The sequence below is a fragment of the Zingiber officinale genome, chromosome 8A (genome assembly GCF_018446385.1).
Source record: "Zingiber officinale cultivar Zhangliang chromosome 8A, Zo_v1.1, whole genome shotgun sequence".
In the NCBI taxonomy this organism is placed as follows: Eukaryota; Viridiplantae; Streptophyta; class Magnoliopsida; order Zingiberales; family Zingiberaceae; genus Zingiber; species Zingiber officinale.
In genome coordinates, this window is record NC_056000.1 from 121,917,478 (window position 1) to 121,989,566 (window position 72,089).

Below are 72,089 nucleotides of genomic sequence, written 5' to 3' on the forward strand. Positions count from 1 at the left end.
GAAAAGAGCAGATAAAAAAATGAAGAAAAAAAAGAAAGGTCTCCAAATCTGCAAGTCCATAATGAACTTGTTGCTGTTTCTAACCAACACATATCTTAAGTTCTGAAATTTCTGAAATTGTGGTAAATCAATTCATTGAATATCTATTGAAGTACTTTCAAAATGTTGGAATGCTGTAAACTTTGAAAATTCTGGAAGAGGACACTGAAATCTGAGTTCTGTATTAAGTTTAAATATGAAATTCTTTGCATCTTAACCAATTAAATTCCTGTTGATTTATCCATTTTGAAATGGACGTAGGAGTATGCAATTCTGAAACTTAATCCAGAAAGTTGTTTGTGCCAACAAAGAAGTTGCAGAATTTGCAAGAAAGAGCTCAGAAATTGAATAATTAAAGCTGAAGTGTTGAACTTGTCAAAGGGAATTCTGTTAAGAGCTGTTCCTGGTTCTGGTGGTGCTATTGCTGAGGAAGAATACTAGATATTCAAGTATCAGTTTTATTCTGTGGAAGCTGGAAATTCAGAAATACAGAATCCCTGCTAATGAGGCATATCTGTGCAATTTCGGAAAATGAGTTATGACAAGCTAGAATTGTTCAAATCTGGATATTTTTGAAGGAATGAATTGATAGGGTTCTTAAGAGGTTAAGTGGAAAGGAATTGGAATTTCTGGTGGTTAAATGATGACTAGTTGGCACAAGGTCAGGAAGCTGTTTAGAAATTCTGGAAACTTGCAAGTTCTGTGATACATGATGTTTAGAGCCATTGGATCACTGAAAAATTATAATCCAGCTGTGGTTTAAGCAGTGTTACATGATGATGCAAAATTGACACACAGAGCTGGGAATTTTTAACTAGAAACTAATTCTGCAGTTTGGGTTTTGAAGTTGTAATTACAGCAGGTTGAAGTTAAATTTGAGTTAGATTCTTCAAATCAGCTATGAACTCAATTAGAATTTTGTTAATTGCAGTAACAAATGGAGTTTTAGTATATCTATATTTCCTACAACTGCATTACAGATTTATGAAATCTGTTACTGAATGATCAAGTGTTTCTTGAATTCTGCAAGATCAGTTTTGTATAAAGTGCTTGGAAGTAACTTAGATTGAGTGTAAATTGGTATGATCATCTTATGCTTTGTAGCTGCTGCATATCCTGAAGCTGAATCTGATTTGTTAATTTGGAATTGTTTGAAACTGCTGTAGGGTAGATATTGGAAGGTGTTACAGCTTCTACAGAATCCTTCATAATATCTGAGATTTAAAGCTACTTGGCTGGAATTAGAAATGTGCAGTGGTGGAATTCTACAGCAAGGAGTCTGAAATTAGATGCATATCTTAATGGATTCTGCCAAAGACAGAAACAGAGGAAAAGAAGGAAACATATGTAGAATGAATACAAGAAATGTGTCTAGAGGAGTATCAAGATTGGAAATTTATGATGCGTTCTATTGTCCGAGACGGCCAATGCTTTAAGTGTGGGGGAGGGAATTGTTCTCCATTAGTTGAATTGAAGATTATTTGAGCTTCCAAGTATGGAACTGAAGTGTAAAAAAAAATATATAATTGAAAAATGGCACGTCAAAAGCATATCAAATGTGGAGATAGAGTATCAAGATTCTATGTTTGCCATAAAATTGAAGGAGAGGTTAGCTTGATATGTTAAATTGGTAATAACAAATGATATACAACTCTTTTCACATCAAAATGGTCAACTCATCAAGTATACTCCTCCAATACTCTCATCTTCTCATTTTCTTCATTAAATACTTTTCTTTTGCCATTTCATTTATTTTCATTGTTCTTTCTTGTTGATAAAATCCTTTTGATTCATGTATGCTATGTTTTATGGTGGTAGAGAATTAGAAAATAAGCAAGCTTATGGTAGTGAAATGTTGTGAGTTGCATTGAGTTAAACTCCACTAATATGCATTTTTGAGTGTGAGAGCTAGAATAGGTAAATTCCTTGTGAGATGCAACTTGCTTAAATTTTTCGATTGGATTGAAACTACCATATCTACTGATTATTGTTTGAATTGTATTCATGATTGTTTGTGATTTTTTTTAAATGGTCTTAGTTAAATTCTTTTTACTATCTTTTAGATATTGCTAGGGAATTTTCTATGGAGATGATTTTGAGTTTTCTTTACTTTCACGGGACGTTCAAGAGTAAGTGTGGGGGAATTTGATAACCATGATTTTACTATACTATTCTCATTCATATAATCATGGTTTGATGTAGTTTTCATATATAGAACTCATATTTACATTACATTTTTATACATTGTATCAATTTTGGACTAAATTGCAAATTATGTTATTATGGCTTAATTTGATGCTAATATTTGATCCTTATTTTGTAGGCATCAAAAGGGTCATGGACCCGATCAGATCAGGCTGCATTTGGGCTCAAATCAAGGGCTAATCAAGTCGATCAAGCCTCGGAGCATTATAGGCCGTTCATCCAAGATTGAGCAGATCTGAGCCATCCGTTGAAGATCTGGCCGATCCAACTTAATGGGGAGCAGATCTGAGCTATTTATGAAGATCCAGAAGTTTTGATCCAGATCTGAGTTCATCCAGCCATTGATCCAGCCGGATTAATCTGGACCGTTCATTGAAGACTGGTCGGATCTGGACCATCCAGTGATGATCTGATCGATCCGACCTACAGGAGAGTAGATCCAGACCCTAGATCAACATCAGTACCTTCAGATCATATTTTGGATGACTTTTCACCGTTGATTTAGCCCGGAATCATCTCAGCCGTCTGTTCAGATCTAGATCTGATTTAAATCTGAGAAGCTACAGTGCAGAAGATGAGCTCGGTTCCTCGCGATTTCTCCACTGTAGCGTCGCCTTCTTCGCGCGACGGCCGCAGCTCCCCATCCTATTCCAGATCTACTTCTTAGTGAGTCTCATTGGCGTCGGAGCTTCCATCCGTTGGCTTCCAAGTTCTGATCCTCTGCGCGCGCCGGCGATCTCCTCTCCGGAGCTTAGATTTGTTCGGATATTCTCTCTGTTTCAGCCATCAGCGGAGGTGTTTCTCAGTTGATAGTGGCTCGCTCTCAATCTGAGAGTATCGATCCAGAGAATCCAGATTTCAGATCTGCAGAATTTCGAGCTTGGCAGATTCAATCTTCTCCAGCTTTTCCGGGAAGATGTTCTTTGGTGCTGGAGAATTCTGAATTGAGTTTAGTGTTTGAGAGCTTCTTCTTCAAGTCCGAAGTGAGGTTTCATTAAGGATCCTTGTGTGACGGTAGGGAGAGATTCATTAGAAGAGTAGTTTGAATTGAAGATGGCTTAGATTTTAGTTTTGCAGTTTAATTTTCTGCATCTTTGTTTTCTTTTGAATTATTCATTATCTTGCTCAGATCTGAGGATCTGATAGTTTAGATGCAATTTACTTTTTACTATGAATTTCCTATTTCGTTTCTACAAGTTCATGCTTAGTTTTAATGCTTGAATTTAGTAATTCTTTGTCTTTCAAATGAATACTTTGTGCCGAGATTGAATTGAATTGTTGAATGTTTAACTTGATGTTTCTGGATGTGTATCTCTATTTAACGATGCTGAATGAAGTAGAGAATTGTAGTCTTGATGTTGAGCTTGATTGTGGAGTGAATGTGATTATGAATTGGATGTTATCTCAGTTTCTATAATTCTGTTTGAGCTTTGTATTTAGTTATTTCTGTGATTGTGAGTTAAGAATTAAGAAATTGATTCATTTGATTGGATGATACCAAGGAATCCGAATTTAATTGTTTTTAATTTAATGAGATGAATTTTAATCAGATTTAGATGAGAGTGAATCTTCTTATATCTTGATTTTGATTGTTGTTGTCTAATTTTGGCAGAAGATGTATTCAAATTGAAATTAGATTATGATTGGAACCGAATCTAGAATTCACACACATACACTAGTTACCCTTGGAAAAATACGACTTGGGACTCCTTACTACACGTGTTTCATTTAGTTTATGTGAGTTCCAATCTTTATCAATTTGGTGAGCCTCGTGACATGCTAAAAGGCTAACACCAATGTCTTTGATCCTCGCATGGAATTGACTCGTTGTTTCTCCTTCTTGCATTTTAATATTAAATAATTTATTTAATAAAAGATTGCGCTTAGTTACCTTTGCATCGCTTGTTCCTTCGTGTAGTTCGATCAACTTGTCCTACAACTCTTTCGCGTTTTGGTGCGGTCCCACTCGGTTCAGCTCTTCCTTCGTCAGCCCGCATTGCAGTGTGTTGAGAGCTTTGTAGTCCGTCGAGGACTTCTTTCTCATGTCCGGATTCCACTTATTTCTCATGTCCGGAGTTCACTGTCCGGAAGTAATAGGAAAACATCCAAAGTAATATTTCTTTTTATAAAATAATTTACTTTTTTGTATTTCTTATTGTTGTTGTATTGTAGTGTAAACTTGTTGCAAGAGGCTTCTCCACTTTTGAAAAATTTCTGAGAAGGAAAACATTTCAACTTTTTATTGAACCATATAGGTAAAGTATTGAAATTACCAAATCGTGTAGGGCAGTTTGAAAATAACCAAATCATGTACTCACTTTCTATTTTACCCTTAATCAGTCGATTGATAAAAAAAATCAGATAAATCAATATTCTCTTTGAAAATCAGTCGACTGATTTTTTTTTACAGTCGAATCAATTTCTTTCTAAACTAAAATTCCAAAATTTTGAGCAAATCATTGGCTGATTTATTTTTTTTAATCAAAATTGATTTTAGATAAAATTGATTAATAAACCAAACAACCTTGAATTGACATGAAACTAGTTCCTATGTGTTCGACTAGTTCTTCTAATTATATCCATGTTTTCAAATATTAATTTGATCTAATATATTGAGAGTAGTAATTTTTTAACACGAATTAAATTTTTTGAACACATCTATATTCAAAAATTATTACTCTTAATAGATGAAATGGAGGGGAGCGTCGGGTGTTTTATGTAACCGTAAAGTACCTCTTAAACTTAAAGATAAGTTCTATAAAATCGCAGTTAGACCTGCTATATTATATGGAGCTGAATGTTGGGCTATGACTCGAGCACATGAGCATAAGATGAGAGTTGCAGAGATGAGGATGCTAAGGTGGATGTGTGGACATACGAAGATGGAAAAAATAAGGAATGAGAGCATTAGAGAGAAAGTCAAAGTTGCATCTATTGAGGACAAACTCCGAGAGACACGTTTAAGATGGTACGGACATGTACTTAGACGACCAATAAATGCTCCAGTTAGGCGATGTGAAACCATGATAAACATGCATATCAAACGAGGAAGAGGACGACCAAAAAAGACTTGGTTAGCGACAATAAAACAAGATAAAATTTATTTAAATATAGATGATAATATAATAGGAGATAAGGCTCAATGGCGTAAAAGGATTCATACAGCCGACCCCACCTAGTGGTAAAAGGCTTGGTTGTTGTTGTTGTTGTAATATATTGGGTCAAATTTATATTTGAGGGCATGAATATAATCAAGAGAATTAGACGAACACATAGGAGTTGGTTTCATATCAATTTGAGGTTGTTTGTTCCATCAGTTGATTTTGGGTAAAATCAGCTGATAGACCAAACATTCTTTGATTGACATGAAACTAGTTCTTATATGTCCATCTAGTTCTCTTGATTATATTCATGCCATCAAATATCAATTGACTCAATATATTGAGATCGGTAACTTTTTTAACATAAATTATATTTTTTGAATACATTAATGTTTAAAAAATCATTACTCTTAATATGTTAGATCAAATTGACTTTTGAGGGCATGAATATAATCAGGAGAACTAGATAAATACATAGGAATTAGTTTCATGTCAATCCGAAGATGTTTAGTCCATTAGTAGATTTTTTCAAAATCAGCTGATAGACCAAATGACCTCGAATTGATATAAAACCAGCTCCTATATGTTCGTCTAATTCTCTTGATTATATTTATGTCCTCAAATATTAATTTCATCAAATATATTAAGAGCAGTTATTTTTTGAACATGAATGTGTTCAAAAATTTCAATTCATGTTCAAAAAAATACTGCTCTTAATATATTAGATCAAATTGATGTTTGAGGGAATGAATATAATCAAGACAACTAACTAAGTATATATGAGCTAATTTCATATCAATCTGAAGTTGTTTGGTCCATAACTAGTTTTGGGCAAAACTAGTTGATGGACCAAACATCCTTGGATTGATATTAAACTAGCTCCTATATGTTCATCTAGTTCTCTTAATTATATTTATGCTCTCAAATATCAATTTAACCCAATATATTAAAAGCTATAATTTTTTAAACATGAATTAAAATTTTCAAATATATTCATATTTAAAAAATTATTACTCTTAATATATTATGCCAAATTAATATTTGAAAACATGGATACAATAAGGAGAATTAGGCGAACACATAGGAGTTTGTTTCATATCAATCCGAGGTAGTTTTGTCCATTATCTAATTTTGGGTAAAATCAGCTGATAGACCAAACATCCTTGAATTGACATGAAATTAGCTCCTATGTGTTCGTCTAGTTCTCCTGATTATATCTATGACCTCAAATATCAATTTGGCACAATATATTGAGAGCAGTGTTTTTTTAAACACAAATATGTGTTTAAAAAATCACTACTTTCAATATATTGTGCCAAATTGATATTTGATGTCATAGATATAATCAGGAAAACTAAACGAACACATAGGAGCTAGTTTTATATCAATCCAAGGTCATTTAGTCAATCAATTGATTTTGTAAATTGATATTTGAGACCATAGGTATAATCAGGAGAACTAGACGAACACACAGAAACTAATTTCATGTCAATCCAAGGATATTTGGTCTATCAGCTGATTTTATCCAAAATTGATTGATGGACTAAATCACCTCAAATTGATATGAAATCAACTCTTATGTTTTCATCTAATTCTCTTGATTATATTCATGCCCTGAAATATCAATTTGATTCAATATATTACGAACAGTAATTTTTTAAACACGAATATATTCAAAAAAAAAATTTAATTCGTGTTCAAAAAAGCACTACTCTCAATATATTGGATCAAATTGATAGTTGAGAGCATAAATATAATTAGGAAGAACTATACGAACATATAAAAATTAATTTCATGTCAATCTGAGGATATTTAGTTCATCAACCAATTTTCTCCAAAATTGACTGATAAAACAAACGATGTTAGATTGACATAAAACTAGCTCCTATATGTTCATTTAATTCTCTTGATTATATTTATACTGCAAACATCAATTTGACCTAATATATTAAGAGCAATAATTTTATAAATATGAATATTTTAAAAATTTAATTCATACTCAAAAAATCACTGCTCTCAATATATTGGGTTAAATTAATATTTGAGAGCATTGACATAATCAGAAGAACTCATCGGACACGTATGAACTCGTTTCATTTCAATCCGAGGTCGTTTAGTCCATTAACTAATTTTGTCCAAAATCAATTTTGAAAAAAAAAATAAATCAGTCGATTGATTTTTAAAATCAGTTGACTAATTTGCTTAAAATTTTAAAATTTCGGCACAGAGAGAAATTGATTCGACGGGTAAGAAACATGATTTTCAAATAGAAAATTGATTCGATTGATTTTTTTATCAGCCGACTAATTATTGGTAAAATGACAAGTGGATATATGATTTGGTCATTTTGAAACTACCCTACACAATTTGATAATTTTGATACTTTATCTATGTAGTTCGGTAAAAAACTGAAAACATTTAGGTCTTGGAGTAGTTGCCTTGGAAGGCCGGCGAACCAAGTAAATTCTTGGTGATGTGCATGTGACGTTGAGTTTGATTCAAGTTTTTCATTGCACATTCAAATGACGAGCACAAGAACGAGACAAAGCAATTAGAGCTATTCACCCTTACCCATGGATCCTAACGTGAGTTACCATTAGCATAAACCTTGAATTCATATGCCTTGTATTTTAGGTGATTGAGCTTTGGCATGGTTCTAAAGCTAGTCCATCTTTTGTGTGTTGTGCATGTGACGTTGAATTTGATTCAAGTTTTTCATTGCGCATTCAAATGACGAGCACAAGAACAAGACGAAGCAATCAGAGCTATTCACCCTTACCCATAGATCCTAACGTGAGTTACCATTAGCATAAACCTTGAATTCATATGCCTTGTATTTTAGGTGATTGAGCTTTGGCATGGTTCTAAAGCTAGTCCATCTTTTGCGATGTTGAGACAAAGGGTAAGAGAGACTAAGAGATGATTTCCTCTCAATTGTCCCACCCACGCCAAAGTGCCTTGCCATTTTGGAATTGCTTGGGCTTCCTCTTGGATGCCACGGGTCTTACAATAAGTACAATGTTTTAGTTCCTTCTCTGACTAGAAAAGGATTCCTGAGAATTGTCATTCTGAATTTTAGATTTGGATTCAGAGTGTAGAAATAAGAAATATCGAGACCATTTCTTACTAATCCATGCGTATGAACCCATTGGTTGTTGCCCAGTTGAAGAGAACATGATAGTTCTTCACATTGTTCTCTCTTATTATATAATGTAGAAAAAGAACTAAACTGTCTGATATTTCTTGTGCTATGTCAAGTTTAGGATTGAAGATTTACTCAAATAATTTGTTCAGTACTACACAAGGTTTTTTTTTTTTTTTTTGACAACGAAAGAAAAATTCATATATGAAAAGGAGCAATAATATGAGGGAGCTCCACAAAAAACACAACCGCAGATATTCAACATATATATCACTACAACCATTAAGAGAAACCCATAACAGCAGCCAAAACACCAAATACCAGTAGCCACCATATCCACAACATCATCCTCATTCTTCGAAAGAAAGAAAACCCCGAGCCCCAGACACCAATTTGAGAGTCATAGGCGAACCACATCAGATTGAATATGAAAACCCACTACCATTATTGTCCAAGAATCAGCACATATACAATCACAATTAAAAACCAAACGAAGAATCTGGAACTTTTGATCAATGGATATTAACTCAGCCCAATAAGAAAAATCCAAGCATCAAAATAGAGGCACCCCAACGACTAGAGGAATCTGCAACCATCCAACCGTAATATAAAAGCTAGCCCCCATAGCCAAAGGAATATCAATAGCACCAAGAAGAACTGAAAAAACAAGATCATACCCAAACATAGCAGTAGACAGAAATTACCAGCAAATCTGCCAAATCGACAAGAGTAATAGCAGCCCTCTCCCACTCATAGCAACACCCACAGAGGCCACATCCTCTATTTCTTTCCTAGAAAAACAACAAACGGCTTCTCACCTTCAAACATCAAAGCGAGTACTGAACACAGCTGACATTAGAGGCCCACCAGACCTGGGGGGGCATCACTTCGTTTGATCCAAAAAGCAAACCATATTTACTTCAAGTTCTCAAATAAAGTAGTCCAATCCTATCCACTCTACAGATCCCAAACAGATTCCTGTTAATCTCATGACCCCCAGGATTCTCTCCATAGGATCCCTAAAGGCTTGGTTGGCCAAATCATCTGCCGCTGCATTGGCCTCTCTATAAACATGAGAGAACCTAATACAATAATCCCTAATGATTTTTTGAATTCTAATTACTATATTTCTAATTTCTCAGCAGAATCACGAAGACTGTAAAATTTTCAGGGCCACCAATGAATCAGATTCCAACCATAATGGGAACATATGCTTATCAATACAAAATTCCAAACCCTTTAAAATCCCAAACAACTCGGCTCGAAGATCGGATCCCATCCCTATCAATCCGTGCAAAGCAAAAATCACCTTACCTTCATGATCTCTAACAATAGCCCCGTAAGATGATGAACCCGGATTTCTTTTGGTACTTCCATTTGTATTCAATTTAAATCCATATTTTGGTTTTCTCTAATATACAACATCAATAACATTGATATTTACATAATTCACATTAATCCCCAACAAACTAGCGACCAACCTAGAGCCTTTCTAGTTCTTGTTTTGTATGGTACATGCTGTCATTCCATCCCCAAGGTATCTAATAACATTCCTACAAATTAATCGAGCCTCAGGTTTAATATCTCTATGCTTAGCATCATTTCTAGCTTTCCATAAAAACCAAATGATTAAAAAAGGAATAATCTCCCTTACTTGCCCCGAAGACCAGTCCCTGCCATTCTTCCAATTTTCAAAATGCCTCCATTTACTGACACAAAACATCTTAGCAAAGAAAACCCAAACTTCTTTAGCTACTGGACCATAAAAAAAAAAGTGCTCCCATGATTCAACTTCAGCACAACATTGACACTTTGATACCAGATTCATGCCTCTTCTTTGCAGCAGCTCGTCCACAGATAATCGTTTCTTTAAGAACCTCCAGACAAAAACTGCTATGGTTGGAGATAACATCCTACTCTAGACTGTCACCCAGATTCCACCAGCATGATACTTCTGCTTTACTTGATTCTAGGCAGATTTTAATGAGAATTTACCATCACCAGCAGGTTTCTAACACAGCTTTCAGCTCACATCGAACCCATCCACTAGCATCCAAGAACTTAGAAACTGTTAGCATTCTGCAATCTACATTATTCTTTCCTAGAAAAAGAGGCCCCCTATCAAGCCATGTGTCATACCAGAAATCCACTTGCCCCTTACCCAATCTCCATTCAATGAGAGTTTCTGCTATAGCTCTGCTTTTAATCAATCTTTTCCACCAAGGAGAAGCATTACTTTTGATCGAAACAACAATTGGAGACTCCTTACCACAATATTGCTTAGTTAGATACCATGCCCAAGGTGTATTATTTTCTCTAAATCTAAACCAAAGCCTTAAAGCTACAGCAGAGGCAACATCCAAGTGTTTCCTCACACCAAGGCCCCCTTCCAACTTTGGATTGCAAACATCTTTCCATACTATCCAGTGTATACTTTTTTTCAATTCTGTAGATCCCCAAAAATAGTTGGTCTAGTTGATGAAGGACACACAATAGAGGGAGTAAAACCTGAAGCAGATACATAGGAATAGATGACAAAACGCTTTGTATTAAGACAAGCCTTCCACCAAAAGAAAGTCTAGCAATATTCTAGCCAAGGAGTTTTTTCCTAACTTTCTCTGACAATGGCTGATAGTATACTGATTTCCTCTTACCCGCCACTATTGGAACACCCAATAGGAGCAACACCTTCTGAAAATCCAGTTACCATAGCTATTTTGTGTCTCCTATCCACTGAAATATTTTTAGAAGGAAAGAAATGACTCTTAGAAGTATTCACTTATTGCCCAGAACAAGTCATATAGAAATCCAATAACTTCTTGACACATTTGACATGATTAAGGGAACCATTCATTAGGATCATGATATCACATAGGCTAAATGAGAAATCCTATACTCACATCCGGTGGCAAAATATAGCTGAGGTGAACTATTAAAGAGATGATCCAACCCTCTTGATCAGAATTCTGCCGAGATAATGAATAGCAAAGGAGAAATAGGATCCCCTTGTCTTAGACCTCTTTTTGAATGAAAGAAACCTGATAATGTCCCATTAATCTTTACAGAAAATCAGCAATTAGCTATGCATCTTTTGATTATATCCATGAAACGATCAGAAAACCCAAAAGCCTTCATCACATTAAGTAGAAAAACCCACTGCACCCTATCATAAGCTTTAGCCATATCCAGCTTCAATATCAGATTCCCACCACGAACCCTATAATTTAGCTTATGATTAAGCTCTTGCGCAAGATGAATATTGTCAGAAATTAACCTTCCTTTGACAAAACCACTCTGGGATGGAGAAATCAGCTTATGAATCACCGAGTTTAGCCTATTAGCGACCAACTTTGAAACAATTTTGTTAGATACATTACATGAGCTAATAGGTCTAAAATCTTTCCATTGTTGTGCATTATTACACTTTGGAATTAAAACAAGAGTTGTAGCAGCCATACCCCTTGGGAATGTCCCACCATTGAAAAAGTCCAAAACTGCCTCAAGCACATCTTCCTTGATAGTTTCCCAACACTCCTTATAAAAGGCAACAGAGAACCCATCCAGCCCAGCTACCCCATCCTCATGCATTTCCCAAACCACTTGCTTCACCTCCTTTATAGTTGGATTATTTGACAAAGCAATATTCTCATCAGTGTCAATTAATGCTGGAATATGTTCCATACCATCATTATGTAGAACCTCTACCCCATTAGCTAACAAGTTCTCAAAGAAAGAAACCCCAGAAGCTTGTATAAGCTCAGCTTTTTCCAAACATGAGCCTCCCTCCCAAATTCTAAAAATTCTCCCTGCTAACCTCCTTTTTTGAATCAAATTGTGGAATAGCCTTGTGCTTCTATCCCCTTCTCCCACCCATTTGGTAGCTGCTTTTTATTTCCAAAATAGTTCCTCCATGTGTAGAGTTTTCAACAAAGAAGCTTGTGATTCCGCCATCTGAACTGTGTTCTCCACAGAAGGATCAACATCAAATTTTCTCTCGGCCTCAGCATACCTCTCCTCCTCCAGCTTCACTTTGTCATGAATATTACCAAATGCATCTTTATTCCACCATTTCATATACTCCTTAAGTCTTCTTAATTTGATCTGCAATTTTTAAAGACCATAGTTATAACAGGGCAGCATCCAATTCAGTTTAACAGTAAGGGGAAAATTCTGATGTTTGATCCACATCTTCTGAAACCTAAAGGAGGGTCTAGGAGGAGAAGAAACCAAAATATTAATCAATAAAGGGCAATAATCAGAAGTTGCTCTGCTCAAATGCTCCACACGCACCACCAAATCTTTAACATTCCATGAAGGAAAAATTAAATTCCTATCTAACCTCTTCCATATTCTCTTATTAGTCCAAGTCAATCTATCCCCCACAAAACCAAGATCCAACAAACCTGATAGCATCAAGACATCATTGAATTCTTTAATAGCTCCCGATCTTGACAGAACATCATTAGATTGTTCATCAATACTGGAGATCACATTGAAATCTCCTCCCACCAACCAGAAAACATCATCAATAGATTTAACATCCATCAACCTTTCCCACAAAATTCTTCTTTCACCACTGTTACACTTGGCATACACCACCGAAATAAAAATACTACAAAGAAGCAATTGAGATCTTATTTTAAGATGCAAAACATGTTCATGATCAACTAAAATAACACAAGCAATATTAGCATCATGAAGAAACCAAATTTTACTAGAGCAATTAGAGATAGCTGATTCAAATCCTAATCTTCTGGTGATTAAAGCCTCATCCAACTCAATAAATGGTTTCAGAATGCCTATGAAATTTAAATGATAAATTACTTTTAAGAAATGAAATCTTTGTTAGTACCCCAAGGTAATTTTGATGTGATCAACCAAGTCAGGTTAGATCCTGTTAGCATTTAACCCCTTGTCTAAGTGTGCAGGAACTTAGGAGCACAAGAAGTAGAGCGAAAGACGCAGTTAGCGAGAAGGACGGCACGGAAGAGAGCTGACGGGCTCGGTGCGTCTGAGGGACGAGATGCTACGGAAGAGTACATAGACGGATGAGAAGGAGGTGCGCGATGTTTCCGAGGGACGAGAAGTCTGAACGAAAGATTGCTCGAAGGCCGGAAGTTGGCTTCATGTGAGCCCTATTCCAGATAGCCGATATCACCTAAGCGAGCGCAATCGGAGCGAAAGACCTGGACCAAGGCGAGCGAAACCGAAACGGAAGACCAGGACCGAAAATCATCAGAGTGTTGACTTTCTTGGTCCCGCCTGAACTAGGACTTTTAACCAAACTCAACATGGCTCGAGCCGTCACGATGGGGATAAAATTTTGTCCCCTCCAGGCGCCTGGAACCCTTCAGACGCCTCGAACAAGGTTATAAATATATCCCTAATCTCAGTAGTCTAGAACAATTTGTATACGAGTTTCTTTAAGTATTCTACGACTGTGTGTGCTTCCAACGCTTGTAAGAGGCTTCTTTGTCTACGACAAAAGGAGAATTTGAGTAGTGCTTCAAAGTCTTGGATTAACAACTTTCCTGATTGTAACCAAGTGAAAAATCTATAGCCTCTTTCTTTTTAATTTATCAATTCTTTTTATACAACTATCTTATTATTTCGAAAGATTGAGAAAGATTTTTTTTTATTGTGCAGGCAATTAACCTCTCTTGCCGGCCGCACTGATCCTAACACTCTTCTCATAGATGCATCATTACCTATTCCACAAATATTCCGGATTAAACCAGCCATTAAAAATCAACAGAGGTGGAAGCCCGTACCATTTGAGTTTTAAGTCTAGTCATCATCATATGTATTCCTAGATCCCAAGCTGGCCCTGTCTATCAGCACCACCACCGGACTCATCCTTTAGTGAGGAGCTGCCTTTCTTGATCACAAGATTATCCAAATCCAAATCCAAATCCTCCATTTCAACAAAAGATTTAGAAATATCTAAACCCCCTACATTCTCCTCCTCTTCCGAAGAAGCTGAATTCTCCCCCAGAACAGAATCATTAGTAGGCAAAAAGCTATGTTCCTGTAACAATTTTTCCCCCGATCTTTACCCTTTCTTTGTGGCATACACCTTGACTGTTTAGAGATTTCATCCCCAGCTACATCCTTTCCCCTAGATGCCTTTGTTCCATAAGAAAAATGACCCCCAACCTCCTCATGTACCAACTTCTGATTCACAATTAAATCCTCTCCTCTATCTATGATATCAAGATTATGCAGATCCGGCACATTCTCCTCCACATTTTCCAGAATCTAGAAAGAGTTTTCAATAGCAAGACCACCCCCAAGCCCAACCTCTGGCACTAAAACAGATTTTTCCTTTGGAATCTATGCTTTCTTCCCTACTCTAGTTTTCACAGACACTACCTCAGATTCCCCTCGATGAGCTTCTTCTCCTCTTTTAGGTATACCTACCAGATGCTTATTCTCCTTCAAATCCCTAGGATCTTCCCCCATAGTAGCAGAATTCTATTTCCCTACACCCCAATGTGGGTTTGGATGATAACCCTTGCCATAACATTCCTCAGCTGAATGTCCTAAATGCTGGCAGTGTAGATAGTATTTAGGTTGTCGTTCATAGATCACCTTTTGTAATCTCCTGTCCTCTCCAATACCAATCTAGAAATCTTCAATCTTTGTTTCAATAGATCGATCTCTACACAAACTCTTGCCATTATCAGCCTAGAGCCATCCGTTGTAGCTTCATCAACTTTCATAGGCCTTCCAACAATATTCGCAGCAGCAAATAACCCTTTTTTACAGAACATATATATGGGAAGATCAGGGAACTGGATCCAGACCGGAACCACAGAGGATTCAGCCTCATAGGAGAACTTCAGTGACCACTTAAAGATCCTCATAGGAACGCCCCCTATATACCAAATCCCCCTAGTCTAAATCTTATCCAAATCCTCAATTGATGATAGGTGGATGAACACATGCCCAAACCTCAGGAACCTAATATTGTAAAAACTGGGCAACCCCAGATTCATGAAGGATTTGAATAATCAACACTTGATTTGGTCTCAAACCCAAAAATTTTCCAATAAGAGCAAAATGAAAGGCATTAGACATACTAGGAACCTCTTCTTCCATATAGAATAATGCAGGTTTGTTATTGTAGGTTGTGGCTCGTTTGAATTCCTCCCCCACCTGATCTAAACTTTTCTTCGCCGCCCTCGGCGACATCGCCTTCAGAGCTTCTGCATATGAAGCCTTAGTTAACAGGGACGACGTCTCCTGTGTATCAGATCTTGGGATAGAAAGAGGGGGAAACCGATCTGGCTCTGGCACCGGCTGCATATGGAATTTGCTGCCAGGGAAGAACCGATATGGCTCTGGCATCGGCGCTGGATCTCAGAAGGTGACTTCACCGGAGAAGAATGTAGCATCAGATCTGAAGAGGCCCTCTCCAGTTCGCAAAGACGACGCCCTCTCGCGACGACGCCAGATGCAGTGTCTCCAGACGGGTCTTCGCGGAACAAGGAGGCAATGGGAAAACAGCGCACCGGCCGTTGGGATCGGTGCGGCGATGACCGGCGATCGGGCGGAGCGACCAATGGGATTGGGCCAGCACTCTCAATAAATGGGCTTGAGGAACATCCTCTGTTCGGCAAAAGACGGATACAACATTCCGTCAATTTGTCTGACTAACACATAAAAATATACAAAGAGACATTTGTCTCGACTTTATCAAAATTTGAACATCAGACATCATAATGATAATATTTCATGCACTAACTACAGAAGTAATACAAGTTATTGTTCCTTGAAGGCATGTACGTTTAGCTTATCATTGGAATAAATTGGATCGCAAGAGATTGTTTTCCTTCTTTTTATAGAACAGCAGTGTACGTTACCTCATGGCTACATCATGTGTGCTGACAACACCTACTTATATTGTCTAGTGAGGATGCATAAAGCAGAACAAAGATGAACATACCAATTTTAAGTATAGCTGGAGGATACAATTATTCAGGTTAAATTTTCACTCTAAGAAGGATTGTCTTAGTCTCTCAGAGTCTTAAAACAATAGACTCTCTATAATCATTATACTTAATTTTGGCCCATAGTCTTAGGTTTGATTTGTATTGGTTTATAATTTCTTGTTTTGTTTTATTATGGTAGATCTCTTGGTATAATAAAGGCATTAGAGGATGCCAATTCAATAAAAAAAAATTAGACTTCCTGCAAATACATGAAACCATATTATTTGGAAATTATCTATCTAAAACGATAGGGGCAAAAAGATCTATTGTCATAGTATTAAGCGTGTGCCTCGTTATGCTGCCTCTAAGTTTAGAACTCATATTCAAACTTTTTGCTTTAGGAATCAATGCGGGCTATATACTACAATGATGATAAAAAGTGAGTAGAGAAAATGTGATAAAAAGTGAGTACGTTCGTCCTCAGCATCTTATCAATTTATTATAGGACTAATACAAAGAAGGCAAATTTTGAATGACTACTAATATTTGGAATAGTGATTGACATATGAGGAAGATATTTACCTTGACTATGTCGAAATTTAAACTCCAAATCTCATAATGACAGTACCTCATGAGTTAACTATTAGACCGTTCCGAGGGAATATTTATACCAGAGAAATGATAAAGACTTGTCAAAGATTTATTTAAGAATATAAAAGATACAATCTAAATAGATTTTCTAGTCAAAACTTCTCGTTCATCAATGATTTGATTTCCAAAAAACTCAAGACCCTAATAGTGAGTTCTTAATCATTGAATTATATCTTACTATTTGAGTATTCTAACTGTTTTTCAAATTATGTTGTTGAATTTAAATATTTATATTTTAAAATTGATGGTTTGGATGTCTTTATTAAATATTAAATTGATTAGTGTTGATGTTGTAATTGTGTATATTTGGATGTGTTATTAATATTATTTTGATAGGTATTGGTATTATAATTATATATATTTGTATGTTTTAATAAATATTATTTTGGTTGATGTGGATATGATAATTATGTATAAATTTGCATATATATTAAGATTATTAGACAAAAATTATATTAAAATAGCTCGGATTTAAAAAATTTATTACTAATTTAGCTAACGAATTTATATTGCATCGTTAAATATTAATAGCAGTACTGCTAATTTAAGAATAAAAATTCAATCTTAAATTTAATTATTCATTTAATGATTGAATTTATATTCGATTGCTAAATATTAAACATTAGTATGCTATTTTAGCAACCAAATATAAATTCAGTAAACTCTAAAATTAGCAACCGATAAATTATATTGATAAATTATATTTGGTCGCTAATTTTAGCAATTAGCGTGTTTTATATTTCATCATTAACTTTTGCCCAATTATTTGTATAACTAAACTTAGGAATAATTATTTAAACACGATTAAGTGCTGGAGATATGCTCGAGTCAAATCAGAAATATTTAATGAAGATTGTTTTTGTTTTGTGAAAATTGCAAAATTTATTTCCTTATTTTAGGGAGAAAAAATAGAGAAAATTTTAAATAAAATAAAATAGAGAGACTAATTAAAATGTAACAGCAATACTTTTTTTACAATGGTTTTCGCTTATTTACATGTCTGCTACATTAGGCTACGATCACCATCCATGGTGTCGCGACCGTCATCACGTTATAGAGCAGACATTCGGTTCTCATCCCTATTATATATGCTTACTCTAAGTTTAGAACTCATATTTGAGTATTTTAACTGTTCTTTATATTATGTTGTTGAATTATTTTTCATATTTGGAATTAATGTCATAAATATTTTTAGTAAATATTGTATTTTGAAATTGATGATTTCGATATCAGTATTGATATTCTAATTGTGTACAGTTGGATATCTTAGTAATATTATTTTGATTGATATTATTTTATAATTGAGTACATTTGGATATTATTAGTGATATTTTTATATATATTATGTTATATTAGACTACAATTATGTTAAAAGAGTGACAAATTTAGCTAGAATATAGATTCGTTCATTAATTTAGTGATCGAATTTAAATTCAATTGTTAATTTAGTGATTAAATTTAAATTTGATCGTTAATTTAGTGACTAAATTTATATTCGGTTAATAATTTTAGTGACCTAATTAATATTCAATCGCTAAAAATAACGAGATGCTAAAATTAACGGTTAATTTTAATTCGTTCACTAAATTAGTGATCGATACATTGTACTCAATCGCTAATTTAACGACCAATGATTTATATTGCTAATGTATATTAGCGATTGATACGGTGCATGATCGTAGGGTCAAGGAGATGATGTGGTCGGAAGTCAAGCCCGTGAGATGGTGAAAAGTTGAGCTCACGCGGCGGTCAGAAGTCAAGCTCATGTGACGATCAGAAATCAGGCCTACGTGGTGGTCAAAAGTCTGGCTTACATGGAGGTCAAAAGTTCGGTCTACGTGGAGTTCAAAGGATCGGGTCACAAGATGGTCTGAGTCGGGCACAAGTGTCGTTCCGGGGTTAGGCCTACATGGCGAGTAGGAACTTGGAAGCAAGGATCACAGGCCAGGATTTATAGCCTTGTGGTACAGGATACAGGGATCAAAGCGTACAGGTCGAAATATGCAAACCAAAGATTACAGGCCAGGATCACAGGCCAGGACTTATAGCCTTACGATACAAGATACAGGATCAAAGCGTACAAGTCGGGATATGCAAACCAAGAATTATAGGTCAGGAATCACAGGTCGGGATATACGAATCGGAACGTACAAATGAAGGATATACGAATTAGAGACGTACAGGTCAGGAAATACAGACCAAGGCGTACAGGTCGGGATAGGCGGAATCAGACTAAGACGTACAAGGCATACAGGTCGGGACAGACGGAATTGGATTAAGGCAGACAGGTCGAGACAAGTGGAATGAGACTGAGGCGTACAGGTCGGGATTCATGATAGGGCAAGTTAGTAGCTCACAAGACAAGACACACAGGACAGGACTGGATGTACAGATCTGGATTTACGAAACGACAAGTACAAGTTAGCTACAGGTTGGTACCCACAAGTCGGGGTTGGCAAGTACAAAGACCCAGCCTAGGAATAATGGACTTAGGAGGCCGCGCACTACGCGACAATCAAACAAAGGAATCATAACCACTCGTTAGAGAATAATCATAGCGTGTCAGGGAATATGCTAACGGTCTAAGGCTCGTTGCCCTCCGATTCCTCCTTCGACCGATAAGAGGATGCCCCGTGTCAATCACCGCTAGAAATGCCCACAACAGTATAAAAAGGGAAGCTTCGTCCTTACGCAGGTAGGCTCACTCGTCTTTCCGCACTCGTCTTTTACTTTTCGTCCTTTCACTGTTCTTTTCGGGAAAAAGTACCTCACTTGAGCATCGGAGGGCCTGACCCGGAGACTTTTTCCTTGGTTCTTGGTCTCTAACGCAGAGGCAGCTTGTCTGAGTGTGCGCAGGGTTCTTACTTCATCATCTCCGTCATCACCCCCCGTCATCTGCTCGTGTAAGTCCTTCTGGCGGGTGTCAGGTCGACCAGGCTTCATAACGACCTTCCATCAACCTCGAGGATAGCGCTGTCTGTCTCCATTCGACTTAGCTTCCGGACGGGATCAACGATCAAATATTCAATAGTAGAATAACCTTTTTTCTTTTCTTGTAGTGTTAACAAAAGTAGTAAAAGTTGCAAAAAAAAAAAAAAAAATATTAAGAAAAAAATATTTTAGAAATATAACTAATTTTTTATAAAAAAAATATATCTCAGATATTAACCGGTATTTTATATGTGTGTGGAGCATGAATATTTTAGAGGTCAAATTATAAATTATAATCTAAATTATCTAATAAAGAAATTTGACTTTCTTTAATATATTGAACAGCTGGACTATTTTAAAAAATAATAAAAATAAAAAATATAAATGTAAATAAATATAAAAAAAATAAAATGTATTAATTAAAATTTTGATCTAGTTACATGTTTATATTATTACATGGTAACTTTTTTTAAGATCTTATTAAGGGCAATTAGGGCATAGATCATATTAATTAAATTTTGATCTAGCCACTATTCCAAAGGTTAGTAGTCATCCATGATTTATCCTCCTCCGTGTTGGTCCTGGGACGGATTGGCGGAGGCGCTGAGACGAACGTATTCGTCTTTTACCACAATATTAATTTAATTTTATATTATTATATTAAAATATTTTATATTAATTTAGTTAAAATTATTTAAATTTAATAAAATCATTTTCACTTAATCAAAATTACTTTTAAAATATTATATTAATTTATATAATTTATACCATAGCTCTTCTATTGTTTGTAGCAGTTTGGAGCCAAATAAAATTAATTTTAAAATAAAATTATGTTATAATATTATTTTAATATTATTTTATTTTTTTTAATAATTGGCAATATGATAAAATATTAGCCGATAAATTACCGGGATATTTTATCCTATCACATCCATCTTCCGCCCTTTATACAAGAGAGATTAAGTATTCGATAAGACATTTTATATTTATTAAAAATTAATTTTAAAATTTATTAGATTAAACATCCCGTATAAATACTAATTGTGTCAACCTGACTGTAACATTAGTGCTTAAGTTGCAAGCAATTAACTAGCTTTGCTGTTACAATTACCATAATTAATTGAGTAATAAATCAGCTAATTAATCTTGAAGTAACCGAGGAAATTCAAGCCGGAAGCCATCCAACCGGACCGTGCCGGTCGCGACACGACCAACACATATAACGGAACGCAAGCACGAATCTTGATGGCATTGAAGCCATGGGATCCGTCGATAGAACATTTTGTGCGCATCTCGCGCTCGATCACTCGACCCTCCCTATTTAATATATTTCACCTACGGGTTGCCCCTTGATTCCGTTGCTTTCTTTGTTCTTGGGATCTTCGAACCGCAGAGGAGCAGGGATCTGATCTCCCTCGATCGCAGATTCCCCCGCCCTCGTCATTTCTCCGGCGACGCCACCGCCGCCTCCTCCTTCCTCCGCGATGAATCCCGAGTAGTAAGTCCCTTGCTCTTCCCCTAATGTTGACCTGTCGATGATAGCTGAATCCCCTTGTAGGGCATCATAATCTCGATTTATATTCGGTCGTGGATTCTGATCTTAGGGGATTTGATCTGATCGCACGGCGGGATTTCTCATCGATCGGAACTTCCGTTCGCGTGTGGAATTACGTTAGTTCGCTTGATGATGAGTTTCTGCTTTAGATCGGCGATGTTTTCCAACCGAATTTGGCGGATCTAGCACGGTTGTGGTTCTGTTACTGCTCTAGTGGTGTTCTGATGGGTTAATTACAATCAGGGCTGTAAAATGGATCCGACTCATCCATGTGATGATTATATTTCTGTTCCTGTGCTAGAAAGAAAACTTTGTTATTGATTTGTGCATTTCCCTATTTAGGGAGAATCAAGATGCTTGTTGCCTTCTTATGTAAGACCTAGTCAAATTTGTTGAAATTTGGTGCCATTGATCTTGTTATCTTCATTGACTTGAAGTTTTCTTCTTGTGGGAGCACCATCTGTTCTGTTGGAAGATTATGTGTCTTGTCTAACTGAACGTAAAAGCATTTTTCCATTATGTTTGAATTGAATTCTGTAAGATAAGCTAGGACCTGAATATCTGCATAAGTGAAATTTCTGATGGATTATTGAAAAATCTATGTTGGTATAAATCTAAATTCTGCATGTTTCTTTGTAGTGACTACTTGTTCAAACTCTTGCTCATTGGAGATTCAGGTGTCGGAAAATCATGCCTACTGCTAAGATTCGCAGTGAGTAGCAAGCATATGTGTTTTATGAAATTGTCGTTTTTTTTTCAGGAAGAATAATGTATCTATATTTTGTACTTCAATTGCATGCTTTTGAAAGACATATGTTTCCTTTGTAGATGTTAGGGGAGCCACCTACTGCCTTTTTTTCAGAATTTCAGCTACATAATCATAGAACGGGTTTCCTTCTTCCATATATGTGAATTGAGCAATAAAATCTTTAATTGTGTACCAAAACATTGCTTGAATTCTAGTTGGAAGCATAGTGCAACTAGTATTCCAAAATATTTTCTCTTTATAGCACGCCAATCTCTGTTAGCATAACTCACTGTTTATCTAGTGACAATTGGTTACCAACTTGCTACGTCTCTTGTTATGTAAATGGTCAATAGCATCTATGGTTTGGTTTCTCACCCAATAGTTGATATTATTTTGCCATGTGGAAGAAGAATTTGTATCTATGCTAAGGTGTAGTTATGCGAAGCTGATCCTGATTGCAAAGATTTAGTTCTTGTTGTATTGTGCCTTGATCTCTTTTTTCCCTTTGTAGGATGATTCTTACTTGGAAAGCTACATTAGCACTATTGGAGTTGATTTTGTAAGTCAACTTTACTTATTGATGTGATGCTTTGAGTAGAGCATATGATGAATAATAATTTTTGTGTTCTAGAAAATTCGCACTGTTGAGCAGGACGGGAAGACTGTTAAACTTCAAATTGTGAGTATTTAATTTAGATCATGATTCTTGTGCGGAGTTGAAATGTGCTAGATCTTTGATCTCCTATATTCACTAAGTAACCTGTTAGTTCTGTGGAGATGCTTGTCTTAGTATGAATGCTTGTAGAGCTTCATAATACTAATTCCCTTTGTAGTTAGTGATTTCATTTTCATTGATACTCTTGTGTTTGTTACCATCAAGGTGGTTCTCTCTCCTTAAACTTCTTATTCGATATTGAATTTCTGTGCTGAAATAACATTGTTATGTTTGTTAATTTACAAGTTATTTGCTTGTGCTTCCAGTGGGATACTGCTGGGCAAGAGCGTTTCAGAACTATTACAAGCAGCTACTACCGGGGTGCCCATGGTATCATTGTGAGTGTGATTCTTTACAATTAAAGTACAGTGATTGTCGTTCTAGTTCTCAAGTTATTAAATTGTGTGGTTCTTGCAAGTGAAACGTTTTTTCTAATGCATGCTTGTTCTCTACCCCTGGACTTGTAGGTGGTCTATGATGTGACAGACCAGGAGAGCTTCAATAATGTAAAGCAGTGGTTGAACGAGATTGATCGATATGCGAGTGACAATGTGAATAAACTTCTGGTTGGGAACAAGTGTGATCTAGCCGAAAACAAAGTTGTGTCATATGAAACTGCCAAGGTGATTTGAATGGGTGCTATCATGTTAATTTTTTGCATGAATGAAATATCTCATAAATTCGTTTCCAGAACCATCAAAAGGTGATTTGAACTGTCACCTTATGGTTGCAATACCAAGATCATGAATAAGAAGGCATACAGTGACTATAAGCATGCCGATAATGATTTATTTGTCTCTATAACAGTATGTGTGCGTGAGAACATACTAGGCTTAGCTTCATGATAAATAGTCACCATGTCAACTTTAATTTGAGTTAGTGTTGGCTCATTTCACTCTTTGATGTTACAGGCTTTTGCCGATGAGATTGGTATCCCTTTCTTGGAAACTAGTGCAAAAAATGCTACTAACGTGGAACAGGCATTCATGGCCATGACTGGTGCCATCAGGAACAGGTATATTTAACTTCTCTACACTGAATCAACAGTTTGACCCACCACATCCTTGAGAATGAATGCAAAATGGCACATCGCCTGTTTCAGGATGGCGAGCCAACCAGCCATGAACAACGGCAAGCCGCCTACAGTTCAAATTCGTGGACAACCTGTTAATCAGAAGAGCAGCTGCTGCTCCTCTTGAAGCGTTGTCAATGACAATCCTGTGTGAAAACTACTTCCTATTCAAATTGATACTTATGCTATGATCTCCATAGAATCGTAAATTGCTCCATTCTTTTCTTGTTATTAATTGTGTACAAGTGGATTATCTGATTGTATAATCAGTGTGGATCTCATCAGCTTTTTGCTGTTCATCTAATTCTCTGGTATAGAACAATTCATGTTATGGTGTGTTGATCTTGTGTCAATATCAACTGGTGTTAAACAATACAAAATTAGTTCATATTTCTTAAGCAGTTGATTCTGGTGTAATATTACTTAGATTTTCTAAATTATCTTTGTGCTATCATTTTAAATATTTTATTTTTTTTAATGTTGGCATCATATATCCAATTTACGCCAACTAATCTCAGAGATGATCGATTTTATCTCACAGAAATTTTTTATCAATCATCAAGATAAATCGAGAAGTGCTTGTATAAGATAATCCACCAGTCCAACAATTTTAAGTTAACCATTCAAAAAAAAAAAATCATTCATTAATTTATCAAAATGGAAACTCTAAATGTCTTTAAAAAATAAAGGACATCATGTCATTACACCATTGCCCCAGGGGTTGATATGCCGATATTTCCACTGTCGTGGTATAAACTTCAAGTGTGAATTCCTCTATCTCCTATCTTTCTCTATCCATCACTTTGGAATTTCTTGAAGCCTCGCAGTTTGAGACCTCAACGTTTGGTAACTTCATTTACAAGGGAGACACTGCAAACACTTTTTACCCTTTTTAACACCCTTTTCATCGGTGAATCGAGTGAACTACGTCAATCTCCTCTCCTTGTCTCAGGAATAGTCAAAACGCATATGCGACAAGTTTAAACAGATCAGTGTGCAACACAGTATTCAGATACGTAAGCAAATGGAAATGTTCGGAAGCTTGAGGTTTGCAGAACAAATAAGGAGAAAAAACTTTCCTTCAGTAAAGTTTGCTCTACGATATTTTTTTCCTGTAAAAAAAATGATTAAAATTTGGCATAGTTACAGAACTTTCCAAAGAAAAGAGAAGTTCTAGATTAGTGAGGTTGCTTTCAGGTGCCGGTACATGCACCATATTTGCTGTCATGACTTCTTGAACTTCAGCCGCTCGAGACTTTGAAGATGAGACCTCAACAAGGCATATTCATGACGCATTCTCTCCACTCGGGTTTCCATCATAACCAATTCTTCCTTGAGGTAGTTGAAACGCTTCTCTAACCACTCGACATTCTCAACATTATATGCACTACCATCACTGATATAGTTTCCATGGGTAACCACATGCACTTCAGGAACTCTTGTTAGCACAAGAATCATGATTAACTGCAAAGAAAATGGTGCAGGACTAATTAATTTGTAAACCAATCAATCTACCATTGTTAAAAAGTAGAACAGCACATTAAAAATCAACAAAGAAAGAAAAGAAATTGCAAATCAAAATTTCAAATCATAAAACAAAATATAACATTCGCTTACAGAGAGACAACATTCGCTTACAGAGAGACCGTCCATATCATTAAATCCCTCTGTTCTTTGTTCCAATGATAAAACGGTCATCATTCTAAACGATCTCAGTGAGAACTTCAAAACCACCACCGACTACGAAATCAAATGGATATGTTGTGATACTCATGCTTCCGTGTTTGCTTTGACTAGAGAGATAAGGATGTCTCGGGGAAAACTATGCGGCAATGAGGCATTCAAATAGAATTGAGAACATTCTACCAAGGAATGTAAATGGTAGGCTCAGCCACTTAAAGCAACTAAATAGGTTTGACTTCTAATGTTATCTGCAGTACAAGTTAGACTGCCTATATAACTATATTCTAAAAATAGACTTTATCAGAAATAATAGCATGGTCAGGTACTCAGGTTGGTCGGGTTGAAAATCTTCCAAAATTCTGAATGACCTTTACCACAGAAAGGCAGGGGTATGAACTATGAAGCAATTTATACAGTTAATTCATCAGTGGAGAATCTTTTAATTTATATAATATCATCCAAATAAAAACACTGGAAAGCAAAATTGGATTAAAATGGAAACGGTTTGGATGCAAGAATGTAACATAAAAACACCTACTGCCAACAAAATAGATATTATTCTTATTCCAGAAGCAAGATACTTGTCTGTAGTGCATAAAAACGATAAAGATGTGTAACTTGCCTGTAGTAGGATAATCACAAAGAATGCTCCAGCTAAAAGCAAAGGCACTAAACTGTGTCTTCTCATATATGAAAGCAAGTTTTCCCATGATTCTCGAAATGTAGACATCAGTAGTGAACATTTTTCAGACTGTTTGTTGACAATGTCATCGACCCCTGGTTTATTGCTCATCTCATTGACGTTGCATAGAAGGTTTCTTGAAGTTGATATGGGATTTTCTATCGACTCTGGAGCTCTTGTAAATTCAACGCCTTTGTCAGGAACCACACAATTACTCTTCTCAAAAATTCCATCTTCTAAAGCAAGAGATATTATGTGAGATATATAGGAACCAATTATAGCTATAGACCAGAATTTGCCAGATTTTATGCACATGTATGAGCCTTGCAAATTTTAATAGCACATTGTACTAAATGCCAGATTTGTGTCACTAGCTACATCCTTTTAACTCTTTTTTTTACCATGAATTTTTTTTTAATGCAAGAAACTATCATCATGTGAAACAGATTAGCAAGATTTTCTTTTTCTCAATCTGTGGAGCATGCAGATATTAAGGGATCTAAGATACAAACCTTTTGATTGTTGAACATTTTGTTCCCTTCCCTTTAGTGTATCATGAGCCTGGACATCACCATTGAGAATTAGCTTTATCCCTTACAAACGCTAGCAGGAGAACGAAGATTTGCATTTTAGTTCTCAACAATAAGCACTTACAAAGATCATCCAAGTAGCATAAACTTCTCGACACTCTTCCTTAGTTGATTGTTCTATCTTCCCTGAAAAAACAGAGTTCAAAAGCTTCTTAATTCTGTAAATAAAATAACTGTACTTTCAAACCCATAGTCAGCTGAGAAACAAATGAATTAAAGTGGAGAAGGAAATTTCATTTGCTAAAATGCAACAATTGAGGGAGTAGAAACTTTACAGAAAGTAGCAAGTAATGACTAGAAGGTACGAAAAAAAAGTGTCATCCTTTCCTCCAACATAAAATTTGAGATTAAATGTGATCAGTGGTAAGGGGACTACATATTACAAAGCATGATGGAGAAACTTTCATGTTAATGCATGCTCTAGTGAAGATATAGCATGATAGAAAAATTTTCGCCTAGCATGATACCAGATATAGCCATGGTTTGAAATCTCATATCGTGCCAGGCGAAACAGTCGAAACATATTATTCCAATAAATCACCAAAACTCAATACCAATTGGCAACAAGGTTCAAAATCTAATATCGTGCGATAGTTTTGGTCTTTGACCAGAAACATACTGTTCAAGTATTGTATTGACGCTCTAATGCATGGTGTCGGTGACAACTTGGAGGTTAAAGGAAGAAGGAGATGAAGCAAAGGAATGAGACATTATTAATACTGAGTGGTATTGAGTTCAATAATTTACCGGAATGATATGTTTCAACCATTCTGCTTGGCATGGTACAAGATTTAAAACTACGATTGGAATAGACATCTCCTTCCTATGTTTTATCTCCTTCCTTCTTCAAATCCAATTCATTATCAACTCCATGCATTGAAACATCGACACAATACCGAAATAATAGCGTTCGAGTCAAAGAGCAAAATTTCGACACGGGCCACACGGCTTGAGATTTTAAACTTTGGATAGAGCTACCTTGTCCATCAAGATAAGCATGAAGAAAAAAAATCATAACTCCATTATAGTTGGAACAAATATGTTTTGGTATCTTAAGACTGGGCTGCCTATAAATCCAAAGTAAATGAGAAAATTTTAGTTCGTCAACAAATTTAGCTTGTTATATATTGAATTTTGTTATAATTTAATTTATTTTTCATAATTTAATTTTAAATATTTTGAAATAAATAATCAAACTGAACAAAATAAATATTTTGAATTTTGAGGATCTATATGAAGTTAGTTTAGGTTTAGATTAAGCCAAACAAATACCTTTTTTATTTACCCAGTTAACAATTTGTAGGTTCCCCATTCTCCTTGCCCTCCAGTTTTGCAAGAAAGAATTGATTCTAAAGTCTTAGTTGATTTAGGCAGTGTATAGAGTTGCTCATAGATTTTTCAATGCACTAAAAATTGTTTTGTTTTACTTGGTTTCCTTATTGTTCTTCTCGTTTGACATTTTGTTACTCTACATCTTGTTATACTTCTTTAACAAAAGCAATAAAATGTATATTTTGCTGAATAGTTCTTGGTTAGCTTGAGTTATTTATTGTCATTATAGTTCTTAATTTCTATTATATTGTCACTAGGTGGGGTATCACTTGGTACATGGAAGCACACCACTAAGTCGTGGCATAGCTAACCTTAAATTTCCAGCCTCAAGCCACTGGTTGGTAGAGACATCAGAAAGGACTCCCATGCACAATAGCAGTCTTACCATACGAGATTGTGGCATATCAAGTTATGGAATTCTGATACATGCTTTTGGCACCTTTACAGCCTCTTGATGATATGATTCAATTAAATCTGATATAGTATTTAGAAAAATCCAATGAAAGCCTTGTTTAACTGCCAGTTTCACTAATGTAACCACTTGGCATTTTATCATAACCTGTGTATTGACCCTATAGAATCTTCAAACGAAAAAGCTATGAACTATTCAATCATACCCTTGAACAAGGTCTTCTTTGAAAATGCCACATTAGAATATACTTTTACAGTGCAGCTATTTTCTCCACTGGTATCTTGTACAACATCCCAGAAACCCTACATAAAAGAAATAAGAGAGTACATTAACAATAACTGGCTTATATATTGGCATGTATGGCGAAGACATACAAACATTAAGCTATTAGCTGTTCATTCCCAAATGTATTTTAAATGTTATTACTAGGATGATACAAGACCAAAAAAAATGGTGACAAAATAGAGAATAAACTATACATCAGATCTTCCAAAAACTCAGTCACCTCATGGATTATAGTCACAACTATCTTACCATTCCCTAAAAAATTTTACAAGCATCAGGCATTACTTATTAAGAAGCATGCAAGAAGACTGCTGCACATTTTTTTGTCCATAGACCAAAGCCCATCAAAAATTCATCTCAAGGTGTAGAATGTGGGTAAGCATATTTACGATTGGAGGACAACGACTAAAAACTGTCTATGGAGAGTCAAAAATACTTTTTCCAACTATTTCCTCATCCCACTTTACCAACTCTCATTTATTAAACTGATTTTACAATACTTTATATGTTGAATAGGATAGTCCAGAATAGATATATATATATATATATATATAGTGTACCATAGCCGACCCCACCTAATGGGCTAAGGCTTGATTGTTGTTGTATATATATAGTGTACTGATCTGCTGGGCACCCCACGTGGGCGCTTGAGTGCAGCATAACAGCCCTATGTGTGCGCGCGCGCATGCGCCTATAGAGAGATGGAATATTTGTACAGATGCACCTAAAGATAGAAAATGAAATTCAGAAATGAGTGCACAAAGAAGCTGATTGCCATATTTCACAGCAAGGGCCTGCCGGATGAATTTAGAAGTCAAACCATCAAATCAAAAATGGTTTGATCACTGTCAATACAGCGTGGACTGTTTGTCAAGAAAAGGAATAAGCACATTAAAGGTTCATGGAATTCATCAAAAGTTATGTTTTTATACTTTTGATATGCAGACTGTGGTGTGTATATGATTTTTTAACAATCTCATTAGCCTTGGCTAGCTTTAACAAATGTTCCATACCAAAAGAAAAAAATCAGAAGCTCTTCCCTTGTTGTTCTAGAGATGACCAGTAAAGAATCACCATCACCAACAAAAGGATTTTCTAAATAACTAAACAACAGTTGGTTGCATTTTCTGTTCAAACAAAAATTTCATGTATGAACTTTCACAATGTTTTTTTTTTTTTTTTGCAACAATGTCCTTGAGGCTGATAATTGTTCTGGTGGTGTCACAAATTGTGAAGTATCAAAAAAATAAGAAGCATTCATTTTTCAAAATGGAAAATAGTAGATACGTTTTCTGACTGTAGGAGAGGTTAAGGATAAAAAAGGTCCTCAGTGTAGGACAAAATCGATATGAATTTATGATGATTAATGGTAAGAGGAAGACTGCTGGAAAAAATATAAGTTTGACTTTATTTAAGAACTATGGCACGAGTTAGTTTCCAAGTTCCAAAGAGGCATTAATTAGTATAGGTCCAACCAAAGCATGCCAGTGACATGCTGCAACATTATTTCATTCTGCATATGCATTAACGTGATTATCATCAAAAGTTAGCATGTTGTGCTTGGATATATAAAAACCTGAAATTGTTGATCTTCCTTCCCGAAGCATGATCCTCATTAAATTCCCCATAATCACTAATCATAATCGATACATTCTGACACATTATTTTCTCCTATAAGCACAACTGAATTTGAAGCTTCTCCTTGGTGGAATAACTATCAGCTCTCAAACGATCCAAATGTGAATCCAAGTGGGACCAATGATCACATTTTGTTTTAAAGCATAAATTAATCAGTCCTTTACACTTATAGAATATTGTTCAATCGCGGAATCCCATCCCTTTTTCTTTTTCTTGGTTCATGTTTCAATTAAATTGATATAAACTAGAAAAGTCAGATAATAATTCACATCCAGTTTATTGATAAAGATATTAAGTTGGCTAGAACTAGTAAAACAGCTTAGTCTTGAGCCTAATTTGTGTGTGCCTATTCATATATGGAAATAAGAGGTAACAAACATCACATATGCAAGTCTATGTGAGGTCATATTAAACACATTTAAAAAAATGCTAATCTTAGAGTGCTAACAATCATAAAACAATACTATAGAAATAAAGTCAGAATTCCATTTGCACTTTCTCAGTCATCATGTATTAGATGTGCTTAATGGTAACATCGATGATGTTGCGACTTGAACAGCTACAAGATGAAACATGGATTTGGACCATCTTCAAAGGTGCCTCATATTGAAAATCTGATGTTTCTTGCTAAAAAGGTACTTCAAAGTTTGATGCTTCTGGACCAAAATAATTACTTGTAGTTTTACTGAATTAAAAGCTTTATATGTAGTTTGCAATACAATATCTAATGTAACATTGCACAACTACAGAATCCAGGGCTTAATGACAGGACCAGTGAAAAAAAGAGCAGCACATCCTTGCAAAGGGATCATGCAAGTAAAACATAAATAATTTTTCATTAATGGAAGGAATAATAGAAACATGGAATCCCATGATTAGCAGGGGGAGAGTTAAGTATTGACATGAAATTCTTTACCTCAACCTCAAAATAATCCCCATAAGGTACATCACTAACATGCTGTGACGTTTCAATCACCAAATGGCTGTTGGAATGAAATCAGTGCCATAAGATTAACAAGGAAATGGCTGTTGGAATGAAATCACTAACATGCTGTACTACACAAAATTCAACTACTAATACAATTTGATAAACTAAAATAAGAATTCTTATGGCGTGAATTTAAGAAATATGTTGTTGAAATGATGCTTAGTTGTAAGCAATAAATTTTAACATATTGCATAGAAATTACATAACACTAGTACACCTTATTATTGGAAATATTCACTACTAAACCAAAAGCTCCTCTATCTCTAGACAAAGTAATTCTAAATGAATGAAACAACATAGCAACCAAACAAATGAATCTTGTTATCCTAACATTTGGGTCTTTTACAAATCAAAAGTGTACATGACATCTATTCACTAGACCAAAAAAAATGCAAATAATGTACATGACAAGTTTGCATAAAAATATCGAATAAAACATAACATTAATGCCCTTAATTTGTAGACACAAGCCCATGGTTCTCCAATAGCAATATTTTAAGTGTCCAATCAATAATTGTCAAAAGCGTGAGAAGTGCCCGCTTGAGCGTGAAGCGCAGTGAGGCACAAGCCTTGCTCTTCCGAAATCTCGAAAGCGCACGAAGTCTCAGAAGCGCTCGCTTCGTTGTGCTTTGTGCAAAAGCGCACGCTTGCGGTTTTGCACGAAGCGCAGAAGTTTCCTTTTTTTCTTTAAAACCCTAAATTTATCATTAAGTTGATTCGTCCACTCTCGCCTGCTTCTCACCGCCGGTAGTCTGTCTCTCACCTCTAGAAGCGTCTGCTCGATCATTGACAACCATGATTTGGTCACAATATTTCGATTCATAAATGCATGCTTTTATGATCTTCTCATAGGTAAAACTCATATTTACATCACATTTCATGAATTGCATTTATTCTTGGACTTAATTGCAAACTATCTCATTATTACAATATTTGATGCTAATATTCGAATATGATTTTTGTAGGCATCAAAGGGCAAAGACTCGGTCAGATCAAACCAGATTTGGGCTCAAATGTAGGGCTAATAAAATGTTGGTATCCCAAGGTGATTTTGATATGATCAACCAAGTCAGGTTAAGTCCTGTTGGTGTTTAACCCTGTGTCTAAGTGTGCAGGAGCTTAGGAGCACAGGAAGTCGAGCAAAAAATTCAGCTAACGAGAAGGACGACATGGGAGAGAGTTGACGGGCTCGGTGCATTCGAGGGACGAGGTGCTGCGGAAGAGTACGCGGACGGACGAAAAGGAGGTGCGCAGCGTTTCCGAGGGACGAGAAGCCGGAGCGGAAGCTTGCTCGAAGGCCGAAAGTTGGGTTCGGGTGAGCCCTATTCCGGAAGGCCGAGATCACCCAAGTGGAGCTGGAGCAAGAACCCGGACCAAACAAGTTAACAAGTTGTTAACTTGGGTCCGGGCACCCGGACTTCCGAGCGCTCGAACCTTGAATCTTATCCGGATCGCGTCAAAAGTGATCCGTTGACGCGGGGATAAAATTTTATCCCCCTTCAGGCCCCTGGAACCCTTCCAAGCGCCCCGACCCAGAAGCTTAAAAAATAACTGAAAAAGAGAGAAACAACACTTGTAATCGTTTACTTGTCTATTTAGCTCTGTGATTGTGAGCTTTGATTGCTGTAAAAAGTCTCTGTCAAAGGAGACAATATTGAGTTTTTCATCATCCTTAGATTAACAACCTCCTCGGTTGTAACCAAGTAAATAGTTGTGTCTCTTCTTTTCTCTACTTAGTTTTTATTTGTTTTATACAGATGTTAATATTGGTAAAGTCATAAGTCGAGAAAGGATTTTTTTGTTTTCTTATTGTGCAGGCTATTCATCCCCCTCTAGTTGCCGCCCGAGTTCCAACATAGAGGAGAGTCAATCAAGAATCAACCTGGAACATCCAATCAAGATCTAAGGAGATATGAGTCATTCAGCATAATCTGGCACATCCAAGCTTAAGGAAGAGTAGATCATCACCATAGATCAAGATCTGAAGATTTTGATCCAGATCAGAAATGAACTAGCCATTGATCTAGATCCAGAGAATCTCCACCGTTCGTTCAAATCTTGATCAAATTTAAAGGGGATGAGAAGCTATAGTGTCGCTTCGTTCGTCAAGTTGCTGCAGTACTCGCGTCAAGAAACAGGGGAAGATCGCACTCAGGCAATCTCCTTCCGATCTTTCACTGTCTGCGAGCAAGTGAGGTCAAGGGAGACCCTCCAACTAACATCCACCCATCAGCAATCAGTGACACCACTTCAACCCTCTGATTCATCACTAATCGCCAACTCTGCTGCGATTTTGGGCGAAGAAGCTGAGAAGTGGAGTAATCCGATGGTCTGAGCCGATTCTCTCTCTTTCCAACCGACGATCTTCCTTCCTCGAAGCTCTACAACCATCTGAATGGATAGGAGTGTTTGTTGTATTCCATTCCTCTGAGTTCCATCGGCGCTAGCTGCATCTGCCAGATCCAGAGATCATCTGATTGGATCGGTTCTTCATCATCTGCAAGGTCCGGACATCTTCGTCGGGCGCTAGTCGGGCGGTATACCAACGCCTAGCACTTGGGCTGCCTAGGCAAGGACTAGGCGCCGCTAGGCGGATTCCTCGATATCCCTTGTTTCATGTGGACTGTGGACAATGTCATATGCAAATCTAAATGTTGTCTTAAACAATTTCATAGCAAGGGAGATCTAACTATGTATGCTGAAATAAATGCATACTTTCCAATACCAAAAAATGAAAAACTATAAAAGAAAACTAATAGTTTTGTGCAACGGAAATATACTAAACTCAGTAAATATGAGTAAAAGAAACAGTTGAACAGTAGAACATGCAGTAAGTTATCATAATCATGTAGTAAAATAAGCTAAAACAACTTTAGTGGTGGAAAACATTAGAAAATAATAGTAATAGTTCAATTCAAGATTACAATGCACTGTGAACCAGTAACCACTAAGCAAAATATAATTGTTGAATAACATAAATTATGTCTTAACAAAATGAGTTCAAAATTACACAACTAATAATATCTCATAGACTCATATTTATTCTACTTCTTCTTCTCCATAATTTTCAATAACTTGCTCTTCATCGGACACAAACTCAATATCATTATTGTGATCCTCATCTTCTTCTTCGGATTCAAAATCATCTTCATGAAGTTCTCTCACTCTAGAGCTTCTTCGGGGTTGTAGATTTTCATCTGCTCCACTTGCTTCATCAACCATTTGCCAAGTGAGTCCGGAACCTAGTTCAACTTCATCTTCTTCCCCACCATCCACAATCCAACCTTGTGCATTTGAAGCATCTTTTGCAAGAAGGACATCGACATTCTTTTCTTTTTCTCTTTTTTGTTTGTTCAACAATCTAGCATTAAATTGGACAAATATTAGATTGTTCAACCTGTTGGCATCCAACCTATTTCTTTTCTTTGTATGAATCTAAAAAAAATAGAGAAAGTAAATATTATAGTTAGTACCTGAATATAAAGTATAGACATTAAAAATTATAGCTAATTTAATTAAAGACTGAAATCTTAAAAACTCCTTCAAATGTACTCCAATTTCTTTCACACCCAGATGAACTTATAGTTAATGAAAGTATCCTCAATGTCACCCTTAGCAAGTTAGGTGTGTGAGCACCATATGTACTCCACCATGCACATGTATCAAATGTATCATCATTTTTTTCACATGCTTTTACTGTCAATGTTTTTCCAAATAACCCTGTCTTATCTCTAAATTTTGGAAATTCTTTGTTAATAATTATATCTTGTAGATCTAACTCATTGGCTTGCAAAGTTTCCATGCATTCAAAAATCCCCGTTGCGACCTCCTCATAAAGAGCAATAGAACTATCTTTATAGTAAAAATAAGGATTCAACAAAAAAAAAAGGCAGTGATATGCAATGATGTATCAAGTCTATCCTTCATTTTTGACTCAATAATGGCTATGATAAGCTGATAATTTGATTCCACATTGTTCAGAGCCACCTTGATATCTTCTTTAGCTTGAAGAAGCTCCCCATATAGAAACCCCATCGATGGCTTTCTATCTCCATCTACCAATCGAAGAACTCTTACCAAAGACGCAAATATTTTTAAACAAAGTGTCACACCATTCCAAAAACTCATGCTCATCACTGTAGAGTAAGTCAATTTTCCTTTGTTTGTTTTTGACCATTTACATTTCTCCCACATATCACTCGTAAACATGACCCTTAAACTAGCTTTTTTTTCAATCAAACTTTGCAATGTGAGGAATGCAAATCTGGTAACTCTTGGTCGGACTATGTCTCTCTTCTTCATGAAACTTCTCATCAATAACAAAGTCTTATAGTGAGCATAGATGAAAATGGTAAAATACTTGGATTGCTCAATAAACTTTTTATATCATGGAAGTTTGTCAATACTTTCAAGCATAAGATTAACCGTGTGAGTTCACATGAACTCTAAAAAATCCCAGGTCGCTTTCCTCTCATCAATTTAGCTGCAGCCATATTGTTGGTGACATTGTCTGTTACAATCTGAACAATATTCTGAGCTCCTACTTGTTCAACACACTTGTCAACATACTAAAAAATAAGTTCAGTTGTATGCGTCTCGTCTGAAGACTCCTTAGACTCTAAAAATGTAGTACCCTCCTTGCAATTAACACACAAATTTAAGATGCTTCTTTTTCTATCACTCCATGCATCTGTCATGATCGAGCATCCATTCTTTGCTCATTCTTCTTCATGTTTCTTCAGCAATTGTTTTGATCTTTCAATTTCAGTTTTCAATAGTGGCTCCCTAAGTTGATATTGAGTTGGAGGCTTGAATCCTGGTCCAAATTGACCCACTGCCTCCATTAGTTGCTTGAAGCTATCATTATCAACAGCATTGAATGAGATTCCATTTTCATAAACTCATCTCCCAACATATTATTGAACTTGTTGAGTTCTCTCTTTGAAAAGAGCCTCATTTATATTTTTTGGCGAAGCACTTTACTTCCACTGGAGCCTGCATTTCTGGAGCAATTGCCGATGCATATCTATCCATAGAGCCAAGTGGAAGAGGTTTTTTAATTCCATCCATCCCTTCAATTTCAAGACCTTCTTCTTCATCTAGAGAAATAGTCACCTCTGCTCTATAACTTTGTTCTTCCATTATTTTGTTCTTCTTTCTGTTCCTCCCTTCTAAAATAGCATATTTGTACTTATTTTTGTCTTCTTGAGATGCTTTTCGATAACCAGATACATTTTCAGGTATATTTCCAACGTGCTCCTTTATCCTATACACTCCTCCTGACATTGTTTTTCCATATAACTTACATTTAATTTTGTCGAGGTTCTTAGGATCAATCAATATCCCAAACTCTCATCCGATGTCATTTGACTTTCTTCTAAGAATCCCGGATTAAGGTAGAGTGACAGATACTGTCAAAGATGGATTGCTTGTCATTGGTAACAGATAATCTGAAAAAATTATATATGACAAGACATAACATGATAATAAAATTTAATTATACCATACAATACAAAATAATGAAATATAACAATGTCATTAACAAGTCTGAGAATATTTTTTTATATATCTTAATCTAATTAATAAAATTTATTAGATATTTGTTTAAATAAATTAAATTTTAAATATATTTTTTATATTTTTAAATCTGTTTTAATATTTATAAATTAATACTATTTATTGGAATTTTTAAAATTTTAATTTAATTTTCATATTTTTAAAACTGATTTATATAAATTAATAATATTTATTAAAATTTTAATATAATTTTAATATTTATAAATCTGATTAATATAAATTAATAACAACAACAACAACAACAACAACAACCAAGCTTTTTCCCACTAGGTGGGGTCGACTGTATGAATCCTTTTACGTCATTGAGCTCTATCTCCTATTATATCATCATCTATATTTAAATAAATTTTATCTTGTTTTATTGTTTCTAACCAAGTCTTTTTTGGTCTTCCTCTTCCTCGTTTGATATGCATGTTTATCATAGTTTCACATCGCCTAACTGGAGAATTTATTGTCGTCTAAGTACATGTTCGTACCATCTTAAACGTGTCTCTCGGAGTTTGTCCTCAATAGATACAACTCCGACTTTTTCTCTAATGCTCTCATTCCTTATTTTGTCCATCTTCGTATGTCCACACATCCACCTTAACATCCTCATCTCTGCAACTCTCATCTTATGCTCATGTGCTCGAGTCATGCAGGTCTAACTATGGTTTTATAGAACTTACCTTTAAGTTTAAGAGGTACTTTACTTACATAAAACATCCGACGTCCTTTCACCCACTTGTATTCTATGTAAGACATCTCTCTCAATCCCTCCATCATTTTGCAAAAATGATCCTAAATATTTAAATCTCTCGGTTCCGGGCAACTCGCCCTCTCCTATCTTAACAATTGTTTCATTACTTCTAATATTGCTAAACTTAAATTCCATATATTGTGTCTTTAATCTACTAAGCTTAAAATCTTTCCCTCCTAGTGTTTCCCTCCAAGATTCTAGTTTAGCATTTACTCATTCACGTGTCTCATCTACCAAAATAATATTATCTGCAAACAACATGCACCACGGTATTGTGTCTTGAATGTGCGCAGTTAGTTCGTCCATAATTAGTGTAAAAAGATAGGGACTTAGAGCTGATCCTTGATGTAACCCTATCTTTATTGGAAATGCTTCAGTTACTCCGCCTGAAGTCTTTACTCTAGTCGTCACATCCTCATACATATCCTTAGTTAGTTTAATATATGTTACGTTAACACCTCTCTTTTCTAAAATTCTCCATATAATTTCTCTTGGGACTCTATCATAAGTTTTTTCTAAGTCAATGAATACCATGTGTAGATCTTGTTTCTGCTCCCGATATTTTTCAATTAATTGTCTGAAGATGTATAACTTCTATTGTCGACTTTCCAGGCATGAACCCAAATTGATTTTCTGTCACTGTGGTCTCCTTCCTTAATCTTTTTTTTCTATTATTTTTCCCAAAGTTTCATAGTATAACTCATTAGTTTAATACCTCTATAGTTTGCATAATTTTGTACGTCTCCCTTGTTCTTATATAAGAGAACTAGAGTACTTATCCTCCATTGATCAAACATTTTTTTCGTTTTCAATATCATGTTAAATAATTTTGTAAGTCATTCAATACCTTGTTTCCCTAAGCACTTCCATACCTCTATCGGAATATTATCTGGTCCAACGGCTTTTCCATTGTGCATCTCATTTAAAGTTTATTTTATTTCTGAAGTTTGAATTCTACGATAAAAATTAAAATTTCTATGCTCATTTGACCTAATTAAATTACCTAAGTTAAGTTGGTCACCTAAACCTTTATTAAAAAGTTGATGAAAATACGTCTTCCACCGCTCTTTTATTTCTCCATCATTTACTAATACCCTATTACATTCATCTTTAATACATTTTATTTGGCTAAGATCTCTTGTTTTCCTTTCTCTCACTTTAGCTATTCTATAAATATCTCTTTCCCCTTCTTTTGTATCCAATTTTTAATATAACCGTTCAAAAGTTTCATTTTGTGCTTCACTCACTACTTTCTTAACTTCATTCTTGGCTATTGTATATTTTTTTAAGTTTTCCTCGTTCTTACAAATATATAATTCCTTATAAGCTATTAGTTTTTCCTTCACTTTCTTTTGTACTTTCTCATTCCACCACCAAGATTCTTACTTAATGGTGCATGTCCCTTTGACTCACCGAGTACACTCTTAGCTACTATTTTCAACTTTGATACCATCTTATCCCATGTTGTATTAGAGTCATCGTATATCTCACCTAATGCTTGTACTTCTACCTTCTCCTTAAATATATTTTGTTTCCCATCCTTTAACTTCCACCACTTAATTCTAGGAATTGTATATATTTTCTTTCTATTGATACTATGTTTGAGGCGTATATCCAACACTACTACCCTATGTTGGGTAGTTAAGCTTTCTCCAGGGATGACTTTGCAATCTTTACAAATCTTTCTATCCTTCTTCCTAACCATAAGAAAGTCAATTTGCGATTTATTATTCTCACTTTTGAATGTGACTAAGTGTTCTTCTATTTTCTTAAAAAACGTATTAGCTAATATAAGGTCATATGCTATCGCAAAATCTAAAATAGTTTTCCCTTCCTCATTCCTCGTTCCAAACCCATAACTCCCCTGTACTCTCTCATATTCCTCATTTTTCACTCCGACATGCCCATTTAGATCACCTCCTATTAAAATCATTTCACTTGGTGGAATATTTTGTAATATTTCATCTAAGTCCTCCCAAAACCTTGATTTGGTAGCTTCATCTAATCCTACTTGTGGTGCATATATGCTAATTATGTTCATAGTTTCTTTCGCCACTATTATCTTAAGGGTTATAATTCTATCCCCTTTTCTAACTACTCCTACAACTTCATCCTTTAACAAATTATCTACAATGATACCCACTCCATTTCTTGCTTTACTATTTCCAGTGTACCATAACTTAAAACCCAAGTTCTATATCATCTTTGCCTTCTCGCCTATCCATTTTATCTCTTGTACACACAAAATACTAATTTTTCTCCTAATCATCATATCTACTACCTCCATTGATTTACCAGTGAGAGTTCCTATTTCTATGTTCCAAATCTTAGATTATTAGTTTTCTTATCATAGTTGTTCTTATCTAACCTATGGTGTGAGAACTTTTGTCTATTTAACACTACACCCAAGTTCTCATGGACATGTAGCGGTCCTTGTTGAAACGTTACAATCGGACCCTGTAACGCGAACTCTTGCATATTTATCACTACACCCGAGTTCTGGAGATGTAGCGGTCCTTGCCGAGACGTTACAGTCGGACCCTGCAACGCGTTCCTTCCGGGGAACAACCTAGCATTAGTACAATAGTTTAATGGATTCATTCATTGAATATTTGCCATAGTTTGACGCTGGCTGGCAACCTAACACAACCCTCCTCCTTTATCCGGGCTTGGGACCGACCATGACCGGTCATCATGTGCGGAGTTGATTAATATAAATTAATAATATATAAAATTTATAAATATGATTTATATAAATTAATAATATGTATTATATTTTTTAAAATTTTAAATATTTTTTATATTTTTAAATCTAATAAATGATACTATTTATTATAATTTTTTAAATCTGTTATATAAACTAATATTTAATATTATTTATTTAAAAAATTAAATATATTATTTATATATTTAAATCTGATTATATAAATTAATAATGTTATTAGAATTTTATATATAATTTTATATTATAAAAAAAGTAAATTTTAAATATATTTAATTGGGATCGTAATTTTATTAGGCTTTATGAACCCAACCCTATTATTGAAATTATCTCCTAGAATTGTTTTAATTTATTAAATCTAAAAAAAAATTAAAAAAAAACATCGCCTTTGTCGCGCGACGGCGCGGACGCCACCGGCGCCTCGCGAGAGGCCTCCGATGTCGCCGGAAGCTTCGTCGGACTAGTCCGATGCGTCTGGCGAAGTCCGGCATTGCTTCCAACGGCGCCGGTAGCGCCACGAAAAGTTTTTGGCGCAGCCAAAAGCATCACAACACTACCGCCGTTGCTTAAAGCAAGCCGGACTTCGCCGGACGCGTACGGCGTGTCCGACGACGCTTCAAGCGGCATCTAACGCCCTGCAATGCGTCAGGCAACATCTGACGCCCTACGATGCGTCCGGTGTTGCCAAAGAGTTGTCGCAACAACAAATCGAGAAACAAAAAACATAAATTAACAGAAACAAAAAAAATAAAAACTTACCAGAAGCACGCCGCGATCAGAAAAGACGAAGAGTCGGTGAAGAGTCGGCGATCAAAGAAACGAAGCGCCTTGGCAAATACCTAAAAAACGATTTTAATATGCCTAAAATACCTAGGCCCGACGAGCCCGCCGAAGCCCGCCGAGGACCGCTTAGGCAGCCCAGCCGCCTAGGTTTTCTGCCTCGTTGGTTTCCAGCGTGGTCTGCCGCCGCACAACGCCTAGGCAGCCGCCTAGGGCGAGATTTCGAACACTGGTCGTGATGTTTACTACTCTAGAGTTTATAGCCGCCGCTCAACTATGATCCTCAATACTCAAGAGTATAATCACCACTCGGCTGTGATCTTCTTTGTTCAAGGGTTTATAGTCGTCGCTCGACTGTGATCTTCTTTGTTCAGGGGTTAATAATCGCTGCTCGACTGTGATCTTCTTTGTTCAAGGGTTTATAGTCATCGCTCGACTGCGATCTTCTTTGTTCAAGGGTCTATAGTCGCCGCTCAACTATGATCTTCTTTGTTCAAGAGTTTATAGTTGTCGCTAGACTGTGATCTTCTTCCTCCGTCGATTAGCACAGACCCCCATGTCCATCATTCACTCCTCCCCGATCTCCAAGTCCAAGGGCCCGGCCACCTCAGCACCTTCAACTTTGAGCGACAGTAGACACATCAGGGCCATCCTCCGTCTGTCGACTGACGAGTGGCGCCATCCTGATGACGCCAAGTCGCGCTCCCCACAGTACCAAATTACAGTTCAAGGTCCTCTTGCGCAAGTCTCGGCAAACGCTAGGGCCCGAGCGACGACCATCTTGCCTGGAGAGTTGGCTGACGTTTTCACTGAGAAATCAACTAGGGTAAGTTTAGAGGACTCTTTTCTCTGCATTTCCCGCTCAGCGCTGACTAGCTTCATTTGGCTTGCAGTTCTAGGTGGAGAGTCTGGCTATGTACTAGTGGTTGGCCTTCCTCGAATACGAGAACCAACAACTACATGCGTTGGTTCAGGTCGAGCAATCGACTGCCGAGGTCGCCCAACTGAAAAGACTTGGACATAAGCTTCGAGCAGCTGCTGGGCGACCTCGCACTTTTGACAACTATGGTTCAATCCTCGGCATCACATGATTCACATTTACAAAAATAATAATAATAATAATAATAATAATAATATCCTATTGATAATTTTCCTTTGAATTGAAGATCAAGCCAAGTGTGAAATATTCTAGCTTACTAGGCAGTACAGGCGGGGTATGGCAGCCCGTACTACCTGATATAGATCATTGGTGTTTGGTTCTGTTAAAAAAAAATGGCTAATTTTAGTTGTTTTTTCTGATTGCCAGTATGTATACAAGATGTTGAAGCTAGAGGTGCAAATGAGTCAAGTCGCTCGCAAGCAACTCGGTCAAAGCTCAACACGAGCTCGGAGTTGATCGAGCTCGAGTTGAGCTCGAGCCGGCTCGTTTAATATTTGAGCCGAGCTCAAGTCGATGGCTCGTTGAGCCTGCTCGAGCCAGGCTAATTTAATATTTTAATATTTAAAATAATTTCTACTTTAAAACTAAATAATAAGTTAAGGAGGTGTTTATGGTTAGAGTGTTTCATTAGGTAAATAGAGGTTGAATGTTCAAATCTCAGCCCTACGCAACTTTTTTTTTCATTTAAATTCATTGTTTTGAGCCAAGCTCAAGCCGAGCTCGAGCCAATGATTAAATGGCCGAGCCAAGCTCGAGCTCAGATTCAAAAACTCGTTCAAGCTCAAGTTCGAGCCGAGCCTCTTTAGTTTTCTCAAGCTCGAGCCGACCCAAGGTCGAGCTCGGTTCGGCTCATTTACACCCATAGTTGAAGTCAGGCATATCACTACGATTGTAATCAGACATAATAAATTGCCATGGGTTTACATCATATCCCTATCCAGCGATTTCAGAGTTCAAACATAATAATTTATTTCATAATTATTCAATGATTCTTTCCCTTTAACATAGTTTAGGGGTATTTACTTGGAAGATAATGATTCAAAATAGAATGAGAGTGGGAGGAGAAATAGAAATGATACTTACTTGAACATATGTATGAGAAAAAGAAAGCAACGAGGATCCCTCAGCTCCTCCTACCAAAATTGATACATTTAAAATCAAACAAATAGATTGAAGGGGAAGAGAAAGAGAAGTGGCAAAAGGATCATTATACCCTTTCTTTGATGAACATTATTGACCACAACTACAGTAGTCAGACATTGCTCATCGATCACCAGCCACCACTCGTGGACAGTCACCACCACGTTCCCAACTTAGGATAGAAAGGAGGTTCGAGAAGAGGCTAAAGATGCTATTTTTATTCCCTCCTCCATCATCCAAATTAACATAATTTTATCCCTTCGGTTGCTCCCCTGTCTTCCTACTTTCCTCCTTTTCCTTTTTCTTCAATCTTAATCCCTCCAACATAGGATGGAGAGTAAGTTAGAGAAGAGGGTATAGATGACAATTTTACTCTCTCCTCCCTCATTCAAGTAAACATGAATTTATCTCCTTTTTCCTTTCTCTTCAATCTTGATCCCTCCAAATAAACATAGCCTTAACTCCAAGACATATATGGGAGACTGCTTTTGGAGAAGAATTGAATTGCAAAAGACAGCTCAAGCCCTAAAATCTCTGGATGAAATGGCTTGCTCATAAGTCCTACCTCATGGGAGACAAGGCAACGAAAGCCAACAGAAATTCAAAAATTTATAAGATACCAAAATATGTTCAGAAAAGCTTTCTTCCTGTGCACCCCCATGGCTTATGTCTAAGAATGAAAATTTGGACAATACTCCATTAAAATAGCAAAGTTTTCTTACTAAGTGTTTTAGATAAATCATAAATAAAGATAGATTTTCTGCTTGCAATTTTTGAAGTCCTTGGATACGCCTATCTTCTATTTGCATGCTGTCACCAAAATTAAAGACTCCTTCAATCAAAAATTTTGTGCTATTGAACTCTGCTATAGGCAGTTACTACAATTCAAAGAAACTGAGAACAAAGAAAATATACCTATTGCATCGTAAGATTAAAAAGAAAGGATGGCATCCTACCTATTCCTGTATACACGAAATTTCTGAACCTCCTGGCAATTCCCAAATTTAGGACCTTCAATACAATTAGAAGAAATCAAGACAAATACTATCCGAAGACAGATTCAACCAAAGTACACTGTATAATCACATTACAAATAGGAAACAGTGGCATAGTGTGAAAATGAATTATCTTGGCTTACCAAGATATACTTTGACAGGATGCACAAATGAAATGTTCCGGGTATACCCAAATAGTTCATGCTTACGCCAAGAAGTGCACTGAAAATCTGGTGCAAGAAAATAAGAATTAAGCGGTAATCAGTCAATGGATATCTGAATAATAACAAGTAAAAAACGAGAAATTGTTAAGAAGCTCTTTACCCTTGTCGCCGCATCTTGAATGGAAATCCCTCAGAAAGTCAAGAGCTTCATTGGAAACAAATAGATTGAAAAACTCCTTGACAAGTAGCTATAACCCAAAATTTGTGTCAAGGAAATGTGGTGAGATATGAAAAAAATTGAAGTGTTAATATACTGATTTATCCATTACCGGAAACTTTGACTCTGCAACAATAGTAAAACCTTCTGGAACTGCAGTGGGATAATGTAAATTCAAGCTTAAGAGGAGGAGACTGATTGACTATGCAGATCAAATGAAGATGATAATCACGGATGAAAAAATATAAAAGACACCTGTGGGTGCATCAATATCCTCATCGATCCATATGAAAGGGATTTCCAAAGATGACTCATTAAAATTTTCTTCACATTCATTTTCTTTGAATTTTGAAGGCTTTAAGGAGATATCCCTGACTTCACCATTCAGCAGAGGATTTAATTCCTCTTTGGCATTAGCATCCTTAAATCTGGTTCAAAAAGTAATAAGCAGATCTGTAGATATATGGAAAAGCAAGAAAGATATAAGTTTATGTTCACAAGTTTAACCTGCTTGAAGATGATGAATCATCTGCCAAAGGATTACATTCCTGTATTTTCTCAATAATGGATCCATTGCCTTGGTTGCTGCCCTCTGATTTTGTATCCTGGAACATGAAATGTCGAAAATAAACTGCATTTATTCGCAAATCAGCAAGTTACTGATAAAGAAAGTTTTGCATGCACAGAAAATCTTCAAAGAACCACTACAGCCTGAAATAATCATAAATTGCAAGTTTCAATAATGAGTAAGACTCCTTAAGCTCATAAACCATATAGATCCCTAAGATCTACTTATTAGGAACTTGGCATATACATGAACAATGTTGACACCAAGAGAGAACTATACATCATTCTGATATTTTGTTGTGCATGAACCTATGAAGCAACTATATGACATTAATAAACATAGATGAATAATAGTTCTAAACCATTGTAACTTATGGAAACAGTATATAACCTAGACCGTCGTATATGACTTAGATAGTTGTAGGTCTTCAATTCTGATATTTTCTAATTATGAATAACAATTCTGATATTTTTCAATTATGCTAGTAGTATATAACTTAAACCATTGCAAGTCTTCCACTCAAAAATGTAGATCCGCTATATTAACGGCCCCCCTAGTATCGGCCACACAGATATAGAGGGAGGTAAATGTAGATATACAGGTGTTAGGCGCATGGTGAGGTAAATTCCAAGTCATTAGTTCTTGATAATCGACTCCCGGCCATTACGCCAGAGATATCATGCACCACCGTCTGCACTACACCCTGAGGGTTGTAGGTCTTCCTCTCAAGATCGGATGGTCCTAAGCTCGTCTTCTAGTAGCTAACACCTAGTATGATATCCCTTTACTAGTGGAGTTTTTCGCCACGGTCGATGTGGTTTCATACGTAATGAAAACTATAAAACTAAGAAGCACACAGTGAATTAAGGAAATAAGTAGAAAACTAAGCAAACAATGATAATGATAATGATAGTTTCTATTTAAACTCAGTTGAGGTGGCAATAGTGAGGAGATGGTAGATTAAGAGGTGTGGGAAACTACAGCTATGTTGAGATGCAACAGAGGTGAAGTGATGAACCACATAGGAAGCAACGTATGCAAACAATGATGTGGCAATGAACCGAGCAAGAAGCAGCAACAATGACAACATTAACACAGGATGACAATAGGAGAGTAGCATGGGATCTTTGTTTGCATGCACAAAGTTGAGCGACAATGAGAACAAAGAGAGTGATCGAGTAGGGTCCTATGGTTAGAAGGTAGTAGAAGTGGCAAGGAGTAATAGAGTGTGGTGGATGGGAATTTGAACGAGAAACATGAATAGAGAGATGATGTATCAAATTAAATCACTAGCTTTTGGCTATGATATCAATTGACATAGCACAAGAATTCGCACAAAGAAAAGTAAATTCATATTAATCAAAAGTTGAATAAGCATGAGACACTGAAACGCTTTTATAAGCTCAATTCTACAAAACCTATAAAACAAATAAGAAAATGAGGAAATACAATTACCCCTATTAATTGACTACTAAATTTTAAAAACAAAAAATAATAATTACAAAATAAATCATATTATTACCAAACAATTGAAATTTGAATTCATAAATTGATTCTCATTTCCCAATCTACTAATCAATGGATGCTTTTATGGTAAATAACACAATTCATAGGAAGAAAATTATATTTCCAGATTTTGTTTTAGCAATAAAGAATAGAGGATAAACCCATCAATCATTTCAGCATTTGACCATAGTGTAGGAACAATGAATAGAACCTATAACTGAAGTGTAAAATTAGATGAAGTAGAGACCCTGGAATAATGGAACAGAAGAATTGAACAATATTGAAAAAATATAGTTTGGTCTTCAAAATTATTAAGACAACATAAAATAAAAGGTTTGATGATGACAAACCATGCCCCGGTACAATGGATAAGATCAAGGCCAACACTAACCAAACTATAGATGATACACTTAATCTTTGACTATATGATTCCCATGCATATGCCTGTTACATCATCTCATGCATCATGAACTATCACAGGGGCACAGACAGAGACAGTAAGATCTACAACAGAGATTGTTCAATGACAAACACATAGGGTCAATATTTGTTTAAGTGAATGTTTACGAAATCTGACCAGGTTTTCCATTTAAAACTTGAAAAAATGACCAAGTCCCATTTTAATTTAAAAAAGTGTAAATAGATATTTGACCATACATTTTAATAAACCAAATTCGTTTGGAAGTTTTTAAAGTAACCAACTTCATCATATCCTCATTGACTTAACCCACCAACAGAATTTCAAACATAAAAATTGAACAAAAATATTTCAAGAGACAATAAAATTTCACTAGAAAATTCAAAACCCAACACTACTCTACCATGAAACCCTGTTAGTGAAATGCTTTCCAGAAGTAGTGTATTGCTTAGATGCAATGGCCAGCACTCTCAGTGAACATAATCAATGAAATTGACAAACAAGGAAAAATAGAATGCTAACCATGGTTTTTATGTCGACGCCATGTTGTGTGCAACTATCAATGATAAATCCATATGCTTCATCACGTGCCAAAAATGATCCAAAGAAATACTGTTATTAAAAATAAATAAACTTAAAAGGCAATAAAAAAGACATAGCAGGGTTTGTTATCGCTTGATGATTAGGAGCAAAACAAACAATTGAACATAAACAGCAATACATGGCAAGCCTTCTCAAAGTAATGCAAGGCATTAAAATTATTAGAGGCTGAAAATTTACTTATCCAACAAATTGTTACCTTTTTCCCTCCAGCAAAAATTTCAATTGCATTAGGAAAAATTGCAACTGTTTTTGCTTTACGGACAGCAGTTACCTGGTGTAAAGGTATTATTCTCTGTACAATAAAGCTTTTTTTAGAATCAGATATTTTTGCAGTAAATGACAAAGAAAAGCTGAAAAAAAAATGTACTAAGGGAAAAATGAAGGATTCACAAAAGATATTAACTTAGTGTTCAGAGATACAGGGAGCTAAGTAAAAGTTGACCAAACAAGCACAGGCAAGCCACAAGGCTAACAATTCTCAACCCAATTGACACTGGGAAACATTTTGTGCATAGTGAGTTGTGTTGTGTTCATCATGTTGTTTCGTGTACCAATATAAAACTCTATAAAATAACATAAAAATCATTATATATTTTTAAAATACTTTACAATTTACATATCTATTGGATAAATTAAATTTTCTAAAATTATGTAACATAAAATGTTATAAAATAATCTTACTTAGTACGAGATTAATCAGTATCAGTTATCACTGATTTGCATATTCAGATCCTGTTGTGTTACTTTAAGATATTGCTTCTTTTAATCATGTTCTAGGATGGATAGAATCATGCCCAATATTTCCAGCACTAGCAAATTAAAATGTAAAACTAACTTTCAGGCAATTCAAACCTGATGAGAAAGTTTACATGTGTTCTAAATGGCGGCTGAGGCAGCCTCCTAGCCACCGCTTAGGTGGGAGCCAGGCATCAACCGCACCACATGAGGCGGTAACTCCTTCCGTCACCTGCACCTAGAACCGCCATTGTCATTGCCTCCGTTTCGCCACCACGATGCGTCCGAACGCGTTGCCCTGACTCGGCGACTAGTCTGAATGCGTCGCATGAGCCCATAAGCATCACCTAAGCCCTGTAATGGGCCCAGACACATCACCCAAGCGCTTCGTGCGGTCCTGGCTATGCATCCGAATTCATCGCTCAATCCCGACGATGTATCAAACTTGTTGCTCATCCGAAACAAAGTACGCGAGTAAGTTATAAGTTAGGGTTTAATTAAATAACTTTATATTAATACTTTATTATTTTTATTCAACTCCTAACTATGATTCAGATAATTTAAGTAGACTTAATTAAAGTCTAATAAAATTATCCCATTAATTTATAATATGTATATATATATATAATATTTTTATATTTTATTTTAAAATATTTAGATTTATTTTTAATTTTTAATTAATATATTTTATTAAAAGTAATATTATAAAAAATAATGATTCCTAGTAATATTATGTATAAAAATTAATAAAAAAAAATTAATCGCCTAGGCACCGCTTAGGAGGCCGAGGTGGTGGCGGTCAGGGAGGCGATAGGCGGTCCCTGACCACCACCACCTACCATCATCTACAACTTTAGTGCATACCAGAACTGAAAGCAAAAGGATAATAGGGCATTGGCTTACAACCAACACCCTATTTGGCAGATTCCTGTCAAGTGTGAATTCTGAATTGATAGTACTCAAGCAAATTCATACATCCCAATGTGAGTATAATAAAGGTAGCAAAAACTCGAATTGCATCTAGATAATAATTGGGGAAGTAAAAAAAAAAAGTCATATACTATGCAGCATAACATCAAAATTAGAAGGAACTGCAAAACTCGAATTGCATCAACATAAGCGCACCTCTTCTTACCTTCGTCTCAAATCCAAATATATTTGAATAAAAGCAGATATGGTGGATAAATAAATACATGTGACCCTGTGAAGGAAATCCAAAAAAGTTATTGGAAATTTAATTAGGTGTTTAAACCAAGATAATCATGGCCTTCGCATGATTAGCTTGTGTAGAATATTAAGCCCTTCTAAAACCATATATAACAAAGTAAAGGCAGGAGTACCTGAAGAAGGATGTTTTCTTGGAAGGCACAGTTAAAATCTTTAATAAGAACCTACATATAGAAATGTTCATGCTGATAAACTTCATATAAACAAAAGATCTAGGAAGAACAAAAAATGGAAACTAGACATTGGATGACAAAGATTGGCATTAGGGTAAAGAAGGTGAAGTTAAAAAATCTTGATGATCTGAAAAGTATCATGAAAGTATAATCATGCTTGTGGCATAAAATGCCAAATCAGAATGTCCTACTAGGTTGTTAAACAAAGATTCTATGGATATGAACTTTACATCCATCATGGATATAAAATGCTAAAAACAGTTGGCAAGAGAAACTAACAATCATTTCCACTAAGATTAGTGGAAATGAGAATAGCAAGTTGTTTACATTATACATACAAAGTGTCATTGTCATACCTGTATTTATTACTATTTGCTACATAGATGATATATTAATTCAATTGTCTCCTTCTGCCAGAGGAAAAAAGGGATCCTCGCAAGCAAATCATCACTCCAAGTGGTATGTCAAACCAGTAAGAATGCACAAGTGAGGTTTTATGTCAAATTATAAGGAAACTATACTAAAAGATTCTATGATAGACTATAGAAGTGTTCTGTTATCTTTGAGTAAAACACTAGGAACTGTGGTACTCCAGAACTAGAGAAAAATAGTTGAAGAATATATTCATGGCTAGGTATATTTTTAAAGGGAGAATATGCTGGAATTATAGTTTGGTTATCTAAGAGCTTCCTAGGATGATGATGATGCTGGACTTGGAACTTGAAGAGACATGGTATAGGTATTATCACAACATGTCTTGTTTATAATTTTCTTAATGTAGACAACCAGCAACAAGGCCTTATTCTCCTTTCTAGAAACTTAAACTAGCACCTAAAAGCTCTTACAGAGATCTTTGTATCATATGCTTCCCAATTTTTGTGAGGCTAGCTAGACGAGGCATAGGTTATAGAGTTGCTTGTTTCCTGTGACCATGTTGGTTATATTTTTAAATCAATACCCTTCCACCAAGGATCTTTGGAAATTTTATCACCTCAAACTAGGTATACTGCTATTACAAAATCATGCTTGAACCAACAACTCCCAACACCCTTCGGCTAACCCGTTAATCTTCAAAGTTTGGTTGCAAATATTCAAGATAAAATGGCTCACCTTGAACCTGCATTTGCATTCCATTAGGAGGCAGGAGGTTTACCTAACTAATGTCTTCTTCCAGACTTTAATTGATCAGTTGATAATAGTGATACCTTTCACCTGTTTGAAGCAAGACACGCCAGAAGTTGGTCTCATCCACAGGCCCAAACTTGATGAAATTCAATGTTGGATGGCTCATTTAATACCACCTTGCAGGATAGAGCCTAGAGGAACTGGATTTAATTGTCAAGATGACAAAGCCTATTTTATCATATGACAAGATGTAAGGCAGCAGCATCTTCATAGACCTTGTAATCTGATTTCAAAACTATATATAAGACCCAATATATGCTTCTGGTCAGGGATATAGAAATCTTCCTAATGAATTTGATTTTTCTTTTTTTTTTTTCCACTATATGGAGTTGATTGATTTACTTCGTATTGGCTCAAATGAAACATGGCAACAGGGAGCACATGGCAACACTGAGCACGGAGGATTCTTTCATGCATGTATACTAGAAGATAATTTTGGCAAAATTTTGCTAACATCTTAAACTTGGGCTGGAACATTTCCAAACCAACCCTCTTCAGCACCATTTGGATGCTAATGCTTTGGGTATAGCTTGCAGTCATCAAGTTAAGCAATCAACCAACGTGCAAATAAATTTACCATCCATGTTGCTAATTACCTGACCAGTAGTCCGTCACCTCAAAATTAATAATGTGAGAACAACATAAAGGTATTGAGCAACAAAGCTACGAGAATTTTAATCTTCATTTGCTTGCCTACACATGCAAAATTTCCTACACGCAATCCTGGCAAACTGCTCCTCTAATCCACCATCAGCTAACTACCAAACTTGTTAAAGGCAAGGAGGCAAAATATTATCTTAAAAAAAAGCCATAATCTGCAAGGAGCAAATCTAACACGCACAGAGATGTCACATGACGAGCTGGAAAGAAGACGAACACCACTGACCTCCTCAGAAGGAAGACGGAACAGCAACCGGTACTCTTCGCTCCTATTCGACAATACCTGGTTCTGCCATCCCAATTGCGGTCAAGAAGCGCAACGACAACCCTAGATTGAAAATCGAACAAAGAAGAGCCTCGCTCGACGGTCATTACCAACATATCGCCGTCCCGGCGGTCGCAGCACTCCACAGATTGCGCGAGGGTTGAGTTTCCGGAGGCGTCTTCGTCATCCGGTTTCGGGGCGACCGGCGACGACGATGGCAACGAGCAGTGGGCGTCCGAGTTCCCCGTCGGTGAAGCGGCAGCAACCATGGGATCGGGATCGCTCCTAGGGAGCAGAGGGAAGACAGAGGGCAAAAGCGAGGAGAGATCTTGTTCTTTCCGGATTCCACGAGAGAGAGAACGAGAGAGGCGGAGGAGGAGAGTGGAGTGCGGGAGGGGACGTGCATTAAGTATTATTAAATCAAAAAAAGAGAGAGAGAGAGAGAGAGAATGAAATAATTTCGCCATCATAGCCTTCTACCTTCTACAATTTACATTTTTTCGGAATACTTCTTAAATCTTTCTATTATTACATCTAAAGTTTATCTTCGTTTTTTTTTTCTTTTTCCTTCACTTATAAAAAAACAACTCAGAATTTATTGAATAAAAAAAATCAGAATGAGCTCCTAATAAATAAAACCATTATTATAGTGGTTAATTTATTGTTTAGTTTTGTATCGTAGATGACCGAGAGTTGAAGTGCAGTTGGATTTTGGTCATAACCATCATTCAAAATAATAGTAGTAAATGGGCAATCAATAAATAGGAGGCAGTATACTGAACCAATTAAAGTTTTCACCTACCTAACTTTCTAAAATATTTAAATCACACCTCCTATTTTTAAAATATTTTAAGCATTCGGATTATATTTATTATCAAAATAGAAAAATATTAACTATTAGATAATAAAAATTAAATATTTAATTTATTATAGATGTTGTAATTTTATTTTTTTTTAATTTTATTTATTATAATACTTCGATCTTGAATATTTTTTATTTATCAAAATTTTTAATATTTTTATTATAGAGAAATTATCATTAATTTACTTTTTTTATTATTTAATAATATTAATTTATTATTTGTATTATTATTATTGATAAATTGAGTCAAATTTTATAATGTTTAAACTTGTTTCATAGAGTAATTGTGTCAATTCTAAAATGAACTAGGTTATTAAAGTAATTGTTCAAATTTTGTTTGACTTTTTTTCATAAGATTGAATTTGGTTCTTATAAAACTCTTAATTAAAATTTATTGATTATTTGAAACCTTTACATTTTAGAATTATTTGTTGATTATTATGTTAATAATATAAACTTATTTTTCCATTTTTAAAAGTTACTTTATTTGTTTAGCATGGTGATGAGAATTTTATTAGTAAATGTTACTTACAAATATTGTTTACAAACATCGTTAGGGACGGATAACTTAATGTAATATTATATTTTTAAAACTTGAATTCATGATTAGAATTCATGCGCTTTATTAATGATAATATGTGGTATATAAATACCATTACAAGTGAAAAATAGAAAAATATATAAAATACTAGAAAACAAAAAAATATTTTCTAATAATTAAGAAACAAATAAGTGCTTCCTAATGATTATGAAACAAATAAGTATTACTAATAATAATTATTTCCTAATACGTCTTCTCAAGATGATGTCCCATAAATGACATCAATCTTGCTGCAAATAGTAAACAGTCGAGATCGAGAAAGCAACTTGGTGAGTGTATCAGTCAACTGATCCTCAATAGGAATATAGTAACTCGTAGTTCGGAGGTCTACACCAGATCAAAAACAAAGTGATAGTCAATAGTCAGATGCTTCATCCGAGAGTGAATACAGGATTAGCTAAAAGATATGTGGTACCCAAATTATCAATGAAGAGCACAACAGGCATGGTAACTGAAAGAAGCAAGTATGTCAAAAGTGACTTAATCCATTGGATCTCATATGCCGCAAAGGCAATGGCGCGATATTCATCCTTAGTCGAAGAGTGTGCAACCGTGCGTTGTTTGGTAGATTTCTAGGAAACCGGATTAGGACGTAGAAAAATAATAAATGCACTTGTAGAACACCGATCATCTTGATCTCCTGCCCAGTCCGCATAGGAGAAACCATGAAGAGTAAGAGGTGTATCCGTAAGAAGACAAATGCCAAGATCTCTAGTATTATTGAGATATCGAAGTAGACGCTTCACAACGCCCCAATACGTCTCTGAAAGAGCATGCATAAACTGTGAGAGCTTGTTGATCATAAAGAAAATATTAGGACGAGTCATACGGAGATGTTATTGAACGCGATGGAATTCCGTTCTGTTTAAATTTTCCTGTACAAAAATTGTACAAGTACAGAACTATTCCTAGCAACCCGCATGTTCAATCAGACATGTGTTTGATCAATCAAGCAAGTTCTTGACGGATCAAAACACACATTGATCGAAGTACAAGATCGCTGACCTCTTGTGTTGGTATTCAAAATCGATACAAAGAAAACTCGACTAATTACGCAATGGAATTAAAGAATTAGTTGTACCTTTCCTTTGTAGCTAAAGATCTCTTGATCTTCTGTCGTATTCCTCTCCTCTTCTTGGACGTCGTGTGGGCAACGATCTATCAAGACAAAACCATCCTTCCCTTATTCTTTATTTCCAAACCGCCGACCACCAAAGAATCTCTAGGATGGGGTGTCTACTCCTCTTCTTCCTCTTCTTCAAGTCGCCACCCACCAAGGGAGAAGGGGGCACCGACCCTAAGCAAGGAGGAGGGGGTGCCGACCCTAAGCAAGGAGGAGGGGAGGGGCGTCGGCCACAAGAAGGGAGGAGGTGAGGGGCACCGCCCACAAGGAGGAGGATGTGTGTCACCGGCCCTAGGAGGAGAGAAGAGAATTGTGGAAAAATTAGATTTTTGGGGCCACCACCTACTCCTTTTATAGACTTGCCGCCGACCCTAGGAAGGTAAGAAAAAACCAAACCAAAACCAAAATAAATCGGATGGGTGGATGCGAGGCTTTATATAGAGGCTACAACAGGGGCCTAAAGGAGGAATTGGTTTAGGCCTCCTGATGGGTTTAGGCTTCCTGTGTTTGGCCCGAACACCCAACTCAAATCCATCAATAATAACTCATACCACTAAAGGGTTATTATTAAACTACCACACCAATCACATATCACAGTATGGGCTCCTTCTTATCATAAGTGCGTTAATTTCCCCGTGTTTAAGATATCGTATGCCCGTTAATTAAATGGGTTACTGACAACTCAATTAATTAACATCTGATTCAAGAGTAGTACCACTCAACTTTATTATTATGTCAGACTAAGTCCACCTGTAGGATTTAAATGATAATCCTTATGAGCTCCTTAAGGGGACATCATCAGTCTAAATAATTAGGACACATATTCCTTCTATAATCAACAACACACCATATAAACAGTACTATTTCCCAATTCATCGGGCCTATAGATTTAACGAATAAATCTCACTCATTGATAAGTTAAAAAAATAAATACTAAGTATACATGCTTGTTATTATATAGGGATTAAGAGGACGCACATCCATAATAACAGATGTTCTGTTCTTTTACGTAGTCAGTACAAATCGAACAACCTCAAACGGTTCTGCTCAATACACACATAGTGTATTAGTGTAATTTTATAGTCAAGACAGACTAATACCATATTACACTACAACCGTTCCAATGGTTTGTCCCAATCCATCTTGGTTGTGAGCTACTATTTATAATTTATAAGGAACCGGTAACTGTTGGGTTTTTCGGGCCGCGAAAACCGCATTTTCGCATCGCGGAAACCCCGAATCACCCATGCCACTGGATCTCGTGCAAAGAAAACTTTCGAAAATACGAGTACGAGTTTAAAGCTTCAATCTACAGTAGATCTACAAAGGAAGAAAACAATTTTATACCTTTGAAGCGTGCCTTTCGCGTATCCCGCTCGTCCAAAATGCCGGATCTCTAGACCGTCAAGCGTACGATCCTCTAGAAGTATCCATACGGACAACTTAGGTGGAGAAGACCTAAACAAAGGTGTGCTAGCACCTTGATAGGTCACGGCAAGGAGAGGAGAGGGAGAGAGCAAGAAGAACTCAAGGAAGAAGAAGGAATCAATATGCCTTGAATGAAAAATCAATTTCATTCACAATGATAAGTGGCCGGCCACATCTCCAAGGTGTAACCCCCATTCTCATTAAATGTAGCCATTAAAGAGAATGGAGTTGTAACTCCCATGAGGTGGCACACTTTGATGATATGGCACATCATCATTGGTCCATATCTTGCCATCTCACTAATGATATGGCAATTAGTCAAGTCAAACTTGACTCTTCCTCTTCCTCTCAAGTCAAGTCAAACTTGACCAAATCTCTTCCATGGTTGATCGAATCCAACCATTTGATTCAAGCCAACTTAATATAATGAATCTAATTCATTTAACTAAATTGATTCAATGAGTCATAATCTAAATTAGACTCATTGAACACATGAATCAACTTGAGTCTAACTCAAGTTAGCCCAATTAGGATTACTCTTAATCCAATTTGATTCATCAAATGAATCTAATCCTCTTGGTTCATCATATGAACCTAATCTCCATCTAATTGTCCTTAGTGTGTGACCCTATAGGTTCTTGTAACGTTGGCAATGCCCTAAACTCATTTAGGAGCATAAGTAATGAGCGGTATCTAGCAACACATCATTACTACCCAAGTTACAAGAATGTTGAGATCCAACATCACCTTGTGACTACTAATTGTGACTCCTCACAATATATGACAAGTGTCCTTCTATCCTAGACATCTAGATTGGTCAATGTGAGGCATAGACCGTGTCATCCTCTGACCAATCTAAATCTTGAACTCCAAGCAGACTCACTAAATCAAATGAGCTCAATATCCTATATTGACTCATTTGGGCATGGCCATGCACTTCGTGATCTCACTCTATCAAGAATACCGATGTCTCTCCCGTCATATAGGAGGGATAGATCTCATCTACATCACTCATATCCCTCTGCATAATTTGTTATATACCCAGTAATCGCCTTTATAGTCCACCCAGTTACGGGTGACGTTTGACGAAACCAAAGTACATAACTCCTTATGTAGGGATCTATGGTGACTTCAAGTCTAAGGACTAGTAGTCATACTAATAGCCACATGAGAAAATATATGACACTCATATAACGATCCATGATACTTTCTTATGACGGGTCATTCAGTATACATTCTCTAATGTATACCCATGTGTCAACTTGATATCTCTATATCCATGACTTGTGAGATCAAGTCATCGAGTTGACCTACATGCTAGTCTTATTGCATTAACATTGTCCCTGAATGTTAATACTCGACTAGGAATGATTAAGAGTAGTGTTCCCTATATCATCTCACTATCAGTTCAACTAACCGATTGATATAGATGAGAACCATCTACTCAAGGACATTATTATACTTAGTTTATTTGGCACCAATACAAGTAAGTATAATAACCAAAATCCAAATGCCTTTATTTATATAGATAGAATATGATACAACAAGTCCAAAATACAATCATCAAATGATTGGCTCTAGGGCTCTAGCTAACAATCTCCCACTAGCACTAGTGCCAATCAGTGTAGGCTCTAAGCCCAAATAACCTAGTGTGACCATCATGCTTCCTCTGTGCCAAAGCCTTGGTCAAGGGATCTGCGATGTTAGCCTCTGTAGGTACTCTGCAAATCTTCACATCTCCTCTCTCGATGATCTCTCGAATGAGATGGAAGCGCCGTAGTATGTGTTTGGTCCGTTGGTGTGAGCGAGGTTCCTTCGCCTGTGCTATAGCTCCATTGTTGTCACAATAGAGCTCAATGGGGTCAGCAATGCTAGGAACCACCCCAAGTTCAGTGATGAACTTGCGGATCCAAACTGCCTCCTTTGCTGCCTCTGATGCAGCAATATACTCGGCCTCTGTCGTAGAATCAGCTACTATGTCCTGCTTTGAACTCTTCCAACTCACAGCACCATCATTAATGCAAAATACGAACCCCAACTGCGATCTATAGTCATCCTGGTCGGTCTGGAAGCTAGCATCACTGTAACCCTTTACAGCTAGCTGATCATCGCCTCCATATATCAAGAAATATTCTTTAGTCCTTCTTAAGTACTTAAGAATATTCTTGACCGCTATCCAGTGACTTTCACCTGGATCTGACTGGTATGCTCAAAGTATACGAGACATCAGGTCGAGTACATAGCATGGCGTACATGATCGATCATATGGCTGAGGCATAAGGGATCTGATCCATGCGGTCTCTCTCCTCTCTAGAAGAGGGACCTTGAGTCTTCGAAAGACTCACGTCATGTGACATCGACAGAAATCCCTTCTTGGAGTTTTGCATGGCAAATCGAAGGAGTACCTTGTCAATGTATGTACTCTGACTTAGGCCAAGCAATCTCTTAGATCTATCTCTATAGATCTGTATCCCTAGAATGCGGGATGCCTCACCTAAGTCCTTCATTGAGAAGCAACTCCCTAGCCAAGTCTTGACAGACTAAAGCATAGGGATGTCCTTCCCAATTAGTAGTATGTCATCCACATACAATATGAGGAAGACAACTATGTCCCCTACAACCTTCTTGTAGACACAAGGTTCATCTTCGTTCTTGATGAAACCAAACTGTTTGATTGCATCATCGAATCGAAGATTCCAGCTCCGAGAAGCTTGCTTTAGTCCATAAATGGACTATGCATACTCTGCTAGTATGCTGTGGATCTACAAAACCCTCAAGTTGTGTCATGTACACATCCTCGAGCAGGTTTCCATTCAGAAACGCGGTTTTGACATCCATCTGCCATATCTCATAGTCATGGTAGGCTGCAATAGCAAGCATGATCCGAATGAACTTAAACATCGCTACTGGAGAAAAGGTTTCATCATAGTCAATACCATGAATCTGCTTGAAACCTTTAGCTACCAAGCGACCCTTATAGATAAGTCCATCCATGTCAGTCTTTCTCTTAAAGACCCACTTACACCCAATGAGTTTTACCCCTTCAGGTGGATCAACTAAAGTCCATACTTGGTTGGTGTACATGGATTCCATTTCGGATCTCATGGTCTCTAGCCATTTCTCGGAATCTGGTCTCATCACAGCTTCTTGATAGGTGGCAGACTCATCCTCTATGAGCACAATGTCATCATGGTCAGACAAGAGAAATGAGTATCTCTCAGGTTGACGACGTACCCTATCAGACCTGCGAAGAGGTATGTCTACTTGAACTGGTTGTTGTTCCTCAACTCCTTGTGGAACAACATCATCCACAACACTTTGTGGTTCCAGTTCAATTTCCATCGAGGCATCAGTGCTATTGTTCGCATCTTGAACTTCTTCAAGATCGAACGCGCTCCTACTAGTCTTTCTAGAAACAAAGTCTCTTTCTAGAAAGACCCCAGTCTTTGTCACAACTACCTTGTGCTGACTGGGAATGTAGAAGTAATATCCCTTAGTTTCTTTGGGATATCTAATAAAGTAGCACTTGTCGGATTTGAGTCCTAATTTGTCTGAGACTTGACGTTTAACGTAAGCCTCACAACCCCAAATCCTCATGAAAGACACCTGGGCATCTCTCTCAGTCCATATCCTATATGGTGTCTTTATCACGGCCTTGGATGGAACTCGGTTGAGTATAAAAGCTGCCATGTCTAGAGCATAGCCCCAAAGGTATGTCGGAAGATCTGTGTGACTCATCATAGATCACACCATATCTAATAGGGTACGATTCCTCCTTTCGGATACACCATTCCACTGTGGTGTTCCAGGAGGAGTGAGTTGGGATAGGATCCCACACTCTGCTAGATAGTCACGAAACTCATGACTAAGGTATTCTCCACCTCGATCGGATCGAAGTATCTTAATACTCTTGCCAAGCTGGTTCTGTACTTCATTCTTGAATTCTTTGAACTTTTCAAAGGATTTAGACTTATGTGTCATCAAGTACACATAACCATATCTACTGAAGTCATCAATAAATGTGATGAAGTATCTATAATCACCTCTAGCAGCAACATTGAAAGGGCCACATACATCGCTATGTATGAGTCCTAACAAATTAGTTGCTCTCTCGCTGTGCCCACTAAAGGGAGTCTTGGTCATCTTGCCTCGTAGGCATGACTCGCATATCTCATATGATTCAAAATCAAATGAGTCCAACAAACCATCCTTATGGAGCTGGGATAAACGCTTGTCATTTATATGATCTAAGCGACAGTGCTAGAGGTAGGTTTGGTTCATGTCATTTGACTTGAACCTCTTGGTATTTACGTTATAGATAGGGCTCTCAAGGTCTAGAATATAGAGTCCGTTTATCAGAGGTGCACTATAATAGAACATATCGTTTAAATAGACGGAACAACATTTGTTCTTTATAGTAAACGAGAAGCCTTTCTTGTCCAAACAAGAAACTGATATAATGTTCTTAGTTAATGCAGACACATAACAACAATCGACTAACTCTAGTACAAGCCCAGAGGGCAGAGATAGAAAGTAAGTCCCTACAGCAACAGCAACAACCCGTGCTCCATTGCCTACTCGTAGGTCCACCTCGCCCTTTGTCAATGCCCTGCTATTTCCTGCACATCAGTACAAATGTGAGAAGCACATCTAGTATCTAATACCCATGATGTAGAAATAGATAGATTGACTTCTATAACATATATACCTGAAGTGGAAGTCTCACTTCGCTTCTTCTTAAGATCCTCCAAGTATACCTTGCAGTTCCTCTTCCAGTGCCCGGTTTGACCGCAGTGGAAGCAGGTAGTATCCTTGGCGACCCCTCCTTTAGGCTTCAGTGCCTTGCCTTTGCCCTTGGCTTGGGACTTTCCCTTGCCTTTGGGCTTGCCCTTGCCCTTATGTTTCTGAACCATCAGAATAGTGTTGGGCTTAGCCTTCTTAAGGTTTAGCTCAGCAGTTCTTAACATGCTAAGTAGCTCGGGCAGTGGCTTGTCAATCTCGTTCATATTGTAGTTTAGAACGAATTGACTGTAGCTATCCGGCAAGGATTGCAAGATCAGGTCAGTAGCCAGCTCTTGGCCAAGAGTGAACCCCAACCTTTGTAGGTTCTCTATGTACCCAATCATTTTGAGTACATATGGGCCTACGGGAGCCCCATCTGACATCTTGCACTGAAATAGTGCCCTTGAGATCTCAAATCTCTTATGCCTCGCTTGTCCTTGATACAGCTGACGAAGATGTTCAACCATATCGTAAGCGCCCATTAACTCGTGTTGCTTCTGAAACTCAGAGTTCATGGTCGCGAGCATTAGAAAAGACACATCTAATGCATCATCTTGATGCTTCTTGAAAGCATCTCAGTCAGCTCGCGGGGCAGTGGCAGGAGGAGCCTCCGGAATGGGCTGCTCCAGAACGTACAGTTTACGTTCCTGTACCAGTCCAGGAAGTTTGCTCCGTTGAGCTTGTCCTTCTCGAGGACAGATCGCAGGGAGAAGGTGTTCGTATTCGACGTCATGGTAATCTACAACAGAAATAAAAGCAGAAATAAATATCATATTCTTAATCATTTAATTAGGCCTTTAACTAAATGATGCTCCCACTGAATTCTATAATTCATGTGGGACAAGATCCACATCATACTAACCCTTGAGTTAGCTTTGGCTAATACGCCCAAGACTTAGTATGATCGGTAGGTAACGATTACCAATTACATCTCTATGCAACTCTTGTTTATAGAATCAAAAATCCGCATTTATATTAAAACTCGAGTTAGCTTTGGCTAATACGCCTGAGAGTTAATATATATGTGATTTTGACCTAACTTTCCAACCGTTGGAAGAATGCCTATAGTTATACTCGATCCAACCGAGTTAACTAGGAATACTCAATCTAATTGAGTTGTACTCACCCATGCGTTGATAGGCGGGACCAAGATTGTCCCTCCGTACCCTACCAAGATAGTATGTGTTGCTCTGCTTTGGCAGATTCAACAACTACATGCGATCGAAGTAGTAGTAGGTATCACGGCACGGTAGGCATTATAGTTGACGTGATTTAGATCTAATCTAAATGATGATGCGTATCAAATACTTGATTTAGATCTAATCTAATCGTGGGGTGCATCATGTGCACGATTTAGATCTTATCTAATCGCCAGGCACTAATTAACTACTTAATTAAACATGCATCACATATATATAAGCAATTAATTAAATTATTTTGTGATTGTGTCATGACCCTACTACGATCTTCTCAAGCCAATGAGAAGATCGGATAGTCAACCTAAGGTCAACAGCTTCTCAAACTTCTTCCTTTGACTACCTTGTGTTGCTCGCGCCCTCCTCGTAACTCCATCTCGTGTGGATCTTCCACCACTTCAAAATTACATTACAATTTTGAAACTCGAGTTACATTCGGGTCTAAATCTAATTTACAACCAGAATAAAAGGAAGGCACGATGCGCAGGTCGCGAAAAATAAAATAAATAAAAATAAGATAAATACAACACGCACATCACATAACGGCACGCAGGCCGTATTATGAATTACAACACAATTGTCCAATCAAATTGGGTCTTTGGGACATGACTATCACAAAAATAATATATAATTCAAAATTATATATTTTTCATAATTTTACAGATTTTATGAGTAAATTTTTCCCGGCGGTCCCGATTAGCGATTTCGGGCGCAATCGCGGAGCAAATCCCCTTGTAGGGTTAGGGGCAGTACCCCTACCCGCGATCTAACCATTGCGAGTTGCTCCTAAGCGATCCAAGAGCGCCTTAGCCCGCTGTCCCAAAAGATTTTGGGTCGAAACATTACCGTTTTGGAAAATTCTTCTCGGTAGTCGAAGCCTATAAGTGCCGAAACACTTGTGCTTCGCTTCTACGAGAAAAATACCCATAAAATCATAAAAATTAGGAAATTCACAAAATGTTACAGTATGCATATTTTTCACAAAAATACTAATTGAAACTAGTACTCGCTTCGCACGTGGCTTTAATACCACTGTTGGATTTTTCGGACCGCGAAAACCGCATTTTCGCGTCGCGGAAACCCCGAATCACCCATGCCACTGGATCTCGTGCGAAGAAAACTTTCAAAAATACGAGTACGAGTTTAAAGCTTCAATCTACAATAGATCTACAAAGGAAGAAAACATTTTTATACCTTTGAAGCGTGCCTTTTGCGTATCCCGCTCGTCCAAAATGCCGGATCTCTAGATCGTCAAGCGTACGGTTCTCTAAAAGTATCCACACGGACAACTTAGGTGGAGAAGACCTAAACAAAGGTGTGCTAGCACCTTGATAGGTCACGGCAAGGAGAGGAGAGGGAGAGAGCAAGAAGAACTCAAGGAAGAAGAAGGAATCAATATGCCTTGAATGAAAAATCAATTTCATTCACAATTATAAGTGGCCGGCCACTTCTCCAAGGTGTAACCCCCATTCTCATTAAATGTAGTCATTAAAGAGAATGGAGTGTTAACTCCCATGAGGTGGCACACTTTGATGATGTGGCACATCATCATTGGTCCACATCTTGCCATCTCACTAATGATGTGGCAATTAGTCAAGTCAAACTTGACTCTTCCTCTTCCTCTTCCTCTCAAGTCAAGTCAAACTTGACCAAATCTCTTCCATGGTTGATCGAATCCAACCATTTGATTCAAGTCAACTTAATATAATGAATCTAATTCATTTAACTAAATTGATTCAATGAGTCATAATCTAAATTAGACTCATTGAACACATGAATCAACTTGAGTCTAACTCAAGTTAGCCCAATTAGGATTAATCTTAATCCAATTTGATTCATCAAATGAATCTAATCCTCTTGGTTCATCATATGAACCTAATCTCCATCTAATTGTCCTTAGTGTGTGACCCTATAGGTTCTTGTAACGTTGGCAATGCCCTAAACTCATTTAGGAGCATAAGTAATGAGCGGTATCTAGCAACACATCATTACTACCCAAGTTACAAGAATGTTGAGATCCAACATCACCTTGTGACTACTAATTGTGACTTCTCACAATATATGACAAGTGTCCTTCTATCCTAGACATCTAGATTGGTCAATGTGAGGCATAGACCGTGTCATCCTCTGACCAATCTAAATCTTGAACTCCAAGTAGACTCACTAAATCAAATGAGCTCAATATCCTATATTGACTCATTTGGGTATGGTCATGCACTTCGTGGTCTCACTCTATCAAGAATACCGATGTCTCTCTTGTCATATAGGAGGGATAGATCTCATCTACATCACTCACATCCCTCTGCATAATTTGTTATATACCCAGTAATCGCCTTTATAGTCCACCCAGTTACAGGTGACGTTTGACGAAACCAAAGTACATAACTCCTTATGTAGGGATCTATGGTGACTTCAGGTCTAAGGACTACTAGTCATACTAATAGCCACATGAGAAAGTATATGACACTCATATAACGATCCATGATACTTTCTCATGGCGGGTCATTCAGTATACATTCTCTAATGTATACCCATGTGTCAACTTGATATCTCTATATCCATGACTTGTGAGATCAAGTCATCGAGTTGACCTACATACTAGTCTTATTGCATTAACATTGTCCCTGAATGTTAATACTCGACTAGGAATGATTAAGAGTAGTGTTCCCTATATCATCTCACTATCAGTTCAACTAACCGATTGATATAGGTGAGAACTGTCTACTCAAGGACATTATTATACTTAGTTTATTTGGTACCAATACAAATAAGTATAATAACCAAAATCTAAATGTCTTTATTTATATAGATAGAATATGATACAACAAGTCCAAAATACAATCATCAAATGATTGGCTCTAGGGCTCTAGCTAACAGTAACATGATCTTCTGTGTGGCACCACACACTATATTATCTATAATATAAATTACATGGACAACTGCATTGACATATATATAAATATAAAATGTAAACATTTGACCAAAGTGATTCTCATTTCAAAATATTTTAAAACAGATGTTTATACAAAAGCTAGGCTTATAGTATACATCCCAACAATCTCCCACTTATACTAAAAGACTATGCTGTCATAAATACTGTCATACATATGATTCCCATCCCCTCAACATGCCTATCAAAGGCTCTCGCCGGAAGGGCCTTAGTGAAAGTATCTGCTAGGTTATCTACTGATGTAATCTTGGCGACAACAACCTCTCCTCGTTTTACGATGTCTCGTATCAGGTGGTACTTGCGCTCAATGTGTTACTTGCCTTATGGGCTCGTGGTTCCTTCGAGTTTGCTACTGCACTACTGTTGTCGCAATAAATTATGATAACTTTGGGCAAACCAAGAATCACATCTAAGTCCATCAAGAAGTTTCTGAGCCATACAACTTCTTTGGCTGCCTCAGAGGCTGCCACATACTCAGCTTCCATGGTGGAGTCTGAAACGTATTTCTGCTTAACACTCCTCCATGCTATGACTTCACCTCCCAAAGTAAACACATACCCCGAGGTTGATTTACTACTATCCCTATCTGATTGAAAATTTGAATTCGTGTAACCCACAGGGAGCAAATCATCTTCTTGGCAAACTAGCATATAATCTCTTGTCCTTTTCAGGTACTTTAATATATGCTTTACGACAGTCCAATGTCCTAGTCCTGGGCTACTTTGATATATGCTAACCATGCCCACGGCAAAACAGATATCCGGTCTCGTACATAACATCGCATATATTAGGCTTCCTACAACCGAAGCATAAGGAACTGTCTTCATATCATCTATCTTCTTTGATATCTTAGGACACATCTCTTTAGATAAAGGTACTCTATGCCAAAAAGGTAGAAAACCTTTCTTAGAGTTTGCATGCTAAAACGAGCTAGGATAATATTGATGTATGAAGCTTGGGATAAGCACAACATCCTTTTCTTGTGATCCCTTATTACTTTAATCCTAAGAATATGTCCACATTCTCCCAAGTCCTTTGTATTAAACTGCTTGGGCATCCATACCCTTGCGTCTGACAACACTTTGACATTGTTACCAATGAGCAAAATGTCATCTACGTATAGTACAAGAAATACCATTACGTTTCCGTCACTTTTCTTGTATACATAAGACTCATCCGGACACTGAATGAATCCATGAGACTGAATCACTTCATCAAATCGGATGTTCTAAGATCTCGAAGCTTGCTTCAGTCCATAAATGGATCGATTGAGCTTACATACAAGATCCTCTTTGCCCTTCATAATGAATCCCTCTGGTTGTTTCATATAGTTGTTTTCTTCAAGACTTCCACTAAAGAAAGCTGTCTTGACATCCATTTGCCAAACCTCATAATCCATATGAGCAGCAATAGATAAAAGAATCCGGATAGACTTAAGCATGGCTACCGGCGAAAAGGTTTCCTCATAATTGATTCTCTCTTTCTGAGTATACCCCTTCGCAACAAGCCTCGCTTTAAAGGTTTCCACCTTCTCGTTTGTTCCTCTTTTCCTTTTGTAGACTCATTTACATTCAATGGATTTTACACAATTTGGTGGTTCTATAAGCTCCTAAACTCCTAAACTCTCCTAAGAGGTACTCTCCACCACGATCAGACCGTAGTGTCTTGATACTTTTACCATGACGCTTCTCCACATCAGCCTTGTACTCTTTGGATTTATCAAAGCACTCAGACTTGTGGTGCATCAAGTAAATGTACCCATATCTCGAATAGTCATCTATAAAAGAGACAAAATATTCGAAACCACCTCTTGCCTGGAGAGTCATAGGCCCACACAAATCAGAATGAACCAATTCCAACACTTCTTTGGCTCTATACCCCTTTGCCTTAAAAGGTCTCTTGGTCATTTTTCCTTCCAAGTAAGACTCGTAGGTCGAAAAGTTTTTCACTACCAATGAACCCAAAGGTCCATCGACTATTAACCTTTGAATCCTACTCAAGTTAATATGACCCAACCTTAGATGCCAAAGATAAGTTTGGTTCATTTCCGAATGTTGCTTTATCTTATTAGAATTAGAAGATGTGTTATTAATTTCCATTTGTTACATCGTGGGAGTTATTGGATTAAGAGTATACAAATTGTCAACCAACGCACCAAAACAGATAACCATCCTATTTTTCTTGACAACCACTTTATCATCAAAAGAAACAAAATATCCATCCATAAATAATTTAGAAACTGAAATCAAGTTCTTTCTAAAACATGGTACGTAAAGACAATTTTTCAAAATCAAAGTTTTATTCCTATCAAAAGATAAATAAACATCTCCCACTGCAATAACTGCCACTCTCGTAGCATTGCCCATGTAGACGGTGATCTCTCCTTCATGTAGTCGTCTAGTTTCCTGGAACCCCTGTAATGAATTCCAGACATGATCAGTGGCTCCCGTATCTACACACTAGGTACCGGTAGATAACACTGATAAACATGTTTCAACAACTAATGAATAAGATATACCTTTATTGTTCTCCTTTCTGCAAGGATAGTCCACCTTCCAATGTCCAGACTGCTTGCATGTGAAGCACTTGCCTTTCGACTTCTTTACACCTGCCTGCGACCTAGTCCCTTGAGGTCGAATCACTTTCTTTGTCAAGCCAACTTGTTTCTTCTTCTTCTTTCTGCCTTTCGACTTAAAGGCAGAAACATTTTCAATAATGTGAACTTGAGAACTTTGATGAAATATCCCTTCCACCGCTTAGAGTTCTGTCAGAAGTTCCGCCAATGAATAAACCCTTTTGTTCATGTTGTAGTTCAGGCAGAACTGCTCAAACTCTTGGGCAGCATTTGGAGAATGATATCGACTTGGGTTTCCCCATCGATTTCAGCTCCAAGGACTTCCATCTCATTTAAATGAGTCATCATCTTGAGGATATGATCCCCCAGGGTCATTAAGTTTCTCATGACCTCCTGCCTGGCAACCCGATTCTGGTGTTCGAAAAGTTCCTTGAGATTGAACATCATATCATAGGCAGTGGGTAGGGCCTGATGCTGATGTTGCAGCACATTTGACATAGAAGCCAAAATATAACACCGCGTCATCTCATCTGCCTTGACCCATTTCCTATGTCTCTCTATCTCTTCTTCACTGAAATCCTTATCAGGCACACTAGGACATACCTCAAGAAGTACGAACTTGTATTCTTCAGCAGTTAAGACAATATCCAAGTTGCATTTTCAATTAATATAATTTGGACCAGTAAGTTTGTTTTCTTTTAAAATAACAACAAGAGGATTGAAATACATTTTGAAATACTGAGAATCACAAAATAAAATATTTGGTCAAAATTTTAGAACTTAAAAATAATATTGATTCCTCAAATAATATAATTTAAATACACCAACACTTCAAAACATCGTGAATTTCGTATGCCACGATAGTGTGGACGTATACTAATTCAAACATTTGTAAGAGGAGGTTTTACCCATTAATTTTATTATCTTGTCAACCTAACTTTATGACAAATAAAATTAATAGTTGGTTCATCTTCAGTCACACAAATAACAGCAGTGACTTCGATGGGGAGGATACTATTAAATGCGCCTAAGTGTATACCATTATTTGATACTTAGTCCATTAATTAGGATTGTGCCCCTTTAGATGGAGAAGATCACACATACCTAAATAATTTCCTATAATCATCCATAGAGGAAGTTTGATCTAGCGATCCACAAACAAACTCATCTAATATGGAGGAAGGCACTCAAAGCCAACGCGCAAGTTTGAATGCATCACTTACAAACTAGTAATGGAGACCGTGGAATTTATTTAAATAATCCCTCTCCCACTTAGTTATTTAAATTGAGGAATTTTAACATGCACACACATCACAACACATAAAATAGCACCACAATACATAAAGACAACATATAAAGACAATAAATATGAAAATAAAATTTCCATTTATTATGGCCTCATCCATCGCTGTCCTCCAATATGCGCCTCATCCATCGCTGTCCTCCAATATGCCGCCAATGGATCAAGCTATCACGTCTATCTTGCTTCCTTCTTCACCGTGCCTCTGGTCCTCAAAATAGTACCACGCATAGCAAGGATACAAGCCGCAACAAAAATAATAAAATTTACATTTATCGATCCTATATTCCATAAAGGAATTTACATGTAATCTAGATCGAACATAATGTAAAAAAATGACACAGCAACCGACCATATTTAATTATTACAATCATGCACACACAAAACAACCTCGACATGCCCGAGGGTTCAAATTATACACAAATACACAAAGCCATAATAGTTGGACTTAGGACGCTTGCAACCACAGAGTTAATCTTTCATGCACATCCTATTATTATCCGACCTAAACTTATACATGAGCAGTGCATAATTTAACTGAAAACTAATCACACAGAACCAGAAAACTTGCTCTGATACCACTTGAAGGCGCTGAAATTCTGTTTTGTTTAAATTTCCCTGTACAAAAATTGTACAAGTACAGAACTATTCCTAGCAACCCGCATGTTTGATCAGACATATGTTTGATTAATCAAGCAAGTTCTTGATGGATCAAAGCACACCTTGATCGAAGTACAAGATCGTTGGCCTCTTGTATTGGTATTCAAAATCGATACAAAGAAAACTTGACTAATTACGAGTGGAATTAAAGAATTAGTTGTACCTTTCCTTTGTAGGTAAAGACCTCTTGATTTTCTACCGTATTCCTCTTCTCTTCTTGAACGTCGTGTGGACGACGATCTACCAAGACAAAACCACCCTTCCCTTCTTCTTTGTTTCCAAACCGCCAGCCACCAAGGAATCTCTAGGATGGGGCGCCTACTCCTCTTCTTCCTTTTCTTCGTCTTCTTCCTCTTCTTCAAGCCGCCGCCCACCAAGGGAGAAGGGGGCACCAACCTTAAGCAAGGAGGAGGGGGGGGGGGGTGCCGACCCTAAGCAAGGAGGAGGGGGGGTGCCGACCCTAAGCAAGGAGGAGGGGAGGGGTGTCGACCATAAGGAGGGAGGAGGTGAGGGGCACCGGCCACAAGGAGGAGGATGTGTGCCGCTGGCCCTAGGAGGAGAGAAGAGAATTGTGGAAAAATTAGGTTTTTGGGGCCACCACCTACTCCTTTTACAGACTTGCCGCCGACCCTAGGAAGGTAAGAAAAATCCAAACCAAAACTAAAATAAATCGGATGGGTGGATGCGAGACTTTATATAGAGGCTACAACAGGTACCTAGAGGAGGAATTGGTTTAGGCCTCCTGATGGGCTTAGGCTTCCTGTGTTTGGCCCGAACACCCAACTCAAATCCATCAATAATAACTCATACCACTAAAGGGTTATTATTAAACTACCACACCAATCACATATCACAGTATGGGCTCCTTCTTATCATGAGTGCGTTAATCTCTCCGTGTTTAAGATATCGTATGCCCGTTAATTAAATGGGTTACTGATAACTCAATTAATTAACATCTGATTCAAGAGTAGTACCACTCAACTTTATTATTATGCCGGACTAAGTCCACCTGTAGGATTTAAATGATAATCCTTATGAGCTCCTCAAGGAGACATCATCAGCCTAAATAATTAGGACACAGATTCCTTCTATAATCAACAACACACCATATAAACAGTACTATTTCCCAACTCATCGGGCCTATTGATTTAATAAATAAATCTCACCCATTGATAAGTTAAAAAAAATAAATACTAAGTATATATGCTTGTTATTATATAGAGATTAAGAGGACGCACATCCATAATAACAGAGGTTCTGTTCTTTTACGTAGTCAGTACAAATCAAACAACCTCAAACGGTCCTGCTTAATACATACATAGTGTACTAGTATAATTTTATAGTCAAGACAGACTAATACCAAATTGCACTACAACCGTTCCAATGATTTGTCCTAATCTATCTTGGTTGTGAGCTACTATTTATAATTTATAAGGAATTGATAACATGATCTTCTGTGTGGCACCACACACCATGTTATCTACAATATAAATTAAATGAACACTGCATTGACATATATATAAATATAAAATGTAAATATTTGACCAAAGTGATTCTCATTTCAAAATATTTCAAAATAGATGTTCATACAAATGCTAGGCTTATAGTATACATCCCAATAGTTGTAAGATCCCAACCACTTTTCGAAACTTAGTCGCATCAAAAAATGAAGACCCATCATGTAAAGTAAGACGAGAGCCAGTAGCAATAGGAGTGGAGACCGACTTTGAGTCAAGCATGTTGTGTTTGGAGAGAAGGTTAATGACATATTTTTGTTGAGATAAGAGAAGACCATTTGAGGTTGGGCGAACCTCAACACGCAGAAAAGGGAAAAAGCCCCAAGATCCTTAATCATAAATTTTACATGAAGTTTACATACTATGACGTCAACAAAAAAAACATCACTCCCTGTAATAATTAGATCATCAATATATATAAGGAAATATATAAAAGTATCATCCCGAAAATAAACAAATAAAGAGGTGTCATCTCGAGATGCGACAAAGCTAAGAGAGACCAAGAAAGGGCGAAACTCCAAATACCAGTGTTAGTTAGAGCCCTAGAGCCAATCATTTGATGATTGTATGGACTCATGTATATCATATTCTTGTATATTAATAAAGGCATTTGTTTGGTTATTATACTTATTTGTATTAGTGCCAAATAGACTAAGTATAATAGCGTCCTTGAGTAGAAGGTTCATACCTATATCAATCGATTAGTTGAATCGATAGTGAGATGATATAGGGAACACTACTCTAAATCATTCCTAGTCGAGTATTAACATTCAGGGAC

At 36.7% G+C, this 72,089-nt stretch overlaps 3 protein-coding genes across 6 annotated transcripts; 1 reads left to right on the forward strand and 2 right to left on the reverse strand.

The window, feature by feature from the left end:
- Positions 1-8,606: 8,606 nt before the first annotated feature.
- LOC122010068 lies at positions 8,607-16,177 on the reverse strand. 2 transcript variants are annotated; one of them, XM_042566444.1, is made up of 2 exons: positions 15,570-16,176; positions 8,607-9,073 (listed from the first exon to the last, which is right to left on the reverse strand). In XM_042566444.1, the coding sequence occupies exons 1-2, from the start codon at positions 15,835-15,837 to the stop codon at positions 9,015-9,017; spliced, it is 327 nt and encodes a 108-aa protein (XP_042422378.1). In that variant the 5' UTR covers positions 15,838-16,176; the 3' UTR covers positions 8,607-9,014. The 2 variants fall into 2 exon arrangements, with proteins under 2 accessions (XP_042422378.1, XP_042422377.1); XM_042566443.1 differs by lacking the exon at positions 8,607-9,073 and adding an exon at positions 12,358-12,588 and having other exon boundaries at positions 15,646-16,177.
- A 5,183-nt stretch (positions 16,178-21,360) lies between these two features.
- On the forward strand, positions 21,361-24,424 carry LOC122010070 (ras-related protein RIC1-like). The gene is made up of 8 exons (XM_042566445.1): positions 21,361-21,501; positions 22,198-22,270; positions 22,818-22,865; positions 22,938-22,985; positions 23,288-23,359; positions 23,489-23,644; positions 23,933-24,036; positions 24,124-24,424. The coding sequence occupies exons 1-8, from the start codon at positions 21,488-21,490 to the stop codon at positions 24,218-24,220; spliced, it is 612 nt and encodes a 203-aa protein (XP_042422379.1). The 5' UTR covers positions 21,361-21,487; the 3' UTR covers positions 24,221-24,424.
- A 656-nt stretch (positions 24,425-25,080) lies between these two features.
- Positions 25,081-52,731, reverse strand: LOC122010071 (protein VASCULAR ASSOCIATED DEATH 1, chloroplastic-like). 3 transcript variants are annotated; one of them, XM_042566448.1, is made up of 18 exons: positions 52,428-52,731; positions 52,279-52,335; positions 50,148-50,198; positions 49,943-50,008; positions 48,269-48,364; positions 47,992-48,081; positions 45,485-45,582; positions 45,233-45,405; positions 45,090-45,130; positions 44,921-45,008; positions 44,740-44,826; positions 44,558-44,612; positions 31,632-31,698; positions 28,998-29,094; positions 27,113-27,174; positions 26,971-27,019; positions 26,399-26,694; positions 25,081-25,557 (listed from the first exon to the last, which is right to left on the reverse strand). In XM_042566448.1, the coding sequence occupies exons 1-18, from the start codon at positions 52,584-52,586 to the stop codon at positions 25,318-25,320; spliced, it is 1,872 nt and encodes a 623-aa protein (XP_042422382.1). In that variant the 5' UTR covers positions 52,587-52,731; the 3' UTR covers positions 25,081-25,317. The 3 variants fall into 3 exon arrangements, with proteins under 3 accessions (XP_042422382.1, XP_042422381.1, XP_042422380.1); XM_042566447.1 differs by having other exon boundaries at positions 26,399-26,691; positions 52,279-52,341; XM_042566446.1 differs by having other exon boundaries at positions 52,279-52,341; positions 52,428-52,730.
- Between the last annotated feature and the right edge of the window lie 19,358 nt (positions 52,732-72,089).

What these genes read in the sequence shown, in the direction of transcription:
- LOC122010070 (XM_042566445.1), top strand. An exon ending in AGACTGTTAAACTTCAAATT is followed by an intron (nt 22,986 to 23,287) that starts GTGAGTATTTAA and finishes TTGTGCTTCCAG; the next exon opens with TGGGATACTGCTGGGCAAGA. An exon ending in GGGGTGCCCATGGTATCATT is followed by an intron (nt 23,360 to 23,488) that starts GTGAGTGTGATT and finishes CTGGACTTGTAG; the next exon opens with GTGGTCTATGATGTGACAGA.
- LOC122010071 (XM_042566446.1), bottom strand. Translation starts at nt 52,586, where the DNA reads ATGGTTGCTGCCGCTTCACCGACGGGGAACTCGGACGCCCACTGCTCG. An exon ending in GCCGGGACGGCGATATGTTG is followed by an intron (nt 52,342 to 52,427) that starts GTAATGACCGTC and finishes TTGGGATGGCAG; the next exon opens with AACCAGGTATTGTCGAATAG. An exon ending in AAGAAAACATCCTTCTTCAG is followed by an intron (nt 50,009 to 50,147) that starts GTACTCCTGCCT and finishes TTTCCTTCACAG; the next exon opens with GGTCACATGTATTTATTTAT.
- LOC122010068 (XM_042566443.1), bottom strand. Translation starts at nt 15,837, where the DNA reads ATGCCAGAGCCATATCGGTTCTTCCCTGGCAGCAAATTCCATATGCAG. An exon ending in CGAAGAAAAGTTTAGATCAG is followed by an intron (nt 12,589 to 15,645) that starts GTGGGGGAGGAA and finishes TAAAAATTGCAG; the next exon opens with ATCAAATTAAGAAGACTTAA.